This window comes from Schistocerca gregaria, chromosome 4 (assembly GCF_023897955.1).
Source record: "Schistocerca gregaria isolate iqSchGreg1 chromosome 4, iqSchGreg1.2, whole genome shotgun sequence".
NCBI classification, from domain to species: domain Eukaryota; kingdom Metazoa; phylum Arthropoda; class Insecta; order Orthoptera; family Acrididae; genus Schistocerca; species Schistocerca gregaria.
In genome coordinates this window covers 710,915,650-710,987,738 of record NC_064923.1, presented here as the reverse complement: position 1 = coordinate 710,987,738, position 72,089 = coordinate 710,915,650, and positions in this window count along the sequence as shown.

Here is a 72,089-nt window from a genome sequence, read left to right as displayed (position 1 = left end):
AGAGCGTTTGTGACGGCTTTTCAGAAAGTGGCCAAAAATAACGCACCTGAAACATTTTTCTTACGTCTGTGCGACGCCATTTAATGCAAGCCAGATATAAAAATTAGCCGAATAAAAATAATCCTTGTTGCTGACAATCTGATTTTCGATAACTGGTCCATTGCTAAGTGGCATATCAGATTATCAAATATAGTTTTATTTATCATCTTCATAAATAATAATGAGTCATACGATAAGAAACACTTACTTCACTGTAGTCCTGCTTGAAATTTTCTTTCAGTACTTCAAGCTTGACTGGCGTCCCTCTTGGGACAAATTTCCAAACAGATCTTCATAACAGGTATTAAAATACTGTTCAGTCGGGTACTTTTTAAGTACCTGACGTTCCGATGACATACTAAACATTTGGCATGATTTTCGACAGCAGTACAGAAGAAATTAGTTTCCCACTCGGGTTTAAATAGTGCGGACTGCCGATCCTCCCCACCCCCCTCCCCCCGGCTCCCTCCTTTTTTTTTGTCTGCTGCTTACCATCCATCTCGATACACTGTGGACTTACGACTTGGGTCGTATCAATGTTTGTGACTGCTGCTGGCGCAACGGTCTGTCTTCCGTGCGAAGAGTGCGTACAGCAGCATGGCGAGGCCCGGAGGGCGGATCGCGCAGTCAGCTAAGCAACACCGCTCTGCCGCTGCAACAACATACACTATTTTATCAGAAGTATCTGGACACCTGGCTGAAAATTGCTTACAGCTTCGTGGCGCTCTCCAACGGTAATGCTGGAATTCAATACGGTGTTGGTCCGCCCTTAGCCTTGATGACAGCTTCCACTCAAGCAGGCATAAGTTCAATCCGGTGCTGAGAAGTTTCTTGGGGAATGCCAGCTCATTCTTCCGGAGTGCTGCACTGAGTAGAGGTATCGATGTCGGTCAGTGAGGTCTGGTATGAAGTCGGCATTCCAAAACATCCCAAAGGTGTTCTATAGGATTCAAGTCAGGTTTCTGTGCAGGCCAGTCCATTACAGGGATGTCATTGTCGTGTGATCACTCCGCCACAGGCCGTGCATTATGAGCAGGTGCTCGATCGTGTTGAAAGATGCAATCGACATCCCCGAATTGCTCTTGAATAATGAGAAGCAATAAGGTCCTTAAAACATCAATGTAGGCCTGTGCTGTGATAGTGGCACGCAAAACAACAAGGGGTGGCAGCTCCCTCCATGAAAAACATGACCACACCATAACACCACCGCCTCCGAATTAAGCTGTTGGCACTACACACGCTGGCAGATGAGGTATACCGGGCATTCACCATACCCACACCCTGCCATCGGATCGCCACACTGTGCACCGTGATTCGTCACTCCACGCAACGTTTGTTCACTGTACAGCCGTCCAATGTTTAATTAAGCTCCTTACACCAAGCGAGGCGTCGTTTGGCATTTACCGGCGTGATGTGTGGCTTTTGAGCAGCCGCTCGACCATGAAATCCAAGTTTTCTCACCTCCCTCGTAACTGTCATAGTACTTGCAGTGGATCCTCATGCCGTTTGGAATTCCTGTGTGATGGAGTAGATAGATGTCTGCCTATCACACATTACGACCCTCTTCAAGTGTCGGCGGCCTCTGTCAGTCAACAGTCTTTTATGCTCTACACGTTCCTGCACGTCTCCACTTCACTATCGCATCGGAAACAGTGGACCTAGGGATGTCTAGGAGTATGGAAATCTCGCGTACAGACGTATGACACAAGTGACACCCAATCACCTGATCACGTTCGAAGTCCGTGAGTTCCGCGGAGCGCCCCATTCTGCTCTCTCATGATGTCTAATGACTACCGAGGTCGCTCATATTGAGTACCTGGCAGTAGGTGGCAGTACAATGCACCTAATATGAAAAACGTTAGTTGTTGAACTGGTGATTTCTCAGGGATCTTCACTCTTTGAGCTGGCAATTTGACTTCTGAGTCGGTCTCTCAGACACATAACTCGGTGAAAATGCGGTTTCTGAAAAAAACATTTGGGATTTATGGAAGAATTCGAATCGCCCTAAACCAATAACTAATATTAGCAAGTGTTACAGCTCGGTACCATGCTTCAGCAAATAGTTTTGGAAATTGTAGCTACCCAAGTGATTTCTCTGGATTCTGACGAAGGAATCTGTCAGTCTAAATTTGAAAAGATTTGAAAAAAACTCTTGTCAAGGGCCTGGAGCTCATGACTGCAATGGGTAGGAAGGCAGAGTATCTTGATACCTAGTTCTTCTGCAACATCGAGTACACTGACATCGATGTGATTTCTATGGTCGTCCCAGATGAGTAAGCAGTTTCCAGGATACCGGTATTGGTTGAAAAGTCTGAGAAATGAGCAGGAAACTTCACTAGTGACGTATCCCTTTGGTGTCATGGTAAATGCGCTGCTGGTTGGCAAGTCATCTCCGAGCTTCTTTTCTGCATAGACGTTTTTGTAAAGAACCATGGGCGTGTATACGTGTGTGTGTGATGTGTATGTGTGTGTGATGTGTATGTGTGTGTGTATGAGAGTTCCTGTCTCTCTCTCTCTCTCTCTGTCTGTGTGTGTGTGTCCGTCCGCCCGCCCCAGGTGGGTCGCGGCTACCGCCCAGTGATTTGAGCGGCGCGGCCGGCTCGTAAAACCCTCGGCCGCCATAGCCCCCAGGGGGCAGTTAGAGCGGTGCCTACGCGTTGTTTAATCCGCGCGCGCGAATAATTCAGCGGTGGCTCACTGCTGCCGGCGGTGTGCGATGCCTTCTGCCCTGCATGGGAACGGCGAGCTGGATGGAAATAAAAACTTCACAAAACTCTTCAGCTAATGGGATTTGCTGCTTATCCACGTGAAGCGTATTTGATGAAACGTACACTGCGGAAATGGTTCCATGTGCTAGGTAGGACAATGGTCAGATTTCTTCAAAACGGGCTGAACTTCACAGGATTACGAGGAAAACATAGCACAGTCGGACTTTTATAATTTTTATACTGACTGCACGTTAAGTTCTGACCTCAAATATCAATCCCCCAAACCCGTTTGATGCAAATCTCGAAAACTCTCGAGAAAGTCGGCTTTGAAGTTGTCCACTCATCTTTAATAAGCTAAACCACCGTCAGTTTTTCGAGAAGCTCTGTATCTCTATGAAAGCATGATGCTGCGATTATGTCTCGGTAAAACGAAAAGTCTATGAAAGTACACTGAGATTCTATGGTGTGTGCGAGTTGTAAACAAAGACGAAAAATTGATGGAAACACGGCGTATCGAATGCTTTGTCAGTTGCTGTGATCGATAAATAAGTTGCTAAATGGTATATTGAAGCCGTTGTGTCAGTCGAAGAGAAATCGACATAAAAATTAAAATTAAAAATGAACAGAATTTTGAAAAAAGCAGAGTGCTCTCTTTACGTGGGCCCGTGGGATCGACTTCCAGCAGATTCAAATTCTTAAACAAAAATGCATTTCTATGTGCATTCCTTGAAGCTTAAAACATGTAAGCATGAAAAGGACGGTAGCCCTCTAGACAGTAAACGCTGGATCAAATGTCGTTTCGGTCATTATTTTACGTTCAATTTGAATAACTATGCCATACTATAAAATATATGCTGATTAATATACCTGAAATTCACGGTAAATGATAACAGCTAATCCGTGCAGAATAAAGATTTATTGAAACCTTTGACTACGGTTTCGGTATATCTAAATACACCTGAACAAGAAGACAACTTAATAAACAACAACAAAAACTTAGCAACATAACTGAAAAGGAAACGCTTTAGCTTTAAGTAGCCATGAAAACTACCAAAGTATTACAAGCACAAAAACTTTTAGTCACTTACTAAAATCATATCCTGCAGTGGAGATGCATAAAACAGTCGTGTCAACGGCGGCACCAGTAGTTAAAATTAAAATATCACTTCCATCTTCACAACATAATTTTGAAGAGGTGGTAGATGCGAACATGGTATATTATCAGTACTTAGTCTGTGAACTAGCCTGAAGAGTGTGGGGAAGCACTAGAGCAGACAGTTTCACCGAGAGAGGGCACTTGCGGTATTCACGAGAAACTCGCGCGCATTAAAACCTAGGATACATACTCATGCGCGTCAAAATTGTAAAGGTTGTGCTAATTCAAACCCTCTGTCTTAATAAATAAAACACATCAGAACCATTTAAAACACCTACATACTATAGAAAATATGAACACCAATGTGCCTGTGTCCTAGCGTCACGCAGGATTCTCGCGCACAGCACTAGCACCCTCTCTCGTTTGATATGTTCCATAGCGCAGCTTCACCTGCTTTTCCGTGTTTTTCTACTTGACACTTTACAGGTAAGTTTATGGAACACTCACCTTTGGCTACAAGTATACACCCATCACGGAATGATCCTGGGTCCCCCACGCAACAGGCTATCACCGTACAGCAGAAACGCGCTGCTCGTCAACGAAACGACCTGACTTTAGCGTATTAAAGGTAGCTAGAAAATTTCAGTCTGTTTTCTCGATTACTGTTGAGAATTGCATCTTCTGTGGATGAGTGACGTTTGATATTTGAACTTTATGTACCATACATGTAAAAGGTACAAAACTCCGATTGCTGTGTCGTCTCCTTGTAAGAAGAGACTCGAGTTTGATCCAAGGTGTACTCAATGGCATGCCAGATGTACAGTACTGAGGCATGTGGGTGATTGTCCCCACAGGTAACGACGTGTCTGCGGAAAGCTCTTGACGTCATTCCGATACAATACAGGAGCGATATGATGATACGTTGTATTGCTGACATTGCCATATGTTCCTTAGCTTCCAATACTATGGACGTAATAAGAAGTAGATTGCTACATGCTTCAACATTAAGAGACAGGGAAAAGATGTCAGAAGTCTCGTCACATTCTATGTAGACGTCATCAGCTCGATAATACACTGACGGAAAGAAATCACAACACCACGAATGAGTTGTGCGACATATAAGAAAGTTTTATTACTTTTATGGATATGGTGTCTGTTCTTTCGGACATGACACCATTGATGACCTGCAGCCGTCTAGAACGAAATTAGAACTATACTGATACCTTCGGCTGCTTACGGGCGTTGATACATATCGACGCGGACAGGTGAAAATGTGTGCCCTGAGCGGGGCTCGAACCCTGGATCTCCTGCTTGGACGGCAGACGCTCTATGCATCTGAGCCACCGAGAGCACAGAGGATAGTGCGACTGCAGGGACTATCTAACGCACGCCTCCCGTGAGACCCACATTCTCAGCTTGTATATCCACACACTACATTCTTAGTGTCCCACCCCCACACATTCATTACTGGTAGAAGTCATTCTTACCAAGTCCTGTAAGGGTTCTGGGAATATGTGTGCATCCGCACAGAAGAAGGAGCTCATGGCGGGTAGTGCCAGAAATATTACTTACATGGATATTTTCGGACGTGGGAGCCGACGGCCCACTCTTGTACCCTTGATGAGTGGACAACACATAGCGTTACGCCCCGCCTGGGCCCCTCAGCATCGAAATTGGGCTGTTAATGACTGGAAAGAAGTTGCCTGGTCGAATTACTCTCGTTTCAAATTGTATCGAGCGGATGGACGTGTACGGCTATGAAGGCAACCTCATGAATCCAAGAACCCTGCTTGTCAGCAGGGGACTGTTCTAGCTGGTGGAGGCTCTGTAATGGTTTGGGGCGTGTGCAGTTGGAGTGACCTCTGATACGTCTAGATACGACTCTGACGGGTGACAGGTACGTAAACATCCTCCCTGATCACCTGCATCCATTCATGTCCATTGTGCATTCCTACGGACTTGGACAGTTCTAGCAGGACAACGCGACACCACACACGTCCAGAATTGCTACTGTGTTGCTCCAGGAACACTCATCTGAGTTTAAAAACTTCCGCTGGCCACCAAACTCCCGAGACATGAACATTATTGAGCATATTCGGGCTGCCTTGCAACGTGCTGTTCAGAAGAGATCTCCAGCCCCTCGTACACTTAGGGACTTATGGACAGCCTTGCAGGATTCATGGTGTCAGTTCCCTGCATCACTACTTCAGGCATTAGTCGAGTCCATGCCACGTCGTGTTGCTGCTCTTCTGCGTGCTCGCTGCTGCCCTACACTGTATTAGGCAGGTGTACCAGGTTCTTCGGCTCTTCAGTGTATTTATACTTCAAAAGACGTTCACACATCAGTAGTCAAAATAGTACCCACTGGTAGCTTAAGACTGTCAGAATGAAGTTTTCACTCTGCAGTGGAGTCTCTGCTGATATGAAACTTCCTGGCAGATTGAATCTGTGTGCCGGACCGAGACTGGCAAGTGGTCTACCGACTGAGCTACCCAAGCAAGACTCACGACCCGTCCTCACAGCTCTAATTCCGCCAGTAAGTCGTCTCCTACCTTCCAAACTTCGCAGAATCTCTCCTGGCAGTTTGGAAGGTAGGAAGCGAAGTGCTGGCGGAATTAGAGCTGTGAGGACGGGTCGTGAGTCTTGCTTGTGTAGCTCAATTGACGACGGCGTGGTAACTCAGCTTGTTAGTTAGAGGTTTGGCTGCCTTCTGTAATTAAAAAAACTGAGTGAATGGACTAAGTATGAGCCTGAATGGGTGTCATGGAACACCCACCCCGAAAAAGTACAACGAGCAATCACGAACAAATAGTCGATAGAACACATGCCCGCGTAAAGTGGAGGCCCCGATTTCGGTTCTGGGTCCAGTACACAGTTTTAATCTGCCCGTTTCAGCTTGACGGTTTAATTACCTGTGTCTACGATGAAGTGGTTGCATCGAACGAGGGTTGATTGGACTGCGGATCCTGTGCAATGTTTGTAGAAGTATATGTTGTTCTTTATGTGCCTTTATCTGTTAGTTTTTTTACAACTCTACTTTACAGTGCTTCAAACACTCCAAAAGACGGTATTGCATCCTTTGCCATGATGGAATTATTTCACTGGAACTAACAAAGGATGCAGAAAAGAGGGGACATATACCCATCTGTCACACATTAAGAAAACTGATGGAGTGGAGTACTTCTTTTAATCACATCTTTCCGGTGTTCATTGGTGTCCGTTTGGTACATATTGTTTTACTAATAAATCCAAATCTGGTTGGGAAAGAAGAGTTGACTGACCCTAAAAAATAAAATTATAGAGAAATTCATCGCCTCGTTTAGTCATTTTTTAATAATTCCAGAGCGGATGTCACATTTTCGTCTGGTCTCGAGTTTCGACAAGCGTAATAATTTCAGTTTTCCGCGCTGAAGCATGAAGAAAATAGCACGCCAGTGTCTCCAGTTTTTTATTGTTATTCACATATTTTCATCTCCCCCATCCGGCGAGTGGCAAGATGCGTGACGCATTCGCCACCCTGCAGCCCTTTCAGTTTTCACGCACACTCTGTATCAGTGTAGCGAAGGTAAATGTTTAATGAGGCGATCCGGAACGGTGAGTTGCGAGTTGCACGTTGGCGAGAGTATTTAACCGTAGCGTTTCCAAAACTCCCCCAGAAGGCTACAACCACTGCAGCGTAAATGCACCGCTGCGTCCGTCAGTTTTCTAACTGGCCACCCCGCGGGAACGGCAATGTACACGCCTCACAGCACAGCCCAGAACTGTTGCTGCACGCGGCTTAACATAGCACGAGTGCAGCGGTTCCCGGCCGGTGTGTAAATACCACCTTGCCGGTTAAATTAAAAGTTTCAGAAGGGTAAAAACTGGAAAATTTCGAATGTTGTCTAGTGCTGAAACACGAGGGTGGGAAATGTAATAGTAGCAACTACTGGATGTTGTCACATATTCACAGACGTTAGTATTGGTCAAAACTAGAAGAAAAGTAAATATTCCTCAATTCCAATCAGTATCAACTGCCAAGATGAGAAACATAGAAGTAGATATCCTCGGAGTAACGAGGCAGCTTAGATCACTTGATAAAGGCAAGGCCTCCGGTCCAGATTGTATACCAATCAGATTCCTCTAAGAGTATGCTGATAAAATAGCTCCATGTTTAGCAATTATATACAGCCACACGCTCACAGAAAGATCCGTACCTAAAGACTGGAAATATGCTCAAGTCACACCAATACCCAAAAATGGAAGTAGGAGTAATCCGCTGAATTCAAGGCCTATATCACTAATGTCGATTTGCAGTAGGGTTTTGGAACATATACTATATTCGAACACTATAAAGAACCTCGAAGAAAACGGTTTATTGACTCATAGTCAGCACGGTTTCAGAAAATATCGTTCTTGCGAAACACAACTAGCTCTTTGTACTCTTAAAGTGATAAGTGCTATCGACAAGGGATGTCAAATTGATTCCATATATTTATATTTCCAGAAGGCTTTCTACACCGTTAATCACAAGCGTCTTCTAACCAAACTGCGTGTAACGGAGTATCGCCTCAGTTGTGCGACTGGATTCGTGATTTTCTGTCAGAAAGGTCACAGTTCGTAGTAATAGACGGAAAGTCATCGAGTAAAACAGAAGTGATATCCAGCGTCCCCCAAGGAAATGTTATATGCCCTCTATTGTTCCTGATCTATATTAACGACATATGATACAATCTGAGTAGCCGTCTTATATTGTTTGCAGATGATGCTGTCATTTACCGTCTTAAAAAGTCATCACATGATCAAAACGACTTGCAAAATGATTTAGATAAGATAGCTGTATGGTGCGAAAAGTGGCAATTGACCCTGAATAAGGAGAAGTGTGAAGTTATTTACATGAGTACTAAAAGAAATCAGCTAAATTTCGATTACGCGATAAGTCACACAAATCTGAAGGCTGTAAATTCAACTAAATACTTAGAGATTATAATTACAAATAACCTAAATTGGAACGATCACATAGATAATATTGTGGGTAGAGCAAACCAAAGACTGCGATTCACTGACAGAACACTTAGGAGGTACAACAGGTCTACTAAAGAGACTGCTTACACCACGCTTGTCCGCCCTATTCTGGAATATTGCTGTGCTGTGTGTGACCCGCATCATGTGGAACTGACGGATGACATGGAGAAAGTTCAAAGAACGGCAGTTCGTTTTGTATTATCGCGAAATAGGGGAGATAGTGTCACAGACATGATACGTGAATTGGAGTGGCAATTATTAAAAGAAAGGCGTTTTTCGTTGCAACGGGATCTTGTCATGAAATTTCAATCCCCAATTTTCTCCTCAGATTGCGAAAACATTCTGTTGGCACCCACCTACATAGGGAGAAATGATCATCATGATAAAATAATAGAAACCAGGGCTCGCACAGATAAATTTAAGTGCTCTTTTCTCCCACGTTCCGTTCGAGAGTGGAACGGTAGGGAGACAGCTTGAAAGTGGTTTATTGAACCCTCTGCCAGGCACTTTATTGTGAATAACACAGCAATTATGTAGATGTAGTCGTAGAAAAGTTCCCGTAATGTCAGCTCCAGAACCGAGCCAATCTGTCCGTTTATCAACATTTGTCTTTTACATAAAATTAGACCCTTTGGGCAGTGGTACCAAGCAGCATGACAGATTGAAGTCATTTTTTTTCGTGTGTTGCTTGTATACGTGTGTGTGTGTGTGTGTGTACCTTTGCTGTTAATAATACATCGTAAGATCACTTAAGGCTACACACAGCATTTTTCACTACAACTTCGTACCGCGTGGGAGTGTTAATATTTTTAATACTGTTAAGGCTTTCTATATTCAAGTGCCAGACAAATAAGTCACTTTATAGTGTCAGTATTAAACTAGCAACAGCTCAGTGTGAAGGCCCTTAATTTTTTGCATTTAGAAATATGTCAAGGTTGTAATTGAATGTCTTTTCACTTGAATAATAACTTATACTCCCGTGGATTCGCGTGGAGAAACACCTTGTGCATGGTTTACTTCTTATTAATTCAAACTGATAACTTTCTGAACTGTGAATATGTCGCCACTTGAACAAAAGATAGCCGGATAGCCGTGAAGCGGCAGCCACAAGAATGTTTTAATATCGGTATGACTCTTTGCAAAACGAAGTTGACTTGACTTTAGTATGTTTACCCAATAATGAATTGTAAAGCGGGATTAGCCGAGCGGTCTCGGGCGCTGCAGTCATGGACTGTGTGGCTGGTCCCAGGGGAGGTTCGAGTCCTCCCTCGGGCATGGGTGTGTGTGTGTGTGTGTGTGTGTGTTTGTCCTTAGGATAATTTAAGTAGTGTGTAAGCTTAGGGACTGATGACCTTAGCAGTTAAGTCCCATAAGATTTCACACGCAAATGAATTGTAAACCCTCTCCATTTTGCTTTACGTCACTTAATATTGGAGTAATTTGAACAAGAATCTGCCGTCTTGCAAATGGCGGTCAACAACACAAATTACAACTCGAGATTTACCGCACATTACAAATCTCAAAGAAACTTACAAACTAAATTTTCACACATGTCAGGATGCTACCGCTACTGAAATCAGTGGTTCAGTGATAAATATCAGAATATATTTACCAGAAATATGTTACCAGACAAATACGTCTCTATCCACGTCTTTCTCATATGAAAATTCGACTCTAAAAATCTATTTCTATTGTATTCATTGTTCTCCAACCATAGATTATCCTGCAATATCGATACTGCTTTTCGTATACATCACAGTGACATAATTAGTATTTCCACGTATTCGTTTGAACTCAGAATAACAATTCATTTAAATATTTCTTGTGAACAGTAAATAAATATTTCTCGTTCCCTGGGGACCAGCACAACATCCTTCAACTCTTCTTTCCAGTGTATCATGCACTTTTTATAGTCCCCAGGGAGTTTTATAAGTAATGCAGCACATTTTTTTCTGAAAGAAGGTGGCTTTATTCATCATTCCTAAACTTTATATTATTCACAAAGCTCCTGGCTGCTAAACCCTATTTTTCAACATAATCTCCATTCAGCGCGACAGCCTTACTTCACCTTAGTAGGAGAGCCTTTATGCCAGCATGCTTCTGGTTGACGTAGGAGTCAGCATCTTGCTGCATCAATAACCTACCCTTCACCCAAGTATTGCTTCCAGCGGAATTTATCGTTCATTGGGCCAAACAGATGGATCTCGGAGGATGCGAGATCCTGTCTGTGAGGTGGCTGAGGATGAACAGTCCAGTGAAGTTCTATTATTTCCTCTCGAGTGCGCGGATTTGCGTTGTCGCGAGAAGGGGAAGTTCGTTTCTTCGTGGCGACGAACAAGCTGAAGTTAAATGGTTCAAATGGCTCTGAGCACTATGGGACTTAAAATCTGAGGTCACCAGTCCCCTAGAACTTAGAACTACGTAAACCTAACTAACTTAAGGACATCACACACATCTATAACCGAGGCTGGATTCGAACCAGCGACCGTAGCCGTCGCGCGGTTCCGGACTGAAGAGCCTAGAACCGCTCGACCACCGCGGCCGGCTAAGCTGAAGTTGTTTCTTCAATTTCCTGAGGGTAGCACAATACACTTCCTAGGTGATCATTACACCATGAGGGAGGTCATCAAATAGAATAACTCATTCAGAGTCCCAGAGACTATCGCCATGAGTTTACCGGCCGAGGGTGCGGGCTTCAACTTTTTCTCGGAGGAGGGGTGGTGTGGCGCCTCTCAATTGATTGCAGTTTTGTTTGCTGTTCGAAGTGATGGTGCTATGTTTCATCGCCTGTGATGATCCTGACAAAAAATTCTCACTATCGACCTCTTAACCTGCAAGCAATTCTTCACAGATCGTCTTTAGTTATTGTTTATGGTCTTCTGTCAGACGGTGAGGAATCCAGCGGGCAAACACCTGGTGGGCGAATATATCAGCGCTACCAACATAAACGTCCAGCTGTGCAACGAGATGTCTGACTGTCATCCGTCGATCACCTCGAATGACAGCGTTCGTACGTTCCAGCATTGCAAGACTCACTGCCGTGTGCTGCCGGCAGGCACGCGGGGGAGCATACCGGTTTGGATTACCTTGTTGCGATGATTACAGACTCTTCGCCCAACGACTCGTCGTGCTTTTGCTCTATGCCAGGTCTTCGTAGACATTCTGCAAACGTCTATGAGTATCTGCGTCGCTCAATCACAGCTCTCAATGACAGCTTAATCACAACACTCTGCTTGTAACGAAGCTGTGTTATAGATGCCATTTTGAAGGGCACGTAAACAGGCAGGCTATCCTATCGGCCCTTCACAACCAGTCTATCTCCTGCTGAACGTTGCGTTGCGGTAATGTCTATGGCTCAGTCGTTGTGTTTCTGCAAGGATCACGTTCTCGAATAGCGCTGTCAATTCATCGCGCGGAAGTCGTTGATACACAGCATCTCTTAATCTGATTGATAAAGTATGTGGTCTCATGAGTCTGTCACCGACAACTCCTGCCCTTTCAATGACGCTGAAGCAATCCTGTTACCTTGGCTTCATTAGTGTTCGAGGATCTGCATTTGTTCGCAGCTGATTGTTGTGGTAATTTACAATGCCATCTCTAGTGAATGCTGCCTAGATCACTGAATATTACACATTGCTCGTGAAAAGTTAATAGGCCTGTGTTTCGAGACGTATTGTTTTCTGGACATCGTTATGGTACATTTTCTACTTGTTTTGAACAATACCACCATCGTTAGTCTTTTTCACTACCCTGTGAAGAATTTTAAGATTCTGTACAGATTTCGTTTGAGCTGACATTACCATTAGTAAACTGAACCATCAGAAAGTTATTAAATTCTTAGAATAATACACAGGAAAATCTTTTCCTGTTCCTCCCATATTAAGTAAGGACTACGTCAGCTGAATCTAGAATAAATACGGCAACAAATTAGACGAAAGTTGCAAAAACAGTCATGGATATCAGTTGATGAAACCACAGATTCTGTTGGAAGATATACTGCAAAAGTCATTATAGGTGCTTTGGAGGACGCTGATAAACAGTGAAAATTTACAAAAAGTAGGTTTTCCCACTGTTATTTAATTGTTCGACTGTTCTGTGGGCGCCAACGGCCCGAAGACGTTAAGTATGAGAATGTATTACTCTTTGTAGCAGACTCTGTGCCTTATATGGTTAATATACTGCCGAGTCACTAAAAGCATTATGCTGTAAAATATTGCGTGGGACATTTTTACGTCATGCCTTACTAAAAGTTACCAAAGAGATTCGTAACAAATTCAGTGATGCTGACAAACTTATTGGAAGTGTTGAAAAAGTATTTTTGAAAGCCCGTTGACGTGCTGCAGAGATAAAGTTGTTGTTAGTTGCATACATTTTCTTATCGCTATCTCCTGTTTTGACATGACGGGAGTCCTGTATTGATGCCTGCAAATTTTACTGCCAGAACTTCAGCTTTATAAAATGCGTCATTTACTTATTTGACAGCAGTGAAGCAGCTTCAGTTTCACTTGCCCCAGAATTAATACATGATGCTGAAATTCCGGGCAAACTTTCGGTAATAAACACCAATTTTGCGTCTATTCGTACTGCTAAATCTGGTTTGCAGTAATCTGAATTACCACAGCTGAAGCACATAGTGCAACACAAGAAACTGTGAATAAATTAGAAGGTGTTTATGTTAATGTGAGAAAAACGTGTCAAGGAAAACGGAAAAGGTGACATGAAAACAAGAACTGTGTTCCGTTTCAGCTATTTTGTTGGTGAAAAGTTCTGTCTTAATCATTTATATTTAGATTCAAATGGTGTTGTACATTTTAAAGATGCTCGTCTTGTGTTAGTTGAAGTAGAGAGAATTTTCGAAGTACAAGGCTTTGTTGGATGACTATTCGAAATCTTTCTTATTTGAAAACTTGCACGAGGTATTCATTGCATATAGAAATTCATGGCTCGCAAACTGCACTAAAAATGAAGATGAACTAACGAAAATACATATTATAAGTTAACTATATTCTGATAATGTTAACAAAAGCATATTAAAACATGAATTTTTATAGTTTGGCTTTTTATTCACCGACATTTTATTCTCAAATGAATACTTCATTGTCATGAACTGAATAATTTATTTTACAACAAATTTAACCTAACTTTAATGTAGTTGGGTAATATTTTTGTCGTAGAGAGGTTCTGCATAAAGTTTCAAGAGCACCTTTACCAAAGCCAGTCGCAGATTGTGTTCCAAATCTGAACAGTTACGTAGTCTATTGAAGTGTTTCCTTTGGGGAATGGTACGAGTTAAGGTAACCTATCATAGTCAGAGAATTACTTCACTTCCAAATTGCTGGCATTCTCACGAATTTAGAATCGGCGTGGTGTTTGCTGATGATACAAATAGCTTTACTGGCGTTTCACGTGTGGCTTGTAAGAATTTACTTATGTGTCATCCACCGTAAATGACACGGCGTCCCGAGTGGTGTTAGGGATCCATAGGACACAGTGGAAATGCGGAAACATAAATAGCAAATTGGACAAAACACAATTTTCTGTTGTTTACTGTCTATTGATTCATGTCACACCGTCACAAGCGAATGATCTTTATTTACTTATCAGCAAATTTGCTTGCTCATATTACTGACTACTGCACTGCAGTTGGTATTTTGGTACCATTCATTAGCTGTAATTTGGTCGTTTTTGTGGTGGCGATTTTCGCGATGTCACAACTGTGTAAACTTTATTCGCAACACTTTAAGTAAATGGTTGAATAGATAAATATACAGTAAACAATGAAACATTGCATGTTGTGCATACAAAAATAATACTATAAGTATAATAATCATTATTATAATTATAAATTGTTGCCCTTAACAGTCTCTGAACTTGAATGTTAGATAACTATTTGGTAATTTCTTGTTTCGTTCTTCTTCTCTCCCCAAAATCTCTTCAGTCTTTGACTTTGTTTCTGTTTCCTTTTTTTCTGTTTTATTTTCCCTCTTTTCTTCCTTTCTTTTAATTTAAATTTCTTGTTCATAATTTTGTTTCTCAGTTTGTCATATTTATTTATTTTCCTGTGGATTCCTGATAGTTTTAGAACTTCTTCAAATTCTTGAAGCGAATTGGTTGTATTTTATGCTTTTCACTCAGCTGTTTACTACACAAAAAATTATCTGCTAAGTTCTTGTAAGTCTTCTGTTTTTCACTCTCTGTAAATATCCATAGAATGTTATTCGATGTTTTCTTTTTTTGTCTATGTATCTGTGCCTATCGCTTAAAAATATTTTCTAAGGAATTTAGTCTATTTTCTTGTCTCTGATGCGCCGATCGTAATCCTTTCTGAGGCATACAAGGTCCCTCGTAGTACAACTGTAACATAGTGCCAGAGTTTGACCTGTCTTGACATATTTCCTTTACTGTAGTGCGTCCACGCTCTTTGCATGCTTTCTGAAGTTTTTCTGTTCGTTCTATGTACGCTGCCTTACTTGACCCTCGCGTTCCCCTAGATACCAAAACTTTTTCACTCTTAACCTTTTCGTGTTCATGGATTGTGTGTTATTGTCCTTCATTTCCATTTATTGCGTTTTCTCATACGATAGCCGTAGAACTGTTTTGGTAACGACTTCTTGTAACTATTCCAGTGCTTCTGATGCTTTTGGTATTTTGTTGCTGGGTATTGTCAGGTCATCTCCAAATATCAGGTATTTAAAATTGTATTGTTAGTACGTGTTCTTCCTAACTGAATCCCTTTCACTTTTTCTTCCGATTTTCATAATTTTGTCCAAGACAGAGCCTGTTGCTTGTCAGATTCGTAAACATACCTCGACTGATACTGAGAATCCTCCCATGAATTTTATTTTGGATTTGGTGCGTGTGAGTATGTGTTTCATGAGTGCCCTACTTCTTCTGTCTATCCCACATTCTTCTAGTGTGTCAAAGAGAGTCTGCCTTGTCTACGGGGTTGTAGGCCTCTTAAAGTCCAGGAATGTGACTATAGTGTTGATCGTCTGTCTGACCTTCAGTAGTGATCGCAAGTTCCAAACCGTTCAGTGCAGCATTTAACTGTACTGAAGCATGCTCGGTATTCACCGGTCTCTGTATCAGCTTCTGGTTCCAGTCTGTTGAGCAACGCATTGCAGAGAATTTTGTAAGCGCCACCTAATAATGAGATACCTCTTTGATTTTGCTCTTTCTTGTCGCTCTTTCTTATGAAGCGGGAGAATCAACTCGAGTTTACATTCATGTGGGATTTTCTCTATAATCCATAAATCTGAGAGAAGTTTATGAATTTCCTTTCAGTTGCCAGATCTCAGTGATAGTGACTTCTTCTGCTGAGACACTGTTGCTCTTTAGATGTTTTATAATATCCTCTACCTCTTTGACAGCAGGCTGTTTCGAATCTGAATTTGTCGTCGTTTTTGTAAAGACCAATTTTAAATTAGGCTTGTCACAGTTAAGAACATTTTCAAAGTACTTTCTTTTAGAAGCAGATATTTGGAGGCTGATAACACTCTATACCTTGACTGTACATTTTGTGTAAATTTCTCATGTTAGTTCTCTTGATATCTTTCGCGATTTCATTTAATCTACTTTCGTCGTACGCCCCTTTAGTTCTTTTGATACCATTCGAGATAATGTCTAGACTTTGTGAAAACCCCGCCATGTTTCTTTTGTTCTCTTACTGCTGTACCTTCATGAAGTTTCGGTAAGCGAAGTCGAAGCGTATCTTTAAAGCGACGACATCATGAGAGGAAAAGCAGAAATTGTCAGATCAGGCTAAAAGCAACTGGAAGCAATTTTGCTCGGATAGTCATTGCTCTCCTTAGCACTCCTAATTTTTTTCCGTTTGCAATGTCAAATGCTTTAAACAAATCTATGAACGCTATAAGGTTTTGTAAGCTACGTTCTCGTCTTTTCTCTGTTACTTGTTTCACAGTTAATAGATTGTCTGTGATCTTCAGTTTCTAAATCCAACCTCTTCGTCACTAATGGGTGGTGTAAGAAATTATTTTAACTCAGTCATTTATTGTTCTTGTACAGAACCCATGTTCTGACCTGAGAAGTCGTATACCTCTACAGCTTTTACAATATTTCCGGTCACTTTTCTTAAACATTAGTTTTTGGAACACAACCTACGACCAGCTGAGAGAGAGCTGTGATAACACGTTCTGCAGGACCTGACCATCATTTTGCAGGACAATGCTCAAGCTCATACAGCGCAAGCTGTTACTGATTTGTTTCACTGATGGAGCTCTATGTGCTATGCCACCTACTGAACTGAAGGAAATACTTCACGGTATTCGCTTCAGAACTGCTACAAATTCGTTGGACAATAGACCGCGCCGCTCGAACTGTCAACACAACTGGCAATACGACTTCCACATCGCTGGCAGCGGGTTATACACAATGCTGGTGACTACTTTGAAGGTCAGTAAAACTCTGACACCCGTATCTATTTTGTACGCGCTGCAAACAAATAGTTACCACTATTAAAATTCCAGCCCTTGACTAAATACGTATAACAGCTTTCTATGTAACATCACTCCTGTAGTAGCTTTGCGTTTATCTTATTTTTTCACTTTCTTTTCTGTTTCTTACTTCTTTTATGATTTTCTGAAGCGTTCCATTGTAATGGGTTCATCTTGTACAGGTTCTCCATCTTCTTCTTCTTCTTCTGACTGAACTTGTTGTTCTCTCTGCTGGCAGCACAGGTCTTCGCAGTGCTGAACCCATCGATCTTTCTCTATCACATCTAATTTTACTGCGTGTCTCTCACTCTTTCCAATGTGTCTTAACATTTTATGCGCAGACTTCTGTATTTAGTGAGTGTCAATCTCAATTTGGTTTATAAATTTGTCCAGAGCTACCCATTGTGCTTCCCTAATTATTGTTCCTTTTATCTTGCTTTAATATATCCCGGATTTTGTTGCAAATGTCGAATGTGAGCAATGTTTTTTTTTTTTTTTCAAACATTCTTCTATTTTCTGGTTCCATGTCTTTAGAACTCTTCTGCTTCTTATTTTCTTTTTCCGAAGGCCTTCAGTATTTGTTTTTTCAACGCAACAGCAAACATTCTGCCACTCCATCACATTGTAATTTTCAGTAGATTTTTATGTAACCATTCCTAACCGAATCAGCTCACTCTTCCAGGCGAGTTGGCCTTCAACGTCATACTGGTAAGTGGTCTCATTATGCCAAGTTCTTTGTACAGTTGACTCGATTCTGTAATTCCTGAAATAGCATCACATGCGCTCTCAATCCGTGTAGTTTCATTTGGTTTCTTGCTCCTCTTTCTGGGTGCCTCACTTCTTTTATCAGGCAGTGTGCTTGGCACCTCATAGAGCAGCAAGTAGCACTGCACTATCAAAACCGTGCTGTTCTGTAAAATCTAGAAGATCCACTGACGATGCTGTAATTTCACGGAAACTTGTGGATAAATGATGAACAAGAAGGCAAACCCTCCATATACACTACTGTTTGGAAAAAGTGAAACACTCAGGAGCAGTAGTATACAAAACGTCACGATAAGAGGACGTGTAAACAGCGGAACCATAATATGTGATTTAAATGGCAGAGACGTGCTGTGCATGTAGGTCCAACAGCCCCTTCTTTTGTGTGTCCGAACAGGTCAGTGTTACGCAATGTTCAGTCAGTGTGGAGCCGTCATACGAAGTGGAAACGTGTAGCCATTTGCCACTATGCCTCGCCAGCATCATAGGGTGGAAAATCTAGAGGTTGAGTGTGTCTGAACGGGGCAGAACGGTAGGTCTCCGGCAGGTGCGTCTGTCGTTCCGTGACACTACAGCTCGTACAGGGCAAGCTGCTTCAGTACTGAGGCGTATGTGTAACCAGTGGAGAGAAGAGGCCTTACACAGCACCGACATGGGTCTGGACGTCACAGTGTGACCACAGCGCGAAATGACCGCCATCTTGTCCGTTTCGTCCACAGTGTTCGCACCATGTTGGAGAAGTACAACGGGTGTGGACATTTCTACGTCGACGCTTGTCCTCTTCTTCCACATACCAGAATCCTCCAACGCAGCCGTCTGTAATGGGCAGGTAACGCCGGCACTGAGTCACAAAATTTAGTCTTTTCCGACAATTTACCTTCAACTCGTCCTACAGTTGAGCGGAGTTGTGAACAAACCCAAAGTGAGATGGTTTGGGACGCTATTACATATAACACGTGATCTCGGCTCCTAAGTTTTGAGGGCAGACCGAACAGCTATCTCTACACCAGTGAGGTTCAAAAAATGGCTCTGAGCACTATGGGACTCAACTGCTGTGGTCATCAGTCCCCTAGAACTTAGAACTACTTAAACCTAACTAACCTAAGGACATCACACATATCCATTCCCGAGGCAGGATTCGAACCTGCGACCGTAGCCGTCGTAGGGCTCCGGACTGCGCGCCTAGAACCGCGAGACCACCGCGGCCGGCACACCAGTGAGGTCTTACAGCCCGATTCTCTGCCACTCCTGTAGCCTGTTCCACATGCCATATTTTAGCAGAACAACGTCCGGTCGCATGTGGCGAGGAATGTGCAAGCCTTCTCCGAAGAACGACGGGTACCACAGCTTCCCTGTGTAGCCACCTTCTCTCTCTTAGTGCTTTTTCTTATTTGAATTTACTTTATACGAGGGTCGTTCATAAAGTAAGTTGTGTTTCTATTTCCATCCGCGGCAGCGCTACCATCGCAGTTCCGAGCATCCGCGGAAGTTACTCTGATTGAAGCAGAAGACATATACGCCATTTTCAGATCGCTGCTGCAGACATGTGCTTTGTAGTGGTTCTTTATAATGTCAGCCGTAATTGAAAATGCCGCGGCGTGTGATATCACATCTGTGATTCGTCTTTTAAATGGAAAGAAAGTTAAAGCAAAGGAAATTGATCGGAAAATCTGCAAGGTTTACGGACAAAATGCTATAAGTCATTCAACGGTTAGAAGGTGGGCCAGACTGTTCAATGAAGGAAATGGTCAAGTCCACAATGAAGAACGAAGTGGACGCTCACCTGCGGTACTGATGAACTGGTTCACGCAACTGAAGAAAAGATTAAGCACAACCGTAACTTTACATTAGTGCCCTTGCTGTGGAAGTTCCCTAAATCTTACGATCACTAATTCATGAAATTTTTACTGAAAAACTGAGATTTAGAAAACTTTTCTCACGTTGGGCACCCAAAATTCTTACTGAACAAGACAAAAAACAAAGGATGGGCAGCGCACTTCAGTTTTTGACACTCAACAATGTAGAAGGAGATGATTTTCTTTCTCGGAAAGTCACGAGGGATGAAACTTGGGTATCGTACGACACCCCTGAAACAAAACGGCAATCAATAGAATGGAGGCACACTTCATCTCCATCGAAGGTTAGGCCTAAGCAGATCTTGACACCTCTAAAAGTCATATGCACTGTTTTTTGGGACAGAAAAGGCATTTTGCTGATTGATTTCTTACCACCTGGCCAAACAATCAATGCACATGATTAATGCGAGACCATTATGAAATTGCGCCGCGAATACAGAAGAAGCGCCGAGGATTGCTGTCAAAAGGTATTTTTTTCCACGATAATGCCCGACCTCACACGGCGAATGTCACCAAACAATACCTTACGAGAATTTCAGTGGGACGCGTTTGATCATCCTCCGTACAGCCCGGACCTCTCTCCTAGCGACTTTAATCTCTTCTTACACCTAAAATCTGTCCTTTTTGGGCAAAACTTCGACGATGCTGACGAGCTGAAAGAACACGTTACCACATAGTTGAATACACAGGCGGTAACCTTCTACGAAGAAGGCATACAAAAACTTGTGCTACGCTATGACACGTGCCTACAAAATTTCGGAAGCTATGTAGAAAAGTAATTTAACAGTTGTACATTTTTGTACAATAAATATTTTTTATGTGTCTGTACACGTTTGTTTTAAGTAACCAAACGGAACTTATTTTGTTGACATACCTCGTATATAATGTTTAAGAATGAATGACCTGACTTGCCTGTAATGATTGACATATACACGGGCCGTAGCTGCTCGGCGTGGAGAACTATGAAATGATTACTGCGACAAAACACAGAAAATGACCTAATGTTTGTCACTGTTAATGATTTGACATTACGTGTGCAAAAGGTTTTGAAATGTTGTCAAAATTTATCTTCCGAACCAATATGTCACATAAAGCTTCGCTTATACGACGTCTGTAGTATAAAATTGTTTAGGTTTGTCCAGAATATGACGTACACTTTCGACAAGGATTGCTATTACAAACAGTTGCCTACGAAAAATTATTGTAATGAAGTAATCATTATTGGAGCATCCAGAATGAAAAACAACTCGACATAGGTTATCTGTTCAGTATTTGTTTTCAAGTTAATTATTTAATAAAACATTCACTGTAATCAGAGTTCATGAAGCGAAATCATCAAGTTGGACCACTTTATTGCTTACGCAAATAAGAAATTATTCCTAAACACTCATGTTTTATGATATAATTAAAAGACTAAATATTCTACTGATTTTTATTCCTGTAATATTATTCTAGAAGACAGGTGAAGACTGCAAATGATTTCATAAATATGAAACTGTTGGTGGTTTATGACCACAATCTACATCTACATCTACATCCCTACTCCGCAAGCCACCTGATGGCGTGTGGCGGAGGGTACGTTGAGTACCTCTGTCGGTTCTACCTTCTATTCCAGTCTCGTATTGTTCGTGGCAAGAAAGATTGTCGGTATGCCTCTGTGTGGGCTCTAACCTCTCTGATTTTATCCCCATGGTCTCTTCGCGACATATACGTAGGAGGGAGCAATACACTGCTTGACTCCTCGGTGAACGTATGTTCTCGAAATCTCAACAAAAGCCCGTACCGGGCTACTGAGCGTCTCTCTTGCAGAGTTTTCGACTGGAATTAGTACTTTCGCGATTACTAAATGATCCTGTAACGAAGCGCGTTGCTCTCCGTTGGATCTTCACTCTCTCTTCTATGAACCCTATCTGGTACGGATCCCACACCGGTGAGCAGTATTCAAGCAGTGGGCGAAGACGTGTACTGTAACCTACTTTCTTTTTTTTCGGATTGCATTTCCTTAGGATTCTTCCAAAGAATCTCAGTTTGGCATCTGCTTTACCGACGATCAACTTTATATGATCATTCCATTTTAAATCACTCCTAATGCGTACTCCCAGATAATTTATGGAATTAAGTACTTCCAGTTGATGACTTGCTATATTGTAGCTAAATGATAAAGAATCTTTCGTCCTTTGTATTCGCAGCACATTACACTAGTCTACATTGAGATTCAGTTGCCATCTCCTGCACCATGCGTCAGTTCGTTGCAGATCCTCCTGCATTTCAGTACAATTTTGCATTGTTTCAACCTCTCGATATACTACAGCTTCATCCGCAAAAAGCCTCAGTGAGCTTCCGATGTTATCCACAAGGTCATTTATATATATTGTGAATAGCAACGGTCCTACGACACTCCCCTGCGGCACACCTGAAATCATACTTACTTCAGAAGACTTTTCTCCATTGAGAACGACATGCTGCGTTCTGTTATCAAGGAACTCCTCAATCCAGTCACATAATTGGTCTGATAGTCCTTGTGCTCTAACTTTGTTCATTAAACGACTATGGGGAACTGTATCAAACGCCTTGCGGAAGTCGAGAAACACGGCATTTACATGGGAATCCGTCTCTATGGCCCTCGTCTCGTGGACGAATAGCAGGAGCTGGGTTTCACACGATTGTCTTTTTCGAAACCCATGCTGGTTCCTACAGAGTAAATTTCTAGTCTCCAGGAAAGTCATTATACTCGAACATAATACCGTTTCCAAAATTCTACAACTGATCGACGTTAGAGATCTAGGTCTATAGTTCTGCACATCTGTTCGACGTCCCTTCTTGAAAACGGGGATGACCTGTGCCCTTTTCCAATCTTTTGGAACGCTACGCTCTTCTAGAGACCTGCGGTACACCGCTGCAAGAAGGGGGGAAAGTTCCTTCGCGTACTCTATGTAAAATCGATCTGGTATCCCATAAGGTCCATCGGCCTTTACACTTTTGAGCAATTTTGTTTTTCGATCTCTCTGTCATCTATTCTGGAGTCTACCATTTTGTTATCTGTGCGACAATCTAGAGAAGGCAACGACCTGCAACGATTTGCAATGGTTATGGCCGTTAAATAACTCTTATGAATTTCAGGTTGCCCTGCATGGGGTGGCTGCACGCAACGACTGTGGTTATATTGGGTTAGATAGAGCAGCAATCAGCCGTAGAATTAAGTTGCTTTAATATGACATTTACAGTCACAACGCATGAATTTATTTAATACGAGGGATGTTCGGAAAGTAAGGTCCGATCGGTCGCAAAATTAAAACCATAGTAAAATAAAAAAATTATTTTTCGCAAAAGTTATCCACAACTTTCAGATACCTCTCTAAACAGTCGCCGCTGCGGCTTAGACATACGTTGTGGCGTTGTACAATCTTTCCAGTACCCTCGTCACAGGAAGCAACCGCCTGTTCTCTCCGCAAATTTTCTGAGCTGGTCTGCTTTCGTCGTTTGTGCCAAAATGTTGTCTTCCTATCCAGCGGTTCATTCGAGCTGAGATGAACAACGGAGGGAGCCAGTTAAGGGCTGTATTGTGGATTATCAAAGACTAGCCATCGACAACGCTGCAGGAACGTCTACGTAGCCACTGCAGAATGCAACTGAAAATTTTCTTGAAGAAAGAAATGCATGACACTTATGTTATGTGGGATGCATTGTTTCAGGCGAAATGTCTAATCAGGTCCACATACTTGGCGGAAGACATTGTTTTTTAGGCATTTGTAGGTGATCACTTTGCGCTCTGAACTAAAAAGAGCGACGTGAAGCGATCGACAGACAGACTTAAAACACTGCCCAACACAACTGTGCAAAGTTCCATGGGAGTTTCACAGTAGTTTCCATTTAGCGCCTAATAGTACCCTAATTTCCAAATACGCCTCGTAATTCAAGGAGAGGAGCTTTTCAGAAAGCAACGAAATAGGTTAATATTTTAACTGTGGAATGATATTCTGAAATTAAACACAAACTAGTACATTTACCACACATACCTTTTCGATTTACAAGTAGTGACTGTCAGAAGTGCTGTTACACAAATACATTCTTCTTCTGCAGCGAGACTGAAGAGATTCTCTCTGGCAGCGCTTGAGATGTTTATTACGCCAGAGAGGCTGATGAGTTTATCCAAAGCAAACATTAACATCTGCTACTCTTTATACATTTCATATGTAGTGGACGCGCTTTACTGGCTTTCATTTCTCGCTTCTCCATACTTTCACAACACGACACTGTTTACTATTTTATCGCCGTGACAAATATAAGACTTAAACTGGTATAGTGCACCTGGCCTGACAGTTCGCCTGACATGCCGCCCATCGAATTGTCTGGGATATGATCGGTCAGCCGTCTGTTCGTTCAGGTCAACCGGCAGCCGCAGCCACTTTGTGCCTTCGCCCACACAACGCATGGAAGAGTAATCTCCGGAAGCGTATTCAGGGAGTCTACAAGGACGTCTATCGGTTCTGACTGCAGCATATGATGGCGCTACTCCGTACTTAATTTCCACAGTCGCAGTGGATATATAGGCCTGTAATACTAATCATTTGTGTTTTCATGTCCCTAATCGGTGGCATAAATTTCATTGTGATAACATTTGGAGGTGCTGGGGTGGAGAAGAGTTTGTACCTCTTTAAATCTGTCGAATTTTGCATGAGAACGAGACTTGCACTCGACCCCCTCCTTATCTACCACCTAATTAATTATGCGCAAAACAGTAACTAAGGGAAATGATGGTGGACCCTGCTAGTTGGTAAAATAAGGAATGCACACTCACAATAATGTAATAAATACCGTAATCTACTCAGGAAAAAAGAGAACTTTATCATAATAAAAGACAGGAAATGGGATTCTGCATATATCTACGAAATGATATACGGCTCAAATATTACAATCAGATTTATTCTACGTCAGAACATAAAGGCATATGATTATCGACACAATCAGTGGGTTAAGGGATAGGGTCTCCTGAACAATAGTTCAGGAGACCCTATCCCTTATAAGCGTTGGCTCGAGAGCAAGGGCTCCCACTCTCTGTAATGCAATAGCTTGACGATAATGACTGGAGGTCCTAATCAATAAAATATTGTATTGTATGTTAACCAGGGAGGAGAGGCTCCGTCCCCGCCACAGCCGCAGTGGTCCACAACCCCACGACGACTACCGCAGTCCACCTCACCCCTCCACCGCCCCACACTGAACCCGGGGTTACTGTGTGGTTCGGCCCCCGGTGGACACCCCCCCCCCCCCCCCCCCCGGAACGTCTCACACAGACGAGTTAACCCCAATGTTTGCGTAGTAGGATAATGGTGGTGTACGCGCATGTGGAGAACTTGTTTGCGCAGCAATCGCCGACATAGTGTAGCTGAAGCGGAATAAGCGGAACCAGCCCGCATTCGCCGAGGCAGATGGAAAACCGCCTAAAAGCCATCCACTGACTGGCCGGTTCACCAGACCTCGACACAAATCCGCCAGGCAGATTCGTGCTGGGGACCAGGCGCTCCATCCTACCCGGAAAGCCATGCGCTAGACCGCAAGGTCAATCGGGAGGGCAATCAAATATTACACTCTCGACTAAATTGCAGTATCGCGATTAATGGTGAGAGCTCACATGGGATCACATGGAGAAACAAGCAAGCAAGTGAGCGCGCGTATGGCTGAGGACTTAGTATAAAACTGATAGGTACAATGCCGGAGCCGCAAAATACTTCATCTATCTATATCTATCTATATCCGAATCCCGCTCCAGCTACTGCCGGGTCTGGGTGCTGACGAGTCCGCTCCATTTGGCTCGGTCCTCCCACCACTTTTCTTCCTCCACTTGCTGCCAGATCACACCTCTCCTTTCAACAGATACTCTCACTCCCATTTTCTTGGGCGCCCTCTAGGTCTTTTCCCATCCATCTTTAGTTCTTCCATAATTTTGGGGAGTCTCTGCCCATGCATCCTCTTAACATGCCCATACCATCTTAATCTCTTTCTTTCAATTTCTTCTCTCATACTTTCTTGTTTGAGGTCCTTACTTTCCCAATCCTGAAGTTTGTAGCAGGTCGTCGGTAGCCAGCTTTCTGATTATGTAGGCGTCGACTTCTCGTGTGCAGCAACTCTGTTTCAACCCCTGGCCTCAAAGGTTGTCCGAGAATTTTTAAGTTCTGCTGAAAAAAGGTTTTTACTAAGTTGCTAGACCATCCGACTGTGACGAAGATCAGATCCTGTATCCCTCTGCCCGTGCAACGCAAGAGAGAAGCCATCATTGCTCAACTCACTTCTCTCCTCGAAAACCACGAATCAGCATTCAGTGCTGATTCCAGAATTCCTCCACACTGTCTCAGAACATCGTTTACGCCAACAGCGACCATTCACTCCAATTTCGAGCAGGGCTTTATGAGGTCAACTAGCCTCAGTTCATGTTGACCAATCATGACTCTGCTATTAGGCTGAGGGAACTTAACTTGCCGTTTGACCGGGTACGAAAACAACATGTCTAGACCACCGGCCATCCGGCACAAGACAGTCGCACCCAGCAGGTGACGGTCCACAAGTATTCTCAGAATCAAGAGGACAATGCAGTCAGTCGGTGCCAGCAGTCTTCGTTCCGGACGCGCCGGAACGGTAAACACATAAACTACAGCGATAAAAAATGGCTCAAGTGACTGAGCACTATGGGACTTAATTTATGAGGTCATCAGTCCCCTAAAACATGTTGTTGTTGCGGTCTTCAGTCCTGAGACTAGTTTGATGCACCTCTCCATGCTACACTATCCTGTGCAAGTTTCTTCATCCTTCTGAATCTGCTTAGTGTATTCATCTCGTGGTCTCCCTCTACGATTTTTACCCTCCACGCTGCCCTCCAATGCTAAATTTATGATCCCTTGATGCCTCAGAACATGTCCTACCAGACGGTCCCTTCTTCTCGTCAAGTTGTGCCACAACCTCCTCTTCTCCCGAATTCTATTCAGTACCTCCCCAATAGTTATGTCATCTACCCATCTAACCTTTAGGATTCTTCTGTAGCACCACATTTCAAAAGCTTCTATTCTCTTCTTGTCCAAACTATATATCGTCCATATTTCACTTCCATACATGGCCACACTCCATACGAATACTTTCAGAAAGGACTTCCTGACACTTAAACCTATACTTGATGTTAACAAATTTCTCTTCTTCAGAAACGCATTCCTTGCCACTGGCTGTCTACATTTTACATCTTGTCTCCTTCGACCATCATCAGTTATTCTGCTCACCAAATAACAAAACTCCGTTACAACTTTAAGTGTCTCATTTCCTAATCTAATTCCCTCAGCATCACCCGAGTTAATTGGACAACATTCCATTATCCTCGTTTTGCTTTTGTTGATGTTCTTCTTATATCCTCCTTTCAAGACACTATCCATTCCGTCCCCTAGAAAACAGAACTACTTAAAGCTAACTAACCTAAGTATATCACACACATCAATGCCCGAGGCAGGATTCGAACCTGCGATCGTAGCAGTCGCGTGGTTTCAGACTGTAGCGCCTAGAACCGCTCGGCCACTCTGGCCGGCCTGCGGCGATACCGGAAATGCAGTGTTCCGCATCCTCCAACGCTCGCCTTGCACAGGTCACACAGGGAAGTAAGCCAACATGCATAGGAATGAAGTGAAAAGTATTTTTGAGCTCTCAGTACAGATACTCTCATTACAGTAACCTTATTCGGTCTGTTACATCCGTGCAATGACATGGAAATTTAATAAAATTGATGAAAATGAGTGGCGGCATGTGAAAGGGGGCACGGAACTTGTCATCACCTCTCAGTCTTCATATTTCATTCTTTCCTGACAGAAAAAAGAGGGACGTCGAACAGACGTGCAGAACTATAGAACTGTATCTCTAACGTCTATCAGTTGTAGAATTGTGGAACACGTATCATGTTCTAGTATAATGTCTTTTCTGGAGACTAGAAATCTACTCTGTAGGAATCAGCATGGGTTTCGAAAAAGAGGATCGTGGGAGAACCGATAGAGGTACTCAAGGTACCCTCCACCACACACCGTCAGGTGGCTTGCGGAGTATGGATGTAGATGTAGATGTAATGTGTATTTGAAGTTGAAGCAGACACAATAGGTGAACATTATGCAGAAAATCCCTTCAGAGTGCCATGTGCCGCGTAAAATCTGCGGGGAGCTGCTGCGGCAGCTTGGGAAGGGCGGACCTACTTGGCGACTGCTGTCGCAGCCTAGGCGGCCGCTAGCAGCGTGGAGCGAAGGACGGCTGCTCCGTCCGTCGCGGGGGCTCCATCTATAATGCACGGGCCATCCCAGTGTTTGCTGTGCGCGTAATGAGCGCACGCGGCGTCTCAATGGCGTCGCTACGCCGGCGTCTGCCGCCGGGGGCGGCGGCCCCCAACCAATCACCGCCCTGAAAGCCGGCTGTGACTACACTGCGCGCGCGCCCGGCGTGTAGACTGTAGAGGCACTCGCTACATGCTGCGCCGCTGCCTACTGTCTTTCACCCCGACAGAACGTCATTGTTTCACTGTGTTGGCCTTCTCGCTGCCGACAGCAGATCCTAGATGTTATCTGACGTAATTTAGCAGCTGTTCTCCTCTGGGAGGAAATGAGGTGTGCCGGACTCTTCTTTAGGCAGAGCCGTAATGAGTGCTGCTCCTTGCGCTGACTTTACCCCATAAATTCACAGCTTGTCGCTGGATACTGGCTGACGCCTGCAAGACAGGGCAGTCGGATCACACTGAAACGTCCCCTTAGAAAAATTAATGTATTGCTGTGCTGGTAAACCTCTTACGTTATTTGATTTTCAAACAGCTGAGCAGAACTCAACGTACTCAAACAGTTTTCTCTTTACTTATTCTGATCATGACTAAACTGACACACAATTTTTTTTAGCGCAACGCAATCTGACTTTCAATAATCCCTACAACAGAAAGGCCTTAACTAACAATAACCTATACCTTTCATGAATCACTTACCATACAAAAATCTTCCTTACTCTAACTACTGCAATACATCGATAGCCAACACTGCCAGCTAAATAAAAGATTCTAACTACTGAAGGCACTAACTACTGATAGGCATAACTAGCAAACTAAAGATTTTGATAGAGAACAAACAATGTATTTACCTTAATAATGTTTATATATTAATGACATCCATCTTTACAAATTTCCTTTTTCTGGCGGACACACGTCCAAATCGTCCGCTCATAGTAACCTCTCAAAACTCCGCCATCTCTCCCTCCACATCCACCACTGGTGGCGGCTCACCTCCAACTGCGCAACGCTACGCGCTGTTCACATCCAACTGCCCAACACTACAATAGCGGATATTCCAACAATGCGAACCAGCCACAGGCTACACACAGCCTAGCCAGTGATTTTCATACAGAGCACTACAGGCGTTACCAACATAAAAACCTAAACAGCCCACTTAGAACACCTGTGTCTGCTAACGGCACTACGTTTATGTGAGATATAGAACGAAATCTCTGGCTGGATTGAGCATTTCGTGGTAGGGAGGACGGAACATGTGTAACAATCCGGTTTGCCGAGCTACAACTTCTCTCTCCTCCATAAATGCGGCTGCCGCCACCGTTGTCAGTCATACTAAGAATTAGTATGTACTCCTATAAGAATAAAGGTTGTTTAAAGTTGTTACCGAAAAACTCGAAAAGTTCGTGACAGATTTACATCAACTTGTAACACCTGTAACAATCGTTTGGACGACGACACATACCTCTAAAAGTTCCTGACAAAAATACTTCAGATTCTTACTCGATTCTCTAATAATAAGTATTCGGAGGTATACAGAATATACACTCCTGGAAATTGAAATAAGAACACCATGAATTCATTGTCCCAGGAAGGGGAAACTTTATTGACACATTCCTGGGGTCAGATACATCACATGATCACACTGACTGAACCACAGGCACATAGACACAGGCAAAAGAGCATGCACAATGTCGGCACTAGTACAGTGTATATCCACCTTTCGCAGCAATGCAGGCTGCTATTCTCCCATGGAGACGATCGTAGAGATGCTGGATGTAGTCCTGTGGAACGGCTTGCCATGCCATTTCCACCTGGAGCCTCAGTTGGACCAGCGTCCGTGCTGGACGTGCAGACCTCGTGAGACGACGCTTCATCCAGTCCCAAACATGCTCAATGGGGGACAGATCCAGAGATCTTGCTGGCCAGGGTAGTTGACTTACACCTTCTAGAGCACGTTGGGTGGCACGGGGTACATGCGGACGTGCATTGTCCTGTTGGAACAGCAAGTTCCCTTGCCGGTCTAGGAATGGTAGAACGATGGGTTCGATGACGGTTTGGATGTACCGTGCACTATTCAGTGTCCCCTCGACGATCACCAGAGGTGTACGGCCATTGTAAGAGATCGCTCCCCACACCTTGATGCCGGGTGTTGGCCCTGTGTGCCTCGGTCGTATGCAGTCCTGATTGTGGCGCTCACCTGCACGGCGCCAAACACGCATACGACCATCATTGGCACCAAGGCAGAAGCGACTCTCATCGCTGAAGACGACTCGTCTCCATTCGTCCCTCCATTCACGCCTGTCGTGACACCACTGGAGGCGGGCTGCACGATGTTGGGGCGTGAGCGCAACGCGGCCTAACGGTGTGCGGGACCGTAGCCCAGCTTCATGGAGACGGTACCCCAGGAGCAACAGTGTCCCTAATTTGCTGGGAAGTGGCGGTGCGGTCCCCTACTGCACTGCGTAGGATCCTACGGTCTTGGCGTGCATCCGTGCGTCGCTGCGGTCCGGTCCCAGGTCGACGGGCACGTGCACCTTCCGCCGACCACTGGCGACAACATCGATGTACTGTGGAGAACTTAATCCCCACGTGTTGAGCAATTCGGCGGTACGTCCACCCGGCCTCCCGCATGCCCACTATACGCCCTCGCTCAAAGTCCGTCAACTGCACATACGGTTCACGTCCACGCTGTCGCGGCATGCTACCAGTGTTAAAGACTGCGATGGAGCTCCGTATGCCACGGCAAACTGGCTGACACTGACGGCGGCGGTGCACAAATGCTGCGCAGATAGTGCCATTCGACAGCCAACATCGCGGTTACTGGTGTGTCCGCCGTGCTGTGCGTGTGATCATTGCTTGTACAGCCCTCTCGCAGTGTCCGGAGCAAGTATGGTGGGTCTGACACACCGGTGTCAATGTGTTCTTTTTTCCATTTCCAGGAGTGTACATTCTTTTAATATACAGCACATGGTGTATTTATATATCTGTAAAGTCTGTTCTGTATTACCATATAGAGGCAAGATTTTGTTTAATGGCGTTACCAAAAACCTCGAATAGTTTTGCCCCAATTTAGTTTAGATTTTACACGATACTCCAACAAAAGCTCTGCTAGACAATGAGCTTTGAATACATCTTTCCTGTTACTTTAAAACCAATTGCGAGGAAGAAAACCAAACAGTACATAATTGTGTTTACAATACTTATTTGAAATTATACGCGGTTATTCACGAAGATATGCAAATATTTTTGTTATGATGACGACGAACGAGATGTCGCCAATGTTGAGTGGTGGCCAATGCTAAATAGAAACATATATTGCAGGTTTGGCAGTGAAGTCGGTAAGGAGCTGGCTAAATAGGTGGTATCTGCAACCACTCAAATAATTAGTAGTCGTTGGTAAAGAATAATATATATTGCACTTATCTCCTTCATATGCTGCATACATATAATTACGAACATATCTAGAGAGGCATCACTTATGCCATACTTGACTAAGTGTCTTGTTAAAGGTAGCTTCCTATCAACTGAAGGCTGTGCTACATTCCTAGTTGCCATCCGGTGTAAGAGTGGACGAGTACTCGCTAGATACTTGTTGCAGACCAAGGAGAGGCGCTAGCGGCGACTCGTGGGTCCAGCAATGTCTATTACGGACCGCGGTCGATATCTGCAACCCCTAACAAGTGTGGTGTCGAACGTTGATACCACAATTTTAATATGTTATTCTAGAAGTAAAATTAAAGAAAAAAAGTTCATATAAATATAATTCCGCAAATGTTTAGTTACGGAGCAACAGCTAATACAGGATTTTACCTGAAATTTTGCAAAATGGCTCTGACCACTATGGGACTCAACTGCTGTGGTCATCAGTCCCCTAGAACTTAGAACTACTTAAACGTAACTAACCAAAGGACATCACACACATCCATGCCCGAGGCAGGATTCTAACCTGCGACCGTAGCAGTCGCACGAAATTTAGCAACTTCGCTAATATGAAGTCATCGAAAAACTGTACGAGGTTAAAGTAGAGCACGATTTCCATTTATTTCGTTGTTATTGGTCTGGTGAATCTAATAAAACATGTCCCAGACGTATATCTACAGTAGTTTTCCGTAACATCCAGAGAAGCAAAGATTATTATACAAGTAAATTTGTTTACTTTGCATTAAGTATGTAGAAAAGTTTGTATCATTGTTGACAACCGTTAGGGAGTGGTTTCAGTCGTTTCCTATCTTCGAAACGTAGTTTTCTGTATTGTTCACTGAAATAACATAACAACAGTGCATATAAGTGAAAACCACATAGGAATTGTTGTAGATGGTAGGTTACTTATGAAATAGGAATGCCTTTCAAATTTACGACAGAGGAATACACAGATATGGTGTTTATTTACGGTAAATGTGATGGTAAAGCTACCGCTGTAGTTAACGAATATCGCGTAGCGTTACCCAACTCTGAGGATTCCGAATGCACGAACAGTTATTGGAGTATTTCGGATGTTACGTAAGACGGGTTCTCTACCTAGCGTTCATAATCAGTACGAGCACTCGATACGAGGAGACGATGATGAGGATATTATGGATGCTGTTCAACGTAGCCCGAGTACCAGTACACGAGGTATTCAATGTTTAGGCATTTCACAATGTAAGGTATGGCGTACACACAAGTACAATAATCTGTATCCTTATAAACAAAACGTCCATCACTTACATCTGAGAGATCCAGCCTTCGCCTGGAGTCTTGCAACTTGTTAAGTCCTAATGGTCAGTTACACAAATGCATTTTATTTATTGTTGAGGCACATTTTTTTCGAGATAGTATAAACTATTTACATAAAGAGCACGTACGTTCAAAAGCAAACCCACATACAACAGTGCGACGCAATTTACAGCAGCAGTTTAGCATATGTGGTATGGTATAATCAGCACACACTTTATTGGATCATTCATTTTCCCTGGGCGTCTAACTTGCGAGATATACATACAATTCCTTTAAGAAGAAATGCCCTGCTGTCGCGTCCCGGCACAGCCTCAGTATACCAGAATGAAGGAAGTGCGAACTGCGTAGAACAATTGGGACGTTAGCGACAATGGGTTAGTTATAAATTGCTGTCAACCTTTATATTGGAGATGAGAGGTAGAGAATCTCCTTGGTTTGAAGCAAATAAGTTTCCCGCAAATAGGCTAGAGAATTTGCAATAGGCAGAAAAGATTGGTTAGTTTCTATCAAGTTTATTCTCACGTATACTTATATGAGGTGTTGGACGATAAACCCCTTAGTAAGATTCAGTCTAATTATTCGGACTTGCTACTTCAAAGCTAATTGCTGGTACATATAAGAAACAAGTACAAAGCAATCACTTGTTCTTGGTTAGCACTGAAAGCTCTCTAAGTAATTGAGACAAAGACTGACAGCCTCTGTTCGACACTATTCCAATGAAACTCTAAAAATGCTACTTGACCTGCAGTTCCTGAGTGTCCACGAGAGTTTATCACCGTATTCTCGTAGTTGAAGTTTTTATCAGCTGCATCCGCTACTCGGACCTGCTGGCGTCTCGCTGCGGAATCTCCAAACTGCCGGCACGGGCTCTGAATCTGCATCTGAATCTCTGCTTCTAGCTATTCTGCTGCCTGGACTTTTATTTCGTTTCTCATGTACTTGGGTGCACACGAGTTAATTTTTTTCACACGACCCTTTCATTTCTAAGTGATCAGATCGCACAAGAATACCTATGGTTCCACATGACACTCTCGTTTCTAATTGGTTGGCTTGTCCAAGAATGCCTTCGGTTCCACACGACACTTTCGTTTCTAGCTGCACACAACTTAATTTGGTTCTACACCTTTCCGCACGTGATTGACACTCTGTCTTTCTGTATTATCGCCCTGATGTTTGCGTCTTCCATTGCGCAAGTTTGATTCATGCTGCTTCCTCTGTCAGGAAGTCAAACCCTAAGTTATTTGGTCAACAAGCCATACTTGGCAGCCTCCGCCGTTTATCTCCCCTACTGTTTGTTAATGTCGGCTGGCTGTTTGCCTGTGGAGCCTGGATTCTTATTATTGTCACAAAAGCAAGAATAAAATTAAAATTTTCTACGGTCACAACACCGTTTGCTCGATGTTCCACTTAACCACGCAAATGCCAATGTATTTTCAACATGACAGCGTGCCTCACATTTCATCAACGCCGTTACTATACATTTGAATGAACATTTTCCCCAGAAATGGATTGGTCGTTGTGCTACACGTATGCACGTATGTGGCCACCCAGATCGCCAGATTTAACACCAATAGAGTTTTGTGTATGGGGATGGATGAAAGACATAGTTTATGTGAACGAACTCAATACACGTGAGGCATTACTTGCCCGCATTATGAATGCAATAGACGAAATTAAGAACAACCCTATGAAACTGTAACGAGCAATAAAATCTGTGGCCGAGCGGTTCTAGGCGCTTCAGTCTGGAACCGCGTGACGGCTATGGTCTCAAGTTCGAATCCTGCCTCAGGCATAGATGTGTGTGATGTCCGTAGGTTAGTTAAGTTTAGGTAGTTGTAAGTTCTAGGACACCTCAGACGTTAAGTGCTCAGGGCAATTTGAACAATTTTCAACAATATCTGTTCATACACGTGCAGCTAAATGCATTGAACTCGGTGAAGACATTTTTGAACATTTATTGTAAATGTACTGAGAAACTGAATGTACACTGTACAATTTATTTAACTGTGAGATTCGCTTTTTCCGGTTGAAGATGAATTCACGTGTGCTCTGGTATTAACAAAAGCAGATTATCTGACACATTCATACAGTTTTAGTTAACGTCATTACCGTTATTTCTCCAAAAATTAAATTGTCTACAATTTCTGTTGAAAACTTAGTGCAGTTGTCTGGAATTTAAAATCGATTTGGGCCAAGTAGTTGCTAATCAAAAGTTTTACGAAATTACTTCTTTGCGTTTCTAATTAAAAATTTTACGAAATTACTTCTTTGCTTCTCTGGATGTTCTTTAAAACTACTGCATATATACTAGTGGGCCCTTTTTTATCACATTCACTAGATCAATAACAACAAAATAAATGGAAACCTTTCTTTACTTTAAGCTCGTACAGTTTTGCGATGGCTTCATATTAGCGAGGTTGGTAAATTTCAGGCAAAATCTTTTATTAGTCGTAACTCTATAACTAAACATTTGCGAACCTAGGTTTATATGAACCTTTTTCTTTAGTTTTACTTCTAGAATAACATATTAAAATATTTGCATATCTTCGTAAATCACCCTGTATTATGAGTGGAAACAATACATACAGGGGAAACAACATGTCCAATCTCGCAGACGTTTTTATCAAAAAAACCCATATATTGTTTAAAAATATGTATTAATGTTGATTAGAATATTCGTTGTAGTTACACCTGAATCTGAGAATCAAGACGATCAAGAAGTATTTTAGTATATGCAACGATTTATAGCGAAGTTACATCAGAGACTGAGAATCATGCGGTCAAGAACTATTTGAGTTTAAGCAGCGATTTGTAGCTTAAGTACGTCAGAATGTTTGTATCAGTATATGGTAAAAATCCGAAGTAAATCTCTAAGCTCTGAGGAATCTCTGCGCGAATAGTTCCGGAAGATAGTCTAATGTTTTAAGAATTACTGTCGCCCCCTTGCCGTCGTGTCCAGGCAGTTCTGAACAACTTCCATCTTGTGTGCCACTACAAGATGGGAAGACTTGAGACTTGCTGAAACTGCAGCCATCGCGTCCTCAACTAAGTAGTTAAATGGATTACAGCAACATACAACCAAACGTGATGCACAAATAGTGTACTAAATGAAATGGGACCAAAATACAGGAGTTGCACACTTCAAAAGTTAGAGAACAAGATTCTACATGGACTCTTAAATACGGCATTTTTGCATGATAATATTCTATCATTATCTATGAAACAGCGCCCGAATCAGCCATAAACCCGTGTTCTGGTTGATGCTGGTGGCATAGCAGTGGGCACGGAGTTGGATGGGCGTCTACAAAATCGTCCACTCTCATATACACTTACGGAGGTCGCTTCCGATAAGTGTTACGGTTTTTTCTTCGGTTAAAAAGTGGCTTATGGTTCTGATAATTTGGTAGTATAGGTGACTTCTACCGCGTAGTCTGTAGCGTTGGTCATGAGCACCCGAGATTTTTCTATGTTCTGTTATGGCCCCCGTTCAGCATCGTGAAGTTAAAATGCTGCTTGCATAAAGAAGCAGCCAGATCGATTAGCAATTTCCACCGTACATTCAAATCAAACGCCATGCAGCACCCTTACAAATAATATTAAACTTAGTCATGGATTCAATCTTCTGTCAATGCAGCTTCCCACGCATTTCGACCTACACATTTATTCACACGTTTTACTACAAGATTTACTGACGAATGACGTACTAAAACAGACCAATGCTAATTTACTGTTATTTTTAGCTCAGTGTATAATCTCGGCGCATGGCGGTACGAAGTAACAACTCGTAAGAAACAATAAAAGTCTTTAGGGAGTCATTGAGTTTTCTCATGTGCCAGCTGATGGTCATTCCTATGCCGTAAATGTAAAGTTGTTACTTAAAACAACAGCTTCGGTTGGTTTCCGTAACTCATTAATTTACCACTACAGAATACTTGACACCGTTTTTTCGCAAGGTCTCATTTCTCTTTATTTACCTTATAGCATATTAATACAGTTAGACTAATTTGTACAGGAAAGAAGTTCGAGATAATCCGCTCTGCCAGGGAGGATTCACTCAGGTACTCACCTCAAGCTGGGAACATTCCCCTGGTAGTACCTCAATGTAAAAATTGTCGTGCAAGTTGCGCTCTCCAACAGACATATGACGACGGGATAGCTCGCCCATGCAATGGCTTAGAGAGGGAGGGCGTATGAGCCAGCCTACACACACACACACACACACACACACACACACACACACACACACACACACACAAACGGACACGCGCGCCACGGGATCTCTGCAGAGCGTAACTTCCGTCGACGCGTAAATGCCAGACGCCTCGGGCCGACGTGAGCGCTTTCAGCGGGAGACAAGGGAACTAATTTGGGACGCTGTGGTTGAGAATCCGCGTCTTCTTTGTCCCCGTTGAAGTCACTTGTCTCTTATGAGAATTTCTTTGCAGGACCCAGCAATGGTTGGCAACAGATCAAATTAAAATTTTCATTCCCAATTTACAAACTGCTCAAGACTGTCTATTGTTTAGCAGATATATATTCCGGGCTTCTTTTATTAATTAGTTCGTGTAGCTAGAGCACGATTTAGATTTTGGCCTGTCTTTGAAGGATGCAGAGTAGCCTATGGAGCCATATAAATCAATGGTCGACCACCTAAGGGATGTGATTACTTCCACTGGAAAGGGAGATGACTTTCTGACACCCAAAGGCGTTGTTTAGGAAAAAGGATTACAAGAGTAAGAATTTGTTGTTCACAAAATACAACTCTGAAACCAACACTGACAGGGCCAGTATTGAATGTGACAGTTAGCACTTGGCACACAGTCTTGTCGTGTGTTAGCATGGAACCTCACCGGCACCAAATGAAACTACACATAGCCTCCAGGAGATAATGGGCAGGGCTCCCATGTCACCGTCATAGGCTGCACTAGAGGGAGGCGTCTAGCACTTCTGCTTGAAGGAAATAGAGTTTACAGATGAATGCTGCGGCTTGCCACCACGAAAGAGGCCAGCAGCATCAAAGTCTGCCAATAAAGGACGTAGCAGCGTACCGTCACGATGATGGATGACAGTCTGCTACTTAGCCCTCTGGATGGTCTGTAGGCTGGTGACAGCTCTCCTTGAGTCATGAGTCAGTAGTTGATACTGCAGCTCAAAGTGTATATGCCCCTTGATACAGGACTTGCTGCTCTGTAGAAGACTGAAGGTTTCTGGATGAGTAGAGGGTCGATCGACATGAATCTCCCCTACCAACTGGATGGCTGCAAATTGAATAGAACTGGACCAGAACAGAATTAGTATTTACACAGTAGTGGTCCTGTGGTCTGCTACAGTGAGGTGACAGTGACGTCATTCGCTCACGATTTTTCGTTTGTTCAGCTTTCTTGGTTGTTTCAGGCTTTCACAACTCTGTCTGTCAAACGCTTTTTCTGCCATGTCAGTATTCTGAATAGTTGCTGCTGTGTCCAGCTTAAAGCTCCTTGCGACACTTTGTGCACTGACCATTATGACTACATACTTCAGTCTCCATGATGTCATTCTGCTACATTGCTGGCTCGAGTGCTCAACTCATTCAGAGTGCTCTAGTAGCTTCCGTAAATGCTTCTGCGTCATTGGCACTTATTTCTCGCTTTAATTTCGCTCCGTTATTGATCCATTCTACTCTGCCTCTGGCATTGGCATAGAAGATCTTTGAAATTTTTCTGGTTCCACCAAATTTACTACTGTGTTGTGCAACAACACATTGCTCTGCTGACACATTGGATGCTGTGAACTGAAATGCCTACTTAGTCTATCAAAGCCACCCCAAGCCACTTTTTATTCTCTGTTCTCTCCCCCTTTTACTGTAAAACCAATGGTAGCCTTTAGCATCCCTAAATACATCACTGAGTTCGATGGCTTCGCTTCAACAAAAGTACACACATACATAAATATATATGCATCCACCGGTCAAAGTCACTGAAGACCATGCGCTGCTTCCACAAACTGTCTCCATTCCTTTCTGTTTTGCGCTCAGTTCTCCCAAGTGTGACTTCACTTGTAATTGGTAAGATTTTCTTTTCGAATTTCTTTTCGATGTGATTTGTCTCTTTATAGCTCACTTTTTAGACATTACTTGCTTACAAACGGCAGTGAAACTGAACAGCACCATGGAAAAAAAAACAGTATACATCCAACTAAAAGTCGTTCATATTCCTTCTTTGTTTTCCCATTTCAATAATTTGAAAATTTTTGCTTAATTTATTAGCAAAATGATATTAAATAAGCCTTTATGGGTTCATAATATTTCTTTAACAGTTATTATCATAATGATTGTCAACATAATAATGTAACGTCAAAACTTTCTACAGTCTGTTACCTAACTTTGAGTCAACTTGACTTCACTTCGGCGTCGTCATAGCCGCATTGTTTGTTTAGTGGTATTCGGTTTCTCTCTTCATGTGCTATCAAATTCTCTCTTACCAGATTAACAGCCGATCTTTGAAGCCGCTACTGAGGAGCAAAATGAGTGAAATATATTTTTTATTGCTAGATTTCATGTGACTTGGTTATTTCATTTCACTCTACCACGTAAAACTTAAATTCACTTATGTCACATTTTCGAGGCGCGGAATGAAGAGCTAGTAACGCCTTTGCTTCGATTTAGAGAAGAATCTTCCGTTTAACCATCAACGAACCTTTGTTTCCTTTCCCTCTAGATCTATCAGTTTGAATAGCCAGCCATGGGTTTCTCTCCCGTGCCAGTTCTTCATTAGGAAGTAACATTTAGCTAAAGTCCTCATTTATTCATTAGTTTTCAATCTGTGTATTCCCCTAGAGTTTTTACTCCCTACAGCTCCCTCACGTTTCATGGAAGTTCTTGCTTGATGCCCTAACACATATGCTATCACACTTCGTCTTAGTCTTGTTAATGTTTCCCATTTATTCGTTTCGTAGTCGATTCTCTGCTGTACATCTTAATTTCTTATCATTTCAGCCCCCTCAAATTTTGGCATCCCTCTGCAACATCTCAACTTGCAGATTTTATTCAGCCCTGATTTCCCCACAGCCCATGATTCACTTTCATATGAAGCTGTGATCGACATATACAGGGTGTTACAAAAATGTACGGCCAAACTTTCAGGAAACATTCCTCACACCGAAATAAAGATGTTATGTGGACGTGTGTCCGGAAACGCTTAATTTCCATGTTAGAGCTCATTTCAGTTTCGTCAATGTGTATTGTACTTCCTCGATTCACCGCCGGTTGGCGCTAATTGAAGGAAGGTAATGTTGACTAAGGTGCTTGTGTTCACATGCGACTCATTAGTCTACAGTACTAGCATTAAGCACATCAGTACGTAGCATCAACAGGTTAGTGTTCATCACGAACGTGGTTTTGCAGTCAGTGCAATGTTTACAAGTGCGGAGTTGGCAGATGCCCATTTTATGTATGGATTAGCACGGGGCAATAGCCGTGGCGCGGTACGTTTGTATCGAGACAGATTTCCAGAATGAAGGTGACCCGAGAGGAAGACGTTTGAAGCAATTGATCGGCCTCTTAGGGAGCACGGAACATTCCAGCCTATTACTCGCGACTGGGGAAGACCTAGAACGACGAGGACACCTGCAATGGTCCACGCAATTCTTCGTGCAGTTGACGATAACCCTAATCTCAGCGTCAGAGAAGTTGCTGCTGTACAAGGTAACGTTTACCACGTCGCTGTGTGGAGAGTGCTACGGGAGAACCAGTAGTTTTCGTACCGTGTACAGCGTGTGCAGGCACTATCAGCAGCTGATTGGCCTCCATGGGTACACTTCTGCGAATGGTTCATCCAACAATATATCAATCCTCATTTCAGTGCAAATGTTCTCTTTACGGATGAGGCTTCGTTCCAACGTGATCAAATTGTAAATTTTCACAATCAACATGTATGGGCTGACGACAAACCGCACGCAATTGTGCAATCACGTCATCAACACAGATTTTCTGTGGACGTTTGGGCAGGCATTGTTGGTGATGCCTGGATTGGGCCCCATGTTCTTCCACCTACGCTCAATGGAGCACGTTATCATGATTTCATACGGGATACTCTACATGTGCTCCTAGAACATGTGCCTTTACAAATACGACACAACATGGGGTTCATGCGCGATGGAGTTCCTGCACGTTTCAGTCAAAGTGTTCGTACGCTTCTCAACAACAGATTCGGTGGCCGATGGATTGGTAGAGGCGGACCAATTCCATGGCCTCCACGCTCTCCTCACCTCAACCCTCTCGACTTTCATTTATGGGGGCATGTGGAAGCTCTTGTCTACGCAAATACAAAATGTAGAGACTCTTCGTGCTCGTATTGCTCGTATTGGGGACGGTTGTGATGCAATACCCCATTCTCCAGGGTTGCATCAGCGCATCAGCGACGGAGGGTGGATGCATGTATCCTCGCTAACGGAGGACATTTTGAACATTTCCTGTAACAAAGTGTTTGAAGTCACGCTGGTACGTTCTGTTGCTGTGTGTTTCCATTCCATGATTAAGGTGATTTGAAGATAAGTAATAAAATGAGCTCTAACATGGGAAGTAATCGTTTCCGGACACATGTCCACATAACATATTTTCTTTATTTGTGTGTGAGGAATGACTGCTGAAAGTTTGGCCGTTGCTTTTTGTAACACCCTGTATATCATACATTTTTTCGCTTGAATTGGTAATAGTAGGCAGGTTTTTAACTAGAACTGCCATCTTTACTTGTGCTAGTCTGCTCCTTGTATCCTTTTTGATTCGTCCTTCATGCTTATCGCGTGATCAGTATCGAATGTAAATTGCTGCTTCTTTTCTCACGATCTCAAACGTGCGAGAGCAGTGGAAGGGAGCGTGAACGTTTCGTGAATGTGATATACGAACAGATTCTCCACACTAGGCAAGTTATTGGGTCCCAAAGGAGGAGAAAGAGACCAATGAAATGAAATTTTGTCGTTACAGTCGTTCCACGGAAGCGAGCTCCAAACGCCGTATATTTTAACGGTTTGAAGAGTTCGCCTCCTTCCGCACCATTCAGTGCTGCGGCATTGAAACTTCGGCGAGGAAATCGCAGTTTCGCCCTCTCACGGCGGCCCGGTGATTACGACGGCTCGCGAAGTGCTGGATGTCAGCCCAGACGCTGGGCTCGGCCGCGCATTCATCCTGGCCGCTTCATTACACCTGTCGCCGGCGGTGCGCGCCGTGCGTGTGCGCGACGCGACACACGTGCGTGTGTCCCCAGGCGCGCGGGCACGCTCTGATGAGGCGCGTAGTTACGTTTCCGACGCAGCTTGATTGGAAAGCGTCGGCAGAGCCGGCGACACGCTGGAATATTCACAGCGGCCATCTTACACGTGTAGCGCCGCGCGGGAAACTCCCGTCCCTTTCTTTCTTTCCTTCCCCCCCCCCCCTTTTTTTTACCTCTGGCTCCCTCTGTACCTCCAACCCTCTCTCGGCCAGCGAAACGCGAGGCTGAGGGAGGGCCGGGAGAGGAACGGGTGGGGTCTCACAAGAGGCGCCTTTTATCTTGCCAGCCGAGAAATGTCCCGGCCGCTGCGCTCTCGGGCAGGCTTTGATATCGCCCGCTATTGAAAAGTATTGTGCCACTGTAGGAGGAAGGGATCAACCCGCGGCTGGAGATTGGAAGTGCTACGCCGGATTCTTGATCTCGTACGCCGCGGATTTTCCTCGAACTAAACGGTCAACCGCCATTTGCAATGCTCACATACATACACTCATGCCTAAGGCATGTGTTTAAATGTCGATGAATGATGTCACTACCGTTTCTTTGGTCTACAATTGCCGCCGTAATCCCCAAAGGAAATTGCTGTACGTGTCCATGTCGACACCTGCACTTCACAGAAAGCTCTTGTAACGTATTACTATGTTTACGACGTTTCTCGTCGAGCCATATACGTTATCTCGCATTTCTAGCTGCTTCTCTCACACAAATAATGATGAAAATTCAGAAATTCAGGGTCGCCACCAGCCCAAGGTCTTCCTAATCATTTAGAAAAAACGGAGCTGGAAAACTGTTAGTTTAATTACTTTAATAATTTAATTTAAGTACGCAAAATTTCTTTAAGTAGCCATATAAATAGCACTCCAAGTCGTGCATCGAGCAACTTGATTAATTCAGGAATTGAAATCAGAGTAAAGGGATAAAATCGACACCAAAGAATTTATCTTTCACGTAAGTTATTTATTGTAAGTAAATATTTGGTTGCACATCGTAACTACACATAACTGGTGCCTGACTTGAAATATTTAAGTAAGAATTACGTGAGAATGAAACAGAGCCCAGTTTAACTACAGCAAGAAGAAACACAGAAGACGGGGGTGGGAGACAATTATACTATCATCTCCTTTGAATTAATACCATAAAAATAACTCAGTGAGATTCGCATACGATTCCACGCATGCTCCATATATGACACAGGTTTAACCAATACACAAGGCTGTGTGATAATTATTTAACATACTGCGTCTGCTGATTGAAAACGGCCGAACTAGAGCACGTGGTGCATTCTGAGTCAAACTGTTCTGCTGCTTTGTAGAAAGCGCACGATAAAACAAATATTCTTGCAGAAATTGTAGCTCATGAAACAAGCAAACTGTTAAAATAAAGCCTATTGCGGTGCCGTGGTGAACCAGAAAGGTCATTGATTACCAAACGCGTGGCACAAAATCGAAGCACAAAGACAAAAGCAATTTCCACAAAATATAAGAATAAAAATCATTAAAAAAGTAACTCGCTTCACACGCTTCAAATAAGCTAAAATTCGTAAGTATTTCACCAGTTAAACATAACGAAGTCCTAACTCAACCTGATTCCTATCACCTGAAACGCTCCTTAACAGCTACGATCCGTACTCACCAAGCGTACACCGAAGAATGCCCCCTTTCTCTTTAGAGATTACCTAGCTCCCCGTGCAGCGGAAGCTACCAGAGGGGAAGCCCTCCGTCACCAACCTCACACACAGAAACAGCCTTCGACTAAGATGGGTAAACCTCTTTGTTCAGGTATTGGAAACCTAAGTTGGTCATCCTGTGCTCTCCTTTGAACGAGAAGCAACATCGTCTGCTCCCAGTAGACGATGACCAATTCAGCGATTCCCACAAAACAAAACCGAAACCCACATTAAAACAAACATATAATAACCAATAGGCCTTATTTGAGTGCTCAATCTTTCTGGAAGACCTCTTAAATTGAGCTAAAATCAGGTAGTAAAATGAATAGGTTGTACCGAATTCGACAAGCGTCTTACGAAACGACTTCACAGAAACGTTTCACTCTCTTATCTGGACTTCATAATGTTTCCATTGTATCAGACTCCCGAGGAAATAGGATGCACTAACTGATCAAAGGTATCCGTACACTGCTGGGTGGATCTGACCACTAGATGCACCGTAAGCGGAGTGGCCTAAACAAACAGAGGCGGGGTGCATTGTGTGGTCAGTTGAGTAGCAGCAACACCATAACTGGTCTGCCAGAGGAACTCAATAGCTTCTAATGTGAACTAATCATTCGATAGGACATGAATAACTAATTCATCAGAGGTATTTGAATCCTTATAAATCTGCAAAACAGAGACCAGGTAGACCTTATATACTGACAAACAGGCACCTCTTGCATTGCAGAAGATGGCTGTAAAAAATCGCTTGAAATCGGGGGAAGGCAGCACTCTTGAGTTCGAAGGTACTTCCCGTAGTCCAGGTTGAACAGTGGAAGTGCGTAGGGAGTTAAAAAGAAAAAGATGCTCGATCAGCTGCTCATGAGCCACAGATTTCCGTAGTTGGTTCGTTGGGGGAGGAGACCAGATAGCGAGGTCATCGGTGTCATCGGATTAGGGAAGGAGGAAAGTCGTCCGTGCCCTTTCGAAGGAACCATCCCGGCATTCGGCTGGAGCGATTTAAGGACATCACGGAAAACTTAAATCAGGATAGCCGGACGCGCGATTGAACTGTCGTCCTCCCGAATGCGAGTCCAGTGTGCTAGCCACTGCGCCACCTCGCTCGGTCCCGTAGTTGGTTGAGGTGGTGTAAAGAGCAGACCAACTAGACAATGAATGATAGGAAAAGAGGAACTGGGAGTCATTAATTATGCTGTACCCTTCGGTAATACAGTGGACCGTCGGGTCTTGTGAACGTCTGAAGATCGTTGCTTTCCGTCATATATAGGCCTTGCTACCAATAGTGAGGACCGAAGGATGTGGCGTTACGATGTGGGGCTGCTTTTCATGGCTAGTTTGTGGTAACCTTATTGCGCCTAAGAAGAGATAAATGCAGGATGATTTTAACATATTTTACACCATTCTGTACAGTAGGCGAACACTTTGGAGGCGATGATAGCATCATTATGATAACACAACCAGTTATAAAGTAGCTTCTGTTAGGCAATAGTCTGTGTCCAGTAACATGCCTAAAATGGACTGCCCTACCCTGAGTTCCTATTTGAGGTGAATTATATCGTCGACTTCACTCAAGACACGTCGAGTATGACTACCTAAGAATGGACTGCTGCTCCTTCTTTCACACACCCCATCGGTACTGTCACCAGCATAGTTAAAGGAGTGTGGAAAGCGACGGGTGTACACATCACATGTTAATGTCCACTAATAGGTGGCCAGATGAACTGATGAAAACAGTCAGTGGCAGTCTGTTTTACAGTTTAACGTGAACTCCGAACTGCGATGAAATGTCTCAGTTGTCACACACACAAATTATTCCCCCATCTGAAAGAAGCGTTATAAACGAATCTGGTACCTTCTGTAGACTAAAACTGAGACACGTCGACAATTTTCTGGCAGTATCTTGTCACGCATACACAAAATCAATGGATTTAAAGTGTAGTATTGGAAAGGTAGAGACAGAGGACCTTGTTGTGGAAGCTGCCAGTAAAAACCAATTTAAAGAAGAAAAAAAAACTTTGACTCGGAGTCAGTGCTGCTCTGCAAGAAGAACAATAAAATTTTCAGATGTTTATTGCCGTCAGGCTTAACACAAATATATTGGAATTCGACACTAAAGGAATTTATAAAACGTGCAGTAATGCACCCAATACGCAGCTAGCCACTGGCCTGACGTGCACACCACCTGGTAAGCGGATGCAATTTTACAGTTCTTCTAGAACACTGAACAGCCCATAGTGCCACCTATATATTGAAAACATACACCACAAAAACAGACAATTCCAGACTAACACATAGAGGGTTCTTAATAGAGCATAGCCATAAATAGAAGGAATCCCTTCAGTAAGATGTGCAAGCACACCAAAGCTAATAATATTTACAGAGGAACTGTTAACATTATGCACTACCAACTTGAAAAACTGTAATCAGGAAAAGAACTAACTTTGGCTTAAGTACCATAGAACCAACACATACTGTAATCAAGACGGACAGTAAGAACACAACCAGAACAGCATATAATCTAGAGTGTACGTGTATGGGTGCACATACACATAAACAGAAACACATCTTAAATCTAGTAGTCGTAAACAATTAGAGAAGCCCACGTAATAATAACTTCTGCATGTACTCGCCACGGAACCAGCCACAATTTAACACATAGATTTTTTTAACATTTTAGGATTGGAGGTATAACCATTACAATGGAAAACACAACCAGAGGCAGACAGCACTTTAACGACGCTGAAAGAGCAAGCAAAACTTGGCAAATTAAATGAAAAAAAAAGTTAGCTGATGTCAGTCTTACAACGGACATCCACAGTAACGCCCACGTTACTCGATTTTCGTAGAGAGGAAAGCGGAGAATGTTTTGTTTCCAAATATTTTTCACCTGATTAAATTTTCTTCAGCGCTCCTCTAACGTCGCTATGCACGATGAAGACAACAGTTACGGCTTCGTGCTCAGCTGCCATCGGTCTGTCACTATCCCGACCCTTGAGAGTATAGCATAATTAGGTCGAGGTCTCCTTAGCTGAAGTGTACCGAGCGCGTCTCCTGCAACGGGGCAAAAGGTAAAAGTATTACATCCAGTGTGACTCAACCTGAGGGAAAGTAGACAAAGACATTAGGCTTGACATAAAAAAGTGCTATGTCTCCATCGAAGCACATGAATCACGGCTGCGAATGGTTATGCGGCTATTTGGCCTCAAAGCCACTGTATGAGGAACACACATTAAGAGCGACGCAGTGCTTTTAAACTGGGCAAGTGGGGCATACTACATACTCCAGGTGATAACAATCGTTGCTAGGTTACGAGGTGCAAAGATACGACTACAACAGTGCGATGACATCTCTCGACAGTAGGTTCAAGTACTTGCCGGGATATGCCTTTCTGGTTATCTCCTACGATAGATCAGTACATTATCAGAGGTAGAAAAATAGTTTGATAGTGATGCGCATGTATACAGATGGCCGTAGTATCGCGTACACAAGGTATAAAAGGACAGTGTATTGACGTAGATGTCATCATAATCAGGTGAGTCATGTACCCGGCATGATCAGGCCACACGACGGGAATTAACAGACTCTGAACGCTGAATGATGGAGCTAGATGCATCGGACGTACTGTTTCGGAAAACGTTAGGGAATTCAATGTTCCGAGACCCACAGTGTGAAGAGTGTGCCGAGAATACCAAATTCAAGCGTTACCTCTCACCATGAACAAAGCAGTGGCCCAAGGTCTTAGAGACCGAGAGCAGCGGCGTTTGCGTTGAGTTGTCACAGGAACAGAGAAGGAACACTACGTGAAATGCGGTATTTACGACGAACGCACTCATGTTGACAGTGCCGCGAAAGTTGGCGTTAATGGGCTGTGGCAGCAGACGACCGAACCGAATTCCTTTGCTAGCAGCAGGACATCGCCTGCAGCGCTTCTCGTGGGCTTGTGACCACATCAGTTGAGCCCTAGACGACAGGAAAACCGTGGCCTTGTCAGAGGACTCCAGATTTCAGTTGGTATTAGCTGATGGTAGCGTTCTAGTGCGACGCAGTCTCCACGAAGCCATGGACTACCGTGGAAGGTGATGATGGCTGATGGTGGTTCCATAATCATAATGGTGTAGGCTGTGTTTACACAAGAATGGACTGGGACCTCTGGTCCAAGTGAATCGATCCTTGACTGGAAGTGGTTATGTTCGCCTACTTGGACATCATTTTCAACCATTCATGGACTTCATATTGCCAAACACCGATGGATTCTTTTATGGCGACAATTCACCGTGTCACCAGACTACAACTGTTCCGATTCGTTTGAAGAACATTCTGGAAGATTCAAGTGAAAGATTTGGGCATCCAAATCGGCCAACATAAATCCCATCGGAAATTTATGGGACATAATCAAGAGGTCGCTTCATCCACAAAATCCTGCAACTGTAACACTTCGGGAATTATAGAGGCAACATGGCTCACTATTTCTGCAGGTCTCTTTGAGTCCATGCCACGTCGAAATGCTGCACTACGTCCCGGAAAAAGGGGTGTGCCACCACATTAGGAGGTATTCAATGACATTTGTCACACTAGTATAGATTCAAATACATGTTGCACAGAATGAAAACTTATTACTAGGAATACAAATGAAGGCAGGGTAACACTACAGCTTGAGAACTACAGGGAACCAGTAAAACGTGTTGGAAGACATGAACAATTACTAAATCTTGAAACTGACGAACTATTTAACTTCTGTTACGAGACAGATTATTTCATGGTCCAGAAATAGCAAAACAGTTACAGTAGTAATAGAAATATCCGCTGATAAAGAGAAACTTTGTATAAACAACCATTTTAGGAATATAAAAAGGAGAAGTTCAAGAAGAAAATGAGTGAATACGGAATACGATGTTATGGGAAGAAAATGTATTATATCAGTAGTGACAATTGTTCACTGTACGCCCTCGCCAAGGAGCTTCTAAAGAACATGATGGTTGCGGAAATGTCAACTCGGGAAGAAAAAAGTCAAGGCAGTATTTATTCCGTATGAGCCCCTCACTTCAACTAACTTACCATTCAGCTTGAGCATTTAGCTCAGCTTCCAGAAAATGTTAACATAAAGATTGATTATTAATGAAGGAAAATGGCAAAAATTCGAATTTTAAGAAGTCAATTTAAATGAATCGAATTTCCTGTACGGAGAACTAGATGTATTGTATCCCGTGTTGGACGACCACAAAATGTACTCGCCTTTGCGCTCACTCGAGAGCGAAAATTCAAATGATGTTTGAAAGAATATATTTTTAATAATTTAAATTCTGTAGAAAATATATAATTAACTGATTATTAAATTTCAGAAAATAAATAGGAATAAGTTCAGGAGAAGCAGGTCCTTACCAGCTACTGTGAAACCAAGATAAAACAAAACTGTCGACACTGAAGCAGCAAGAAACAGATAAACTGCAGATAAACCTGTATTTCGCCAATTACACTTCCGAACTAGATTAGGATACTTTACTGTTACCGTCCTGTGATTCTTACTGCGTATGAGGGAAGCAAAATAGAGGAAAGATATAAAATGTCCAAAGAATTCACAAAAACGGCCGAGAATGCTAAAATGCCAAAGGGAGTAAAAAGGTTTCACACAATGCACGAGATAATACTTGGAACATAAAAGTGTTGAAATCAACATAAAAAAGGTTGTGTGTAGTGTAATTAGACATTTCGTAGCAAACGTTTATTTAGACAGAGCTGTGTAAACGAGATAGTCGTTCGTAGATAGGATATTACGGAAAGAGGCGAATAGGTAGCAATGTCAGGTTTAATCTGCGTCGACGCCTGCAGCTAACTAATGGAGCTTCAGCTGTATGATAGTGAATTAACACGTCAATGGCGTGCGTTTATATCGCTATGGAGGTTAATTACTTCGAAAAGAAAGAAATCAACTTATCAGGAAATCATTTCGAACGGGGCTGGGAAAATTCTCACCGTGGAAGGTGAGACGAGCAATTTCCAATGTCCTGTTAACATTGTCTTGCTCTAAGAGCAACTGAAGGCTCTTCTCGGAATCTTATAGCAACTGTTCTCTTCTTTTGTGAAATGAAGAAACTGGACAACAGTTTTTGCGGCTGCCCCACAAGAAGAGCTCTTTGTTTCTTCTTTAGTGTTGCCATTTCTACAAGTTGGATGGCAACAGCTATTTAATTGTTTAAATATTGCCGTTTCAAGATAATACTGCAGTTTTGTTACCCAATATTGGTGTCTGTCCTGATAATCTAGTGGTAAAGCGCATGATTGGAATCCAAGAGGTTACGGGGCCGAACTCCGTCAGACGGAGGATAATTTCAGTCTACCTTTAATTTAGCTTTCAACTCTCGAAGGTGTAAGGATTCCACATTGAACTATAGGTCTCCTTTCCCCAGTTGGATAACTGCAGTAAATCAGGGAGACGCAAGTCGATAAAGTGACGACCCATTGATAGACTTCCATCATGCATTTGACCCATAATAAGTTATTATTTTGTAATAGCAACATTAATTTAGACAGTGAGTTCTTGTAGCCATTACCAAGTCAGATTAATCTATTCTAAGCGCCCATTATAAATTTCACCAACACTGTAAGAAAAGAATAAATAAAGAAATAAAAACGAGTAAACAGGAAGGAATTTTCCGAATGAGATCGGCAGATTTGATGTGCGTGTATAGACAAACAAATAAGCCGGCTGGAGTGGCCGAGAGGTTCTAGGCGCTACAGTCTTGACCCACGCGACCACTACGGTAGCACGTTTGAATCCTGCCTCAGGCCTGGATATGTGTGATGTCCTTAGGTTAGTTAGGTTTACGTAGCTGTAAGTTCTAGGAGACTGATGGTATCAGAAGTTAAGCCCCACTGTGCTCAGAGCCATTTGAACGAAACAAATAATTACCAAATTAAAATATTCAAATCGGCCCACACTCCGCTGCAGAGCGAAAATCTCATACTGGAAACATCCCCCAGGGGGTGGCTAACCAATGTCTCCACAATATCCTTTCTTTCAGGAGTGCTAGTTCTGCAAGGTTCTCAGAGAGCTTCTGTAAAGTTTGGAAGGTAGGAGACGAGGTGCTGGTGGAAGTAAGGCTGTGAGGACGGGGCTTGAGTCGTGCTTGGGTAGCTCAGATGGCAGAGTACATGCCCGCGAAAGGCAAAGGTCCGAAATTTGAGTCTCGGTCCGGCACACAGTTTTAATGGGCCAGGAAGTTTCGTATCAGCGCACACTCCGCTGCAGAGTGAAAATCTCATTCCGGAAATTAATTATTATTTCAGAAAAATTGGATGATTTATTCAGGAGGAAGAGTTCCACAAACTGAGCAAGTCGGAAAGGCATTGGGCCACCACTGGCCCTTATGCAAACAGTTTTTCGGCTGGGCATTGACTGATAGAATTGTTAAATGTCCTTATGAACGAAGTTGTGCCAAACTATGTCCAATTGGCACGTTGCACCACCAAAACCCGGAGATGTTGGAGGGGCCCTGCCCATAATGCTCCAAATGTTCTCAATTGTGGAGAGATCCGCTAACTCTCGTGGTCTAGGAAGGGCTTGTCTGGAACGAAGACAAGTAGTAGAAACTCTCGCCGTGTGTGGGCGGGCATTGTTTTGCTCAAGCGTAAGCCCAGAACGGCATCTCACGAAGGGCAACGAAACGGGGCGTAAACTGTTGCCGATGAGCCGCTGTGCTTTAAGGGTGCTGTGGATGATACCAAAGAAGTCCTGCTATGAAGTGTAATGGCGTCCTAGGCCAACATTTCTAGCTGTCCTGCCGTTTTGCGGGCGACAATTACGTTGGTACCCTACCGTTGTCCGGGGCGTTACAGGGCACGTTTTCAGCCAGGAATATCACTGACGTGTGTACAGTTCTCTTGAGTGATGAGTCACGTTTCGAACTGAACCCCAATGAGCAGCGAAGACGTGTCTGAAGCTGCCCCGGACGGGGGTGGTACACCAGCTTGACTGTCGCACCCCATAAGGCGCTCCGTCAATCATTACCAAACCGAATAATTGTTTACATAAGGGCCAAAGGTGGACTAACGCGTTGTCGACTTGTTCAATTTTTGAAGCCCTTTCTCTTGAAAAAAATCATCCAATTTTTCTTGTAAACGTTTTTTTGTCTTTACATATACCTCACATCTAGTTTTGAAGCTCCTTCTCTTGAAAAAAAAATCATCAAATTTTTCTTGTAATCGCTTGTTTATCTTTACATATACGTCACATCTAACGATTTCCGTCCCATTCTGACAGTCCCTTTGTGGTACAACTTTTTTTGTTATTCACACTTTTTTTAGCATAGACTGTTTTTGAAAAACAAACACAACTCTAGTTCTAGTTCAAATACGATTTTTGACACTCTTAGACACATTACAGATCTCAATACAATACGTTAATTCGATATTTTTGTGTGATTTTCTTAGAAGAGTGTAGTTTGAAAACAATTCTGTATCTACGCGAAGAGCAGAGCACCATGGTCGCTGCCCACAGGGAGTACTTCTAGCCACGTGGTTACAAGGTCGAATCCAAACCGTTAGGTGCTAATTAATTTGAATGACACTATACTGCGTTTCCGACGATAGAATAAATGTGATAGCCCGTCATTCCTAAGGAACTGTTCATTGTTACTGGCTTCACATTATTTTTGCAAACATCTTGTATTTTGACATCCTCGTGATTTAGGTTTGGGTATATATTGTTAGCTGGAGTACGAAGATGCCCTCCACTTTTGCTCATTACAGGCCTATAACAAACATTGATAACTTATTCCCACTCTCTACGTGAATTTAGTAAATTTGCGGTATTCAGGCAAAGTATATGTATATGGATAACGTAGATTCGTGATAGGCATCCCTTTCTACACCCCTCTGATTTCACATGTTGCCGGCAGACGGTAGTTTAACGACATGGTGTCACTCAGCTGCGTGCTGAATAAATGGTTGCCTGTCACACTGGCACATCGGAATCATTGAAAGGCTACAGTGACATTTTTAAAGTGGCGAAGAAAGGCTGGCATATGGCAGCGGGGGTATTGCCGAATTGGGGTGGATTGGGGGTTGGCGGGTAGGGGGATATGTTAGAAGGTGACGTTGCCATTTTGTTCACGCGTATGTCAATGTCGCATGCCTCTGTGATCGCGCCACAGCAAATCGTGAAGCCTTTGCTGCTTCAGATGGCATTTGTTAAATAGTTTTGAAGGTCCATAGTGGTTCTAAACTGTACACCAGAAAGAAAACTGCGGTCACACTTCTGATCAAAGGGGTGCGAGCAGATTCAGTGTGGTTGCTGGCCCCACGACATCCTTATAGATGGCTTGAATCGTCCGGAGGCTGTCGGGAGTTACACAGGTAGTCACGAACGTCGCCCTGCTGGACATCGCACTGCGAACTGCCGACTGCGACGGCGGAATCTGAGGGAATCAACGCTCAAAGGGAAGAGATGGTTTCATTGGCGCCCTTTATTCCAGCCCTCCGAGAAGCTTATTCGTGTCGATTCTGAGCGGCAGTTGCCTGAAATGTTCTCCTCGCGTGATTTCAACGCAGGGCGTCGCGGTACTGGCCTCCCTCAAAATGAGGAATTAAAACTGGTTAAAAGTGGGTGTGACAACCTTCTCACCATGGGACACATCCAAGGTGGCATTGAGCAAAATTTCACTAAAACTTGCAGCAAGTATGACACGATTAACCAACTTTACAGCCCACATGAACTTCTGACCTGTAGCCTTTCTTTCGCATGTGTCGACATGCTGCTCTTTGAAGAATCACCGAGTGCGAGGAAGGTTTTGTAGTGAGCCACGCCTTTGCTTTATTATAGAGGAAGGTTGTTGTTACGTTTAGGCCTAATTTCAAACTTATTCGCCGCAGTAGTAGATAAGTACGGGGTTTCGAAAAAGTGACCCTATAGTTGTTTTGCGCAGTGCAAGTAGACGGGAAGCGACCGAGGTCTGTGGCGCTCACAACCCGTGATATTCTGTGCTGTGCCGATACACGGGAAGCGTCGTGACGCTCCGGCTGATTTCTTTTGGAGGCATTAGCGTCGGTAGTGGCAACCAGGAGACGGTGCCGGGGTGAGGTATTATCGGCACAGGGGAGGGAAGGGTAGAGGCGGCACTGGAGAGGAGGAAAAGAAGAAGACGGAGGAGGAGGAGGAGGAGGAGGAGGACGTGGAGGAGGGGCGCCGGGCGGTGCAGCGTCTCGCGGGATGCGCTTGTCTCGTCGCGGACGTCGGCGGCGGCGTCGGATTACAGCCCGGGCGTCTGGAAAGCTGCCACGCGGCGGCTCATCCCGTGTCCGGCGGCCGCTAATGCCTGCGGGATCCGTGTCAGGAGGCGGCGGCGGGGGCGGCGGGGGCGGCGGTGGGAGCGGCCCCAGGGAACCAGGCGTGCTGCGCCGCGGAAGCCTCGCAAACGTCTTACGGCCGCGGCTTGCCCTCCCACGGCAGAGGGCGCTGTCACCGCGTCTCAGGCTCACACGTCCGTTGCAGTGGCAAGGTAATCCAGCTGGGCAGGTGCAACCTCTATGTCTGCACTACCTGATCAAAAGCATCCGGACAACCCTACGTAAAGCAGAATATCAGGGGAGCAGGACCCGCTAGTATAAAAGGAGACGTGGCAGATTGTGCTGTCGGACCTAAAACAATGACTGCCGATTGAGTCTGTTGGATGAGCTCAGTAGCTAAGAACGCAGTCATTGGATGTCACCTGCGTAACAAATACAGACTACTGGCCATTAACATTCCTACGCCGTGCCACAGACGCGAAATTTAACCAACAGAAGGAAGATGCCGTGATATACAAATCATTAGCTTCTCAGAGCATTCACAAAAGATTGGAGCCGGTGGCGACACATACAACGTGCTGACATGAGAAGAGTTTCCAGTCGATTTCTCATACAAAAACAGCAGTTGACCGGCGTTGCCTGGTGAAACGTTGTTGTGATGCCTCGTGTAAGGAGGAGAAATGCGTACCATCACGTTTCCGACTTCGATAAACGTCGGATTGTAGCCTATCGCGATTGCGATTTACCGTATCGCGACATTGCTGCTCCCGCTGGTTGAGATCCAATGACTGTGGGCAGAACGTGGAATCGGTGGGTTCAGGAGGGTAATACGGAACGCTGTGCTGGGTCCAAACGGCCTCGTACCACTAGCAGTCGAGATGACAGGCAACTTATCCGCATGGCTGTAACGGATCGTGCAGCCACGACTCGATTCCTGAGTCAACATATGGGAACGTTTTCAAGACAAAAACCATTTGCACGAACAGTTCGACGACGTTTGCAACAGCATGGACTATCAGTTCTGAGACCATCGGTATGGTTACCCTTTACGCTGCAATACAGACAGGAGTGCCTGCGATGGTGTACTCAACGACGAACCTGGGTGCGCCAATGGCAAAACGTCATTTTTTCGGATGAATCCAGGATCTGTTTACAGCATCATGATGGTCGCATCCGTGTTTGGCATCGCGGTGAAAGCACATTGGAAGCGTGTATTCGTTACCGCCATACTGGCGTATGACGCGGCCTGATGGTATGCGGTGCCATTGGTTACACGTCTCCGTCACCTCTTGTTCGCATTGACGGCACTTTGAACAGTAGACGTTACATTTCAGAAGTGTTACGACTCGCCCGCATCTCGTGGTCGTGCGGTAGCGTTCTTGCTTCCCACGCCCGGGTTCCCGGGTTCGATTCCCGGCGGGGTCAGGGATTTTCTCTGCATCGTGATGGCTGGATGTTGTGTGATGTCCTTAGGTTAGTTATGTTTAAGTAGTTCTAAGTTCTAGGGGACTGATGACCATAGACGTTAAGTCCCATAGTGCTCAGAGCCATTTGAACCATTTTGTTACGACCCGTGGCTCTACCCTTCATTCGACCCTGGCGAACCCTACATTTCAGCAGGATAAAGCACGACCGCATGTTGCAGGTCCTGTACGGGCTTTTCTGGATACAGAATATGTTCGGCTACTGCCCTTGCCAACACATTCTCCAGTACTCTGACCAATTGAAAACGTCTGGTCAATGGTGGCCGAGCAACTGGCTCGTCACAATACGCCAGTCACTATTCTTGATGAAGTGTGGTATCGCGTTGAAACTGCATGGGCAGCTGTACCTGTACACGCCATGCAAGCTCTGTTTGACTCAATGCCCAGGCGTATGAAGGCCGTTATTAAGAGCAGAGGTGGTCGCTCTGCCTACTGATTTCTCAGGATGTATGCACCCAAATTGCGTGAAAATGTAATCACATATCAGTTCTAGTGTAATACATTTGTCCAATGAATACTCGTTTATCATCTGCACTTCTTCTTAGTGTAGCAATTTTAATGGCTAGTAGTGTACTAGCGACATTCCAACCCTTCTGTTGGGTATGTGAATGTGAAGTGAAACGCGGACAAAAACCCCCAGCTAAACACGACAACGCGGAAATTATGTACTGACGGACAGGGAACATCAGGTATTCCAGAGGGTAGCTGTAAGAAATAGCATTAAATCTGCGCAAGGAATCATTATTGAATTTTAATGTGCTGCCAGCTGGCTGGTGTCCGTTGCGTGATGAGTTACAAAGAATATGCTTGGAGCGAAGCCAAAGAGATAGTGTGCCCTTTGGCGTGCGTAACAACATGTGACATTATAGGTCGTACGCGTTACAGCGATCGTTTCTGGCGGGGATGAAATTACTACTTTATACTCTCAGCCGTGCATTTTAATACATGCAACTGAAATTTAAAACGCAATGGCAGCAATGTCCAAAAAATGGGTCAAGTGGCTGTAAGCACTACGGCACTTAATATTTGAGGTCATCAGTCCCCTAGACTTAGAACCACTTAAACCTAACGAACCTAAGTACATCACACACATCCATGCCCGACGCAGGATGGGAACCTGCGACCCTAGCATCAGGGCGATTCCGGACTGAAGAGCCTAGAACCGCTCGGTCACAGCGGCCGGCCAGCAATGCCGATTTGAAATAAATTTATGAAACGAGTGAAGTACGGTATAGTGCCTGTTCTTGTGTCCTGTGTGCCATTTACGGATATGGAGAGTGAACGATAGCTTCCAGAGATTCTTCAGGTATACTTTATGAATACTTTGGTACAAGCGACATAAGGTCTCCGGCTGCTCGTTACAGAGTAATAATGTACTTTGATTTACTCGTTTTTTAGCAGCAATCAACCTAGTAAATGTTAAAATGCCTTCACAGCAGTCAAGAAGCCTGTAATAACCAATAAACAAAATATAAAATACACAACACAGAGTAATGCATCAACCGTCACGTGAAACACTGAGCTGCGTTGCGTTTCTCGTCGCTGCGGAAACAGCGCAGCATAGCCTGCAATACCACTCTCCCATTACATTCAGTGAACCCATACACGAAGTGCACTTCGGCTAGCTCTTCGTCACTAAAACTATCAATGCAGTGGTGTAACACCTGTGATGTACAAGGAACACTGATGGAGAAAAAACCCAGCTCAGAACCGAGCACCGCTGAATGGAAGCTTGAAGACGAAGAGTAAAATTAGTACTTACTGTCGCTAAGGCATGTTGGGTTGATTTGGGGGAGGAGACAGACGAGATCATAGGTCTCATCGGATTGGGGAAGGATGGGGAAGGAAGTGTGCCGTCCCTTTCGAAGAATCCTTCCGGCATTTGCCTCAAGCGATTTAGGGAAATCATGGAAAACCTAAGGAGGGATTGAACCGTCGTCCTCCAGAATGCGAGTCCACTGTGCCAACCACTGCACCATTTCGCTCGGTAGTAATGCAGGTCACGCAGTCTGAATGGAGCAAGGTGCACAAGGTGCGTCCAGTAAGTAATGGAACACAATTTTTTCTTGTCTAATATTAGTTGTAAAAATGAGGAATATGTTGTGGGACGTCGTGGAATATTCTAGCTTCAGCCCCTACATTTTCATAAAGTTCTGATATTTGACGGCACTATACGCAGCCTTCCAAACGGCATATGTAACGGAGATGTGCTCCAAGCAGAGCGAAACTAGAACAACGCAGATACTTACACGCGCTTGCAGAATGTCTACAGAGACCTGTGAACAAAAGCACGACGAGTCGTTGGGCGAGGCCTTTGTCATCATCGCAACAAGCTCGAGCAAACTTACCCGATTTCTCTCGTGCCGGTTGGCCGCGGACAGGTGTGACTCTTCCTATGGTGGAATGTGCGGAGACTCGTATTCGAGGTGATGGACGGAACACAATCAGACACATCGATGCTCAACTGGACGTCTCGGTTGGTAGTGCTGACACAATCGTCCACCAGCTGGTGTAATCAGAGGCCTGTGCCCGGTGGGTCGTCGCAGTCTAACAGAGGAGCACCTGTGAGGAATTTCTAGCGCGTTATGAGACTGATCGTGACAATGAAACATGGGTTCATGACTTCGGACCGGAGACAAAACGTCAATCCATGAAGTGGCAGCACACCACCTCTCCCTCGAAGAAAAAGTTGGAAACCATAATGTTATGGCGACGGTCCAATGGGACTCTCCATCATGAGGGAGGACACCAAACAGAATAAGCCGTTCAAAGATCAACTTTGAAGTGTACTGTGCTACCCTGAGGAAGTTGAAGAAATGACATCAGCGTGTTCGTTGCCACAAAAATGCAAACGAATTTCTCCTCCAAAACACAAGGCGTCATACAATTCAACACTCCCGACAGGGGCTCACAAACCTTCATTGGACTCATTTTCCTCATTAACACTACTGCTCAGCCCTCGCACCTTCAGATTTCTGTTCATTTAGCCCAATGAAGGTTGCACTTCACAGGAAGCATCACGTGGATGATGGAGAGGTGATTGATGGAGCAGGACGCTGGCTCCGAAATCGACTAGACGCGTGATACCAAGCGGGCACTCAGGCCATCCCAATAAGGCGGTGAAGGTCGTCACGTTGAACAAAGACTGCGTTGAAAAATAGGATGTTGAAGCCAAAAGATGGGAGTGTACTGAACCCTGAAGCCGGCCGGTGTGGCCGAGTGGTTCTAGTCGCTACAGTCTGGAACCGCGCGACCGCCACGGTCGCAGGTTCGAATCCTGCCTCGGGCATGTATGTGTGTTATGTCCTTAGGTTAGTAAGTGTAAGTAGGCTGTTTAGGTTCTTTATTGGTAACGCCGCCGCCACGTAGCGCTTTGTATAAAAATCACTGGCTGTGCCGTGTGCAGTCCGTGGCTGGTTTGCATTGTTGTCTGCCATTGTAGTGTTGGGCAGCGGCAGCTGGATGCTAACAGCCGGTAGCGTTGCGCAGTTGGAGGTGAGCCGTCAGCAGTGGTGGACGTGGGGAGAGAGATGGCGGAGTTTTGTAATCTGTATGACTGGATGTCATGAACTATCATATATATTTTGACTATTAAGGTAAATACACTGTTTGTTCTCTATTAAAATCTTTCATTTGCTAACTATACCTATCAGTAGTTAGTGCCTTCCGTAGTTTGAATCTTTTTTTAGCTGGCAGTAGTGGTGCTCGCTGTATTGCAGTAGTTCGAGTAACGAAGATTTTTTGTGAGGTAAGTGATTTGTGAAAGGTATAGGTTAATGTTAGTCAGGGCCATTCTTTTGTAGGGATTATTGAAAGTCAGATTGCGTTGTGCTAAAAATATTGTGTTTCAGTTTAAGCACAGTCTTGTACAATTGTTCAAAGAGGACGTTTCACATAGACCAGTTTTGTATAATTTTTCTAAGGGGACGTTTCATAAGGTTTAAGTAGTTCTAACTTCTAGGGGACTGATGACGTCAGATGTAAAGTCCCATAGTGCTCAGAGCTGTTTGAACCATTTTTTGAACCCTGAATAAAACCAACCTGCTTTCAGGGAAAAGGAAGTGTTGCACTACTTACTGAACTCCCCTGTAGGCAGAATGTATAGTCCAATTAGACAATTACCTAGAACGTGTAACCAAACATTCAATAAGAAACTTCTCCAAGGTAGTGACAAGGACAGAAATTGCGTTTAAGTTATAGCTGAGTCCAAATCGGTAGGAAAGATTAAAGTTCAAGTACATTATTTGGATCTATGGTTACTCGAACGTTTTTGCATCTACCCGTAATATCGTATACACTCACATGTGTCTTTTTTCGCTATCATTTGTAATACTTACTGTCCTTCTGTTTGTGTATGTGCACCTACCGTCACATATGAAGCGGAATACGAATGGGGAATTAGCCTAAGGATTACAGTAAGAAATTCTAATACATCCGCAGAACATAATAGCGGTTCATTACATTACATTCGTCGTCTCTTTACGTCGCGGTACTAACTTCAGAACGCATTTCGGGTTCCGTGTTTCCCAATTTCTCAACACAGGGGGGAAACAGGACACACGGATATCTGCGCAGGCAAATTACTGCGTACATGAATTCCGCGAGTGGTCTTCTGCAGCTCCCAGGGAAGGGCTGCGCCTCCATGCTCCAAATTCTTTATGATGCTCGCAACGAGCTCCCGATTTAAAATTCAAATATTTGTCAGGAGCCGGAGGATGAACACGCGAGGGTTTTAACAAGCAGGGTGAGTAATCTGCATATGTGGTTACCAAGTGGCGGACGTGTCCCGGTTCGAGAGACGTTCCCCTGTGAGAAATGAGTTCGCGGCTCGTCTTTGACAGATGCATAGAGGAAATTTTGCGCACTGCGTATTCTATAGAAATCGTGTGCCGCTATGGTAGCGAGTAAGCACAATAATAAACTTCCTGCTGTGTCACATAGTGAACCATGTACGGGCGTAAGGAATGACGGTCCAGTACTGTGACTGGGTTGGAAATTTCGTAGAAGCTAAATTTGGGCATCTCTAATCCTTTCAGTGTATCAAAAGGCGTCAGGCAGGGTTGTATTGTGTCCCAGATCACCCCCACCCCCCTGTCTCACCAAGCTGTACAATATCTACGCAGAGCATGTCTTTAGGAATGTTCTTGATGGTTGGATTAAAGAAATCGCAGTCGGTGGTAGAACTATTAACAACCTCGGATTTGCTGATGACGCCGCTCTTTTAGCCAGAAGCAAGGACGAACTTGCTCAGCTGTTAATAAAAGTACAGTACATTAGTCTTTCATATGTATTTCACCTCAATCTCAGAAAGTCCAAACTCATGATACTTGATCTATGATGAAGGCTTTTGACTGTGTTGACCACAAAACATTACTGCAGAAGTTGGACCATTATTGAGTAAGAGGAGTAGCTTACAATTGGTTCGCCTCTTACTTTAAGAACAGAAAGCAGGAGGTAATTTTCCGCAATATTGAGAGTGGTAATGATGTTCAGTCCCAATGGGGCACTGTTAAGTGGGGCTTTCCCCAAGGGTCGGTGCTGGGGCCACTGCTCTTTCTTATTTATATAAATGATATGCCTTCTAGTATTACAGGTGATTCAAAAATATTTCTGTTTCCTGATGACACCAGCTTGGTAGTGAAGGATTGTGTGTGTAATATTGAAACAGTATCAAATAATGTAGTTCATGAAATAAGTTCGTGGCTTGTAGAAAATAATTTGATGCTAAATCACAGTAAGACGCGATTTTTACAGTTTCTAACTCACAATTCAACAAGAACCAATATTTTGATCCGACGGAATGGGCATATTATAAGGGAGACGGAGCAGTTCAATTTCCTAGTCCTTCGGATAGATAGTAAGCTGTTGTGGAAAGCCAATGTTCAGGATCTTGTTCAGAAACTAAATGCTGCTTTATTTACCATTAGAACAGTATCTGAAACAAGTGACATTTCAACACGAAAAGTGGTGTACTTCGCATATTTTCATACGCTTATGTCGTATGATATTTTTTTGGGGTAATTCTTCTGATTCAAAAAGGGTATTTTTGGCTCAAAAACTGGCTGTTCGAGCTATATGTGGTGTAAGTTCGAGAACCTCTTGTCGACCCCTATTCAATAGTCTGGGAATTTTGACATTGCCCTCACAATATATTTTCTTTAATGTCGTTTGTTGTTAGCAATATTAGCTTATTCCCAAGAGGTAGCAGCTTTCACTCAGTTAATACTAGGCAGAAGTCAAATCTGCATGTGGAATGCACTTCCTTGACTCTTGTGCAGAAAGGAGTGCAGTATTCTGCTGCATCGATTTTCAATAAGCTACCACAAGAACTCAAAAATCTTATCAGTATCCGAAAGACTTTTAAGTCTAAACTGAAGAGTTTCCTAACGGCTCACTCCTTCTACTCTGTCGAGGAGCTCCTGGAAGAGCTAAAAAATTAAGCAAATTCCAGTGTTACATTGTTGATTTTCTTTGTTTAAACTTGCGACTTGTCGCCTGAATATGTTTCTTATATTTCATTTTATCTGTTTCTGCTATCGTGTTTTAAATTCATGTATTGACTCGTTCCATGACCATGGAGACTTCTCCTTAATTTGGTCCCACTGAACAACAAATAAAAAAAAATAAAAACCAAATGCTAGTCAAACGTCGATTAAAGCGACTGGAAGTCGTGCATTCTTTCACCTAATTTTCGTCACTCATCTGTGACACGGGAAACAGTGAAAATAATAGAAGAAGACGAATCACGCTAGTGCAAGTGGATATGAAGGAGTTTTCCAAGATCTGGCAGAAGAGAGCAATACCGAATACCACAAAAATCTGGCTTGTTGAAACACTCGTGTTTTCGTCGTCTTTTATGGTGGCGAGACAAGGACTCTGAAAGCTAGATGCATTTGAGCTTTGGTGCTGGCGCATTATTCTGATCATAAAACAGACTGAAAGAAGATCAAATGTGTCCATGATTGAGCTACTCAGTACCTCCACACACTATTCTTCTCGTGTCAGCCAAACAGTTCTCCAGTTATTTTGCCATACTGTGGGAGAAGATGGAGAAAAACGGAAGAAAACAATCATGTAAGGGAAGATCTAGAGCAAGAGACCGAGAGAAAGAGGAAACAAGTGGACTGATCAAGCCATGAAGAACTTGGGTCCAACTCTTCAGCAGGTTCTAAGGGAAGATCGTAACTGTGCTGAATGGAGACGCTTGGTTCACGGGGTGAGGACATTCAGCAGTGAGCACAACGACCTCTGATTATGACAGTTGGTCATGTAGGTTTCAAAGAGAAGAAATCATTGCGTGTACCACAAAGGGCCTCTTCATAAGTATTTACAAATGACTTGATGGATGAAAAGGAAAATGACTTTGAGCATTATGGGACTTAACATCTGTGGTCGTCAGTCCCCTAGAACTTAGAACTACTTAAACCTAACTAACCTAAGGACATCACACACATCCATGCCCGAGGCAGGATTCGAACCTGCGACCGTAGCGGTCACGCGGTTCCAGACTGAAGCGCCTAGAATCGCACGGCCACACCGACCGGCGATGACAAGGAAAGCGTGACAGGGTGACGCCGCATGTCACAGCAACACATATACGCCCCTTAGCTGATAGGTCAGCGCGTGTGACTCACATGAAACGAGCCTGAGATCGATTCTCGGTCCGGTCGGAGATTTTCTCCGCTCGGGCACTGGTTGTTGTGTATTCCTCGTATCGTTTCATCATTATCGACACGCAAGCAACTCAGTGGCTGAATTTCTCCAGGTGGAGCTTCCGGCCGTCAATACCATACAATCATTTTAATTTTCACACCGACAGATGACTAAAACGAAATGCAGAAAGGACACTATTCCGTGACGCGTTCGAGCAGTAAGTGGTTTGAGGATGAACATTACAAACCAGTTCCCGACGCTAGAAGAGTGACGTCGTTGTAGGAAGTACTTTTAGTCTTAAAACTCTGAGGACATTTGTGATAAGGAGAATCAAGCAACATAGTACCACCTCCTGTTAGTAGCTTGTATAATGTTCGGAGACATGGTGATGCTTGCAGTCGCTAGATATTACTTCTGACCCTCTAAAAATGGATCGAAACAGGGTAAAATTGATAGGGTTACCATAACGCCCTCTGATGCAGACCGTTAAGTGTCTAGCTGAGTACAGATGCAAGCGGTTTATAACCAACCTTCTTGAAGAACTAATCTAACAACTGAGAGAGCTGGCGCAGCTGTTAAGGCACAGATTTTTGTTTATTTTATTATTTAATACCTTGATTACCTTCAGGTCCTCTGTTACATCGGATAACACACTTTACAGACTACACTGTGGAGATAGGTGTTTCGATGCGAACACTAACGACTACATGTGAGACAGTAAAAATGGTTTTGGAATAACTAACTACATATTTAAAAGTGTCCTAGCTATACTTACTGTATAACAGTCAAAACTTATCATGAGAAATAGAAAGTAAGGCTAATAGAAGAAATATAGTTGGGAAAGTTTGGGGATGCAGGGGCCTTAAACGTGTTTCGCTAAATCTATTGAGATGGGTCGTAGGATGGTTTCGTAAAGAAGGATGGGGAAGATTTGCTTGCCTCTACTTGAACAACCCGAGAAGTTTGCTCTGTCTCTAATTCTGGACTCGAATTTAGGAATACATCGAGTCAAATTCGTGTGAAGCCTTTCAAATTTTTGTTTTCTGAGGTTCAAGGGAATCACTCTTTTACGATATGATCCACATCTTCTCGACTTTTTTTATTTTGCCATCAGCTGTATACAGGGAGGACATAGCACCCCTTTTTGGTGAATGGTTCCAGGCATCGAAACAAGGTTCTCGGCTAATGGTAGTACGCTAAGGGGCATGTACTTTGGTATATGATGAAGTGTCTTAACTCTTATGAGATATTGAAGCAAGCATGACTTTCAGGGAATGATATTCATTTTTATGGAATCCGAAAGAGCTTGAAAAGATGAATACAGTGATATAATGCTTGTTTATGTAGAGTTGAAACTCTTCGTAAAAGAATCCGAGAAATGTAATAAAATCGCAGAGCAATGTGTCCAGAGTAAGCTATTGCGATGTAAACACCAGGAAGCAGATTTCTCGTATAAGGCTCCGCCGTTGTAAGCAAAAAAACACGCCTGCGCTTCTGAGATAATGCCTCATTTCCTGTACGGGATAGGTATAGGCTCAGCTATGACTTCTGTACGTGGAACTATGGCGTATGCTAGCTTCTGGCGCGTCACGTGGCACTTAGGAAAACAGTTTTGTACGTCTCAAACAACTACAGCTACGTTTTCGATTGAAAACCTCATGTCATTGGTTACTTGTCAAAGACCAAACACAAACAACTGTCGTCCATACTTCGTAATTATAAAGAAACGCATTCAAGGAAAAGGAAAATAAATTACAAAATTAATACCTGATATGTCTTCGCCTAAGGAGGCTGAGTGCTTCTTAAGGTAAACCACCTGCTATCGGTAAAATGTGTCTATAAAATCTACTAGAAATTTTAACAAGGAGGAACACACTTTAAATAAACTAACAATACTTAAATAAGCTGCCGGCCGGGGTGGCCGAGCGTTTCTAGGCGCTACAGTCTGGAACCACGCGAGCGCTACGGTCGCAAGGTTCGAATCCTGCCTCGGGCATGGATGTATGTGATGTCCTTATGTTGGTTAGGTTTTAGTAGTTCTAAGTTCTAGGGGACTGATGACCTCACCTGTTAAGTCCCATAGTGTTCAGAGCCATTTTTGAACTCAAATAAACTAAACAATACGTTTCTTAAAAAAATACCTATTTTACACTGAAGAACGTGCTCGATTTGTTTATCAGCGTTTGTAGGTCACGGTTCCTGTCACTGTTCGAGAGACAAATGAACAGATAAAAGTACAACGGATCGTATGCCGTTAAATGCTGTGGCGATTCGACGGTGCATATCACCTGGCGTAGATGTGGTATCACGATAAACTGTATGTTTCAGTGCTTCCCACAGAAAGATAAAAAGAGGAGTCAAGTCGAGAGTCCTGGCTAGCCACTGTACTGCAGTGTTCCATCCCACCCAACGGTCAGGGAACCGTTCCTTAAATATTTGCGTTCCAACACGGGAGAAGTGAGCTGGACGGCCATCGTATTGAAACCATATACATTGCCGCTTATCCAGTGGCACCTCTTCTAGAACAACAGGTACAATGTTAGAAGAAAGTGTTATTACTTTTTTGAATGATATCTTGAAGCCTTCAGCTGTCATTTTCTTCATTACCTGTACGATTGTACAATTTAGGCCTAAGGACATTTTCAAGTAACTAAAACGGAAGTTTCAGTCATTGGATACATTAGTAACACTTGCGATTTAGGTGTAGGAACAAGTCACATCTATAGATCCACCAGGCGCATTATAACTTCCTTTTTAGGATTTTTTTTTTGGTTACAGATTACGTCAAAAACGTCGTTGTTACTACATTATGTCATGCTCATAAAAGAGTTCGAGGTGTTCACGCTATTTTAGGAGCACTTTACTTTCGAGCAGTTGCTGCAAAGCTCTTATATATAACGTTATTAATACTAATAATATTATAATTATTTTACTGAATTTTGCTATTTAACCTTCATATGATTTTGTTCCCAGTCATATTTAATTATCGTTCATCATTGGAATTCGACGCAGCTGCGGACCTTATCGCATTGAAAATTAAAGTGTGACTACGTATGTCCATTTAAATACCAGAGGTAAAGTAAGGTCCCACAATTGAATTTCCGCTGATGCCGCACCACAAGTTTACGATTCACGATCGTTGTTGTTATTGTATCTAACCAGCGAGAATTTTCAGCTGGCCGCTTTTTGATGTTACGTGAATTTGCATTACTGTGAATCGCAAGTGTTGCTTGGTCAGTAAAGACCACTCGATGGCAAAGCAACAAAATTACGTAAGACTTTCGAAACCACGTCCTTCGGGTGCCTAATGTAGTGAGAGCTGATATGGGTTGAATTTGTGTCGATGCAGGATACGAATGGCACTTCTTTGGTTAATTCCACTTTTTTTGGCAACACGTCACGTGCCACAATTTGCCATATAAAAGTAACATGTCTAACTTCTCTTCGCTGGTGTACAAGTCTGAAAGCAAGGAATTTTGAAGCAGAAATGACCTGCCGATAGACAACACAGTTCTTGCTTATTATGCAGTGCAGACAAGTAAATAGTCGAAAGGCGTGACACAACGATGTGACCTGCCATACGCGCGTTTATAACGCAATGACCTATTCCAGCCGGCTTGTCTTCCAGTTTTAGAATAGGCTTACTTCTCGGATTTTCTTGCGAAGAGTTGCAGCACGAACATTAACAAGCATTATATCACCGTACTCGTCTCTTCAAGAGCTTTTGGGTGCCGTTAAAATGTACGTAATTCTACTATTAAAGAATCACACTTGATTGAATATTTCAACCGATAAAAGAGTTGACAGTCTGCATCGCATACCAAAGTATATGCCCCTTAGAATACTCTTATTAGCCGAAAACCTTGTTTCGACATCCGGAACCGTTCACGAAATAAAAGGGTTGTTAGCTTTACGCGGCTCAACCTATATGTTATATTTATTGTTGATAGGTTTCGGTTACTTCAACCGTTATAAAAATTACGATATTTGTTGCTTTAAGGTTGCATATTTCTCATGGAACACACTATCGTATAACAAATGTAGCGATGCCAAAACGTGCAGTGCAACATAACCAGATTTTGACAGTGTCTTGAAAAACATCGCCAAGCTAAAGATGCACTTCAGACAGTTAACAGGTGACTGCCATATTAGGCCTTAAGTAATAAAACTGAACATCTACAACTGTGCTTTCGATGGTGTTGTCGTATGGCTACCAGTTTCGGCGATTCAGTACACCAACGTCAGGACTTAACTGACGCTGGGGGGGGGGGGGGGGGGGGTTAACTCGAATCGCATACACGAGTCCATCAGTGGCCAACATCTACAAACTGGTTTCCGTAGTCTCTAACAACGATGTTGTCTCTCCAACCATCCAGCTGGTAGCGATATAATAAATGCCATCGAAAGGATGGCTGTAGATGTTCCATTTTATTACGCAAGTGAACGGCCTAGGTCACTCCATTCTTAAGTCAGAAGGATGTACATAAAAAACTTAGGCCTTAGGGTCTGACATAATGCAGTCACGACAGAGAACAGTGTTGCGAATACAAGTGACAATTATAACGTACTGAGAACATTGCACAGGTGGTCAAATAGAAGGGACGTTCAACAGGCAATGCAACACTTTTCTCCTGGCCAGTTTGATCAGACAAAATGCGGAATTTGTTGTGGGATATCGTGGAAAATTCCCGCCTAGTTTCGTGAAGTTTCGACAGCTGGCGGCACTATACGTAGCCTTCAAAATGGGGCCAGAAACGGAGATGGGTTCCAAGCAGAGAGAAGCCACTGAATTTGTTTTGGCGGAAAATCAGACCATCACAGATATACATAGGCGCTTGCTGAATGTCTACGGAGGCCTGGCAGTAGACAAACAAGGTGATTAGTCGGGCAGGATGTGTGTTATCATCGCTGAAGATCGATCGGACCCACCCACCTGTGACTCCTGCAATTTTTGAACATGCGGACACGAGGTGATCGACACAGTGTAACACATCATTGCACAACTGGCCGTTTATTTTGGTAGGCTGGCACACTCGTCCACCAGTTGGGTATTAAAATGTGTGCGGCCTCTGTGTACTTGGTCGCCTAACAGAAGACCACAAAGAGCAATGAAAGACCGCCTGTGTGCAGTTTCTTGCGTGTTACAAAGCTGATCGAGACAATATTTGAGGAAATTCATCATAGGCAATGAAACGTGGGTTCATCAATTCAAACCTAAAACAAAACAGTAATTCATTATGGGACTCTCGGATAGTTGTTTTGTTTTATGCCGTTCCTCGTGGTCAGATAAAGTCGGAAGCGTTACGTCCTATTAAATCAAAGAAACGGCTCCAGCGTCTTCGTCGTTAAAAAAAATGCAAACGACATTCCTCTTCTCCATTACAACGCAAGGTCTCACATACACTGCTGGCCATTAAAATTGCTACACCACGAAGATTACGTGCTAGAAACGAGAAATTTAACCGACAGAAAGAAGATGCTGTGATACGCAAATGAGCAGCTTTTCAGAGCATTCACACAAGGTTCGCGCCGGTGGCGACACCTACAACGTGCTGATATGAGGATAGTTTGCAACCGATTTCTCATACACAAACATCACTTGACCGGGGTTGCCTGGTGAAACGTTGTTGTGATGCCTCGTGTAAGGAGGAGAAATGCATACCATCACGTGTCCGACTTTGATAAAGGTCGGATTGTAGCCTATCGCGATTGCGGTTTATCATATCGCGATATTGCTGCTCGCGTTGGTCGAGATCCAATTATTCTTAGCAGAATATGGAATCGGTGTGTTCAGGAGGGTGATACAGAACGCCGTGTTGGATCCCAACGGCCTCGTATCACTAGCCGTCCAGATGACAGAATTGTTATCCGCATGGCTGTAACGGATCGTGCAGCCACGTCTCGATCCCTGAGTCAACAGATGAGGACGTTTGCAAGACAAAAACCATGTGCAAGAAACAGTTCGACGATGTTTGCAACAGAATGGACTGTCAGCTCGGAAACCGTGGCTTCGGTTACCCTTGACGCTGCATCACAGACAGGGGCGCGTTGCGATGGTGTACTCAACGACGAACCTGTGTGCACGAATGGCAAAACTTTGAAATGTGGACGTTACATTTCAGTTGTGTTACGACCTGTGGCTCTACCCTTCATTCGATCCCTGCGAAACCCTACATTTCAGCAGGACCTTTCTGGATGCAGGAAATGTTCGACTGCTGCTCTGGCCAGCACATTCTCCAGATCTCTCACCAACTGAGAACCTCTGGTCAATGGTGGCTGAGCAACTGGCTCCTCACAATACTCCAGTCACTACTCTTGATGAACTGTGGTATCGTGTTGAAGCTGCATGGGGAGCTGTACCTGTACACGCCATCCAAGCTCTGTTTGACTCAATTCCCAGGCGTATCAACGCCATTATTACGGCCAGAGGTGGTTGCTCTGGGTACTGATTTCTCAGGATATATGCACCCAAAAGTATTCACATGTCAGTTCTAGTACGATATATTTGTCAAATGAATACTAGTTTATCGTCTGAATTTTTTCTTGGTGTAGCAAATTTTATGGCCAGTAGTGTAAAACTGCGCACGCGAGAGGAACTCACTAAACTGTTGGACTTTTCTTTCCCATCCTGAATATCGCAACTGCCGACTTTGGACCAATGATGCATGCATTACACGAGAAATATTTCGTGGATGATGGGAAGGTGATGGAGCGAGAGGTGGTACCATGCGGGCATACAGTCCCTATTAGTAAGGTGGCGTAAGGCTGTCAGATTGAACGGAGATTATGTTGAATAGTAGGGTTTTCGCAAGCAAATGTGTGGGGACCAACCTACTTCCTAGACCATGTGTTAGATATGTTATTGAACGTCTCAAGTACAAAAGCGCAATATGCCGGCTTGGCTAGCGTCTACGTTGTTCAAAGAAGCATTTATCTCGTTGTTCCCATACTTTTGTCCAGCCACTGCACCTCGATACAGAGTACGACTGTTGCTGTGGCCGTCACGCTCTCCAGATCTCATCCGTCGAAAACAGCTGATCATGAGTTAAAAGCAACTCAATAGCCAAGACCGCATAAAGTACTTTCTTTTTGTTTAAGTCAACCGATTTCTACAGACCACGCTGTCATCTTCAGGTCTTAAATCTTTTGCTGTAAAACATGCTCATTTTACGCTGACTTACGCACAAGATGTAAAGTGGATTGAAGTAACACATTATGAAAGGCTTTTATTCACTTTACGTCTTGTGCTTCAGGGCAGCGTATGAACAAAAGATTTAAGACCTGAAGATGACAGCACAGTCTGTTGAAACTAGTTGCCGTAAATAAAAAAATAAGAAAAATACTTTATGCGATCTTGGCTGTTGAATGGTTTTTAACGACTGACCAGTGCTCGCAAAATGAGAAATTTCCTCATGAGCCGGACACGCCGGTACTCGTCAGCCACTGCCGTCAGTGGTACAGAGCAGAAGCTGCATGGAACGACAGGAGCCATCGCCACACAGACCGTGAATTCGAACGTCAATGTTGAGCGTGCCGAGTTTCTGATTTCGCAGCGTGGAATATCACGTTGGGGAGTCTTTCCGGAAGAGCAGAGCAGTATCTGACACGTCGGATAAACTGAATGTGCGTTTCATCGTAGACCAATGAGGTGGAAGAACGCCATGCACGTCACATAAACGCCGTCCGAGGCCCACGGGAAAGACACGACCTGGCGCGTACAGCGCAGCATTTTCTTTCTTTGGCTTGTGTCTTTTTCCAGCAGTGACGCAGGGTCGGCATGGTTAATCGGAATTGGGAAGGTTAATTTTAGGGGTGGCCGGATACCGTACCCCCCAGGATAGAATTAGTGGACCCCAGCCATGTAACTGAGGCAGAACGTGGGGACCAGCCCGGTATTCACTCAGTGGGATGTGGAAAACCTCCTAAAAAGCACAACCAGGCTGGCCAGCACAGTGGTCTCCGTCGTTAAGCAGCCAGGCGGATTCGATCCGGGGCCATCGCGCCTACAAGAGTCCAGGAAGCAGCGCATTAGCGCTCTCGGCTAACATGGCGGGTCACGCGTACATCGTAGCATGTGAGACTGCAAGTGTAGTGTGACGTCACAAGTTCGTCACAGGTCCCTTATATCTCCTTGGTCCTCCATGCCGTCCTTCTTCAGTACAGAGTCGTGTGTGTATGGCGTTTCTGAGCACCAAACAATTGGGGATCTCTCAATCACATGTTGTTAAGGGGGGGGGGGGGGGGGGGAACGACGTCAAACGGACCGACTTGGAGCAGGAGAGGTACCACAGGACATTTTAATTTCCACTGTGTATGCTTTTACAAAAAAAAGTCCATAAAACTTTGTCAGCAACACCAGGAAGGACTCAGAATTCACACACATAGCAGTGGAAGTTCGAAAAAATAACGAAATAATTTTTTTCGTGTGAAATTTCATCATTTTTTTTCAATTACTAATGGCAGTATTTGTTGCTATAGGTACACATTTTTCTTCATAAGTAAGAGAGATTCTTCGATGAATTGTGCACATCATACAAACCATGCTTAAAGGTGAATGAAACTCTAGAATTTTCGAAATCTATTAGAAACTGAGGTAAAAATTGAGGTAATTAACTATAAAATTGGTGTTTTTCCTAAGCATGAAGTTTAAAATATAACAGTTCATTCGTTTTTTCATAAATTAAATAAATTCTAGAGTTTCATACACCTGTGAGTATGGTATGTATGATGTGCAAAATTCATCGAAGAATCTAACTTATGAAGAAAAATGTACCTATAGCAACAAATGCAGCTATTAGTAAGTGAAAACAATTATGAAATTTCACATGTAAGAAAAACT